The sequence below is a fragment of the Anser brachyrhynchus genome (genome assembly GCF_964034855.1).
Source record: "Anser brachyrhynchus genome assembly, chromosome: 3".
Classification (NCBI taxonomy): Eukaryota; Metazoa; Chordata; class Aves; order Anseriformes; family Anatidae; genus Anser; species Anser brachyrhynchus.
The window spans coordinates 51,291,746-51,348,278 of NC_137696.1; the positions used below are offsets into that span (position 1 = coordinate 51,291,746).

The window sequence follows — 56,533 nt, forward strand, 5'->3', positions numbered from 1 at the left end:
GATTAGGGTCTGTGGGCTTTTCTGCAGACACTAGAGCAAGATGAAGGTTGTCTGGTTCCCCTTTCCTCTAGCTCCAGAGCGGCTCTTGAGCTCCCTGAATAATGTTAAGTGACTTCTCCTTGGAGGGTTAATCATGACACAAGGTGTGTAGGTGAGTATGGGGAGAGCTAGGCAGTTTATACAGGTAACCTGAAAAAAAAAAGGAAAAAAAAAGGGAGGGGGGGGGGGAAGAGCCTGAAGGAGTCTAATGGGGCATCCAGAAAGGCGATCAGAACGTTCATCAGCTCCTAACCAAGACCTGCCCACTTGTTCATACTCGTCATCCAGGATCCCAGTGCAGGGAACGGTTGGCCCGTTGGCCCATGATGGTCTGCAGGGCCCCGGTGCTGGGGCTGCAGGGCCAACACACGGGTGGCACAGCCCCAGGGCAGGAGCAATGTCCTCCTGGGGAAGGGGGAGAAGGAGGTGGGGCTGCCAGGGCTGGCACAGGTGTGGAGGCAGAGCCCTGATGGCAGGGGAGGCTGATTCGCTGGTGGAGAGAGGGAAGCCCAGATACAGCTGGGTATGAGGGGTAGGCAGGAGTTTGCCCCTTGTCTCAGGAGCAGGCAGCCTGGAGCTTGCAGGTAGGTGGGGAGTAAATGCTGGGCTGGGGAGGTGCTGGGGATGGAAGGGGCACCCCCAGAGGTGAGGCAGCGGTGGGGAGCTGTAGGCTCTGTGTGTGCTTGTCCTGGCGTCAGAAAGCTGGGTGCTGCCTGGGAGGAGGTTCCTCCAAGAGAAGCTGCAATAGGCCTGTAAGTTACCTTAGTTTGGGCTCAACTTGTTGGCTTTTGTGTTAATTTAGAAGCTACCAGCTCTCCTGCAAAACCACTGGCCTCTTTTTGCAGAGGTTTGACTTGAAGAGTTGGGTTGTAGGCACTGTATTGAGTATGTGACACTTCATTTGTGATGTGCTTTGCCGTCCTTCATCTCAATGCACTATTAATGATAGTAATTGTGAAACTTCAAACACTTGGAGGACTTCCCACATGAAAACTTCTGTTTTGATATGTGAGAAGCAGAGTTATACCAACACGCTTCCTCTACTGCATTCTCTGCCTGAACCTATGCCCAAGGCCTGTGGCCTGTGTGAGACGATTGTAATACCCGTAACCCAGGATAGCCCCTCTCTTACTAATATGCGGATGGTTCGTATGAATTTCCATCATCTGCTGCTTCTTTGTCCAAATATAAATTGACTCTGGTGGGTGGGAGGGAAGAGACAGAAATTTCCATTCGCCCCAGCAGCAGGATTTTGCATTTCCTGTAGCCACTGTGTCTCTACAAGATGAAACGAAGTCTTTCCATTGGGTGAGTGGAAACTTCTGGCTTCTTCTTCTCCCTTTGGTCTGGGCACAAACGAACTTGCACAAAACAATGCAAGATAGGCATGGGCTGGACTCGTTTCTTGCCCCTTTGGCAGTGGGAACGTGTCACCTTTCTGTGGTGCTGTGACTGGGATGCTGGTGGAGCTGGAGCATGGAGATCTGTGTAGGGCAAGGGGGAAATCCAGGCCTGAGGTGAGATGTGTAGGTGGAAGGGGAGCACCCAGCTGGGAAACATAAGAAAATGAGCCCTGTACCTTCTTGGCATCTCTCATTTAAAGAGAACTTTTTTATTTCTGAGTAGCTTTGTAACAACTGCGGTCTCCTCACGTGGCACGGAAACAGCACTGGAGCAGTGTCACTGGGGTTTTGTGGCACAGATGCTAATGCAAAATTAACGAGAGCCAGAGGGACTGCCCTGGCTAGGGTTAGTTCCTAGCAGACTAACGCCACCCAGCAGCTGGACCCTATGGACCCTAATTTGAGTGCAAGGCAAGTGCCACCTCCTGCTCTAGGCTATGGAGAGATGGGCTTGGGCAGCTGGATGTGCAGCCACCTCTCCTCTGCCTTTTGACTTGGCACATATTTCTGCCTAGGTGAGGAATGGTGCTCATCTCAAAGCAGAAGCTTCTGGAAACCCCAGGGTGGTCGCTGAGAGGGAATGCCAGCAGGGATTCTGCAAACATGCTGGCTGCCAAAAAATGGTAGCAATTGGAAAACTGCCTGTTGGGAGGCTGGGTCGGTATTTTTAAACTGACCGGTGACAGCAAACACAGCTAAATTATTCGTGGTATGCCTCTTCTTGCAAGAGCGCAGATGACAGCCTTCTCTCAGACTGGTAATTTGCCAGATTAAGGAAGTCTTTTTTCTTTATTATTTTTTGCTGAGTTTCTGCTGTTAGGTAACTAAGGCAAACTTCATCCGCTCTTCACTGCAAGCTTCAACCTTGGTTAAGGCAGAGATCCAAACACTTTCCCACCATGCTTCCAGCTTTCCTTTTTTTTCTTGTGGGAATTCGCATTGAGTGAGTCTTGGCCAATGATGTGCTCACTCGGGAAGGCTGCAGTACTGCCTGTCACTTTGACTGATTTCATATCAAGGGCTTGTTCCTTGATCCCCGGTTTTATCCCAACTCTGACCTGTGTGGCTGGGAGCGCTGGCTGTGCTACGTCCACCTGCAGCTTTGCACTTGTGCTCTAGGTGGAGTAACTCGGGATGGAAACCCTCCTGCTGCGCGTAGCCCCGTCTTTGGACTGCCTCCCTTTTTTGGGGGGACGGGGGACAGGGACGAGTCCCCGGGGCTCGGGGACCGGCGGTGTGCGGCTCCCTCTGCCGGGCGCCGCGGGGCTGCTCCCCCCGGGACAAACCCGGCGCTGGGAAGAGGGAACAGCTTCGGAGGCTGCCCCTCGGGTTTGGCTGTCGCTTGCTGCCTTCCCCCCCTCCCCCCGTTGATATGTTGCGTTTTAGCATCTGAACTCTCTGTAAATTTTCTAGTAACTTATTACAGGCGGAAAAAAACTTGCTTTGAGGGCTTACACAAAAGCTGCAAGAACGGTAACTTCGGTTCTGCCTGCACTGTGGGTGCTCTGTTGGCTGCCTCTGCTGCCATACCAATACAAGTGCTGCAGCTCCTTCCCGTGGCTGCTGCTTGTACAACCCCCGTGGCAGCACCTCCAGGCTTGCCCTACAGAGAACCCTGTCCCATCTAAGTTTGCTTCATGCCATTTCTCTTGTCATTTTAAATTTCTTTTGACTGGAGTTTTAAAGAGTAGAGCTTAGCCAAGGACAGAGGATAGTGTTTAGCTGGGTAGGATTTTGCATACAGCAAAGCGTAGCCACTCTTGCACCAGTCAGGATTTGGTGCCATCCTTATGGATCCTAAAGCCCAGTAATAAACCGTGAATGTTTCTGCTTTAGGTGACTTCCTTCAAAAGAACTGTACTTGAAACCTGTCCTTTCTCTGTGGGTCTCAGCCTGCCTGGACTCAAAAAGCCATGCAAGGAGGCTGAAGTGCTCCTTGGGGCTGGGTTGCTTGGGTTTGACCCTGCCAGGAACAAGGGCTTTCCCTCTGGGCTCCTGGGTGCTAGCCAGGAAGCTTTCACATCTTGTAAAGAAGCATCTCAGATTTAGAGGAGTGAGCAGCGTGATGGATGGAGGAGAAGGGAGTGCTCCTCAGCCAGGTGGGCTCTTGGCACTGCTCCCACAGGTTTTGTTGCTGTCTGGGAGATGAGATGCTTGCTCTTCCAGAAGGCACAGCTGCACCATCTCACCGAGTGATGAGACATGGGAAGTGTGGTTAGTGGGTAGGGAAGAGTTGTTGCAGCTGTTCTCTGCTCTAAATTCTGTGTTGCTATGAAGTTTTCTAACTCGTTACCTGTCCCTCAATTTGTTTTAAGCTTCTTCTGGCCCTTGCAATAGTGTTACTCCTGATGTCATTGAATTTGGGGATGGGGGAACTGACACTTGCTGCTAGCAAATAGTGTTCATACTGGGCTTGACCACTGGAGACTCAGGAATGCCTTCATTATTTACTGCATGCTTACGCAGCTTCTATCTCTATTTTGGAAGCAGAGAAATGCAACAGGAAGCAAATCACTTAGTGTAAAAGCTGTTTTTCTGAGTTTAAGCATTTTTCATTAAGCATATTTCTAGTCTAAGCATTTATTTTTTTAAAAAGTAAGCAAATACACGAGACACTTTTGAAATGCGTGTCTAATAACTCCCGTAGCTTTGTGCTGGGTGAGTACGTGGTTAGTTTAAAAGCTGCTGCCGCTTCTGACACCTGTTCAGGTTTCCAAAGGCACATTTCGGCAGGGATGCGAATCTTTTGGAAAGCCGTGACTTTAAGATCGCGATTTAATTTCAATTCCGCGGTTTCTGTCACTGCTGTCCGGAGGGAAGAGAGCCGCTCTTGCGGGGGGCACGGCCCCGGTGTGCCCTGTGCAGGCAGAGCCCGGTGGGTGCACGGCCCCGGCCCCGGCCCCGCTCCGCCGCCAGGGCGCGCCGGCAGCCGCTTCTCGGCTCCTTCCGTGGCATCAGGGGCTGCCCAAAGCAGCCTGAGCAGTGAAACCCCACTGCCCGTGGGTTTCTGTTCCTTTTTTCCCCCCCGTTTTTAAGTGCCTCTGGTTCACATCTGCATCCTCTCCGTGCTGCTGCTCTGTGCTGGCCGCATGTGCTGCGCTCTCAGGGGGGCAGAGGTGTGGAGATGGACAACTGAACCCCTTTTCCCTGGAAAACCAGGCTAGAAATTCAAACAGCAACCAAATTTCTTTGGAAATCCTTCTGTTATAATTCCCAGAGCAGGCTCTGCCTTGAGGGCTGGGGGAAGAGCAAGGCACAGGACAGAGCAAGGCACATCAGGTCAAAATGTCTCTGGAGTGAGATTTATTTGAAATTCAGTGATTATGTATTGTTCTTGTCCTATGCATTTGCCTTTTTTTTTTTTTAAGAGCAGGAAAAGGTGTCCGTATCCTTCTGCTGTGAAGAATAGCTTCTCTTTCTGTGGCTTCAACTTGTAAGTTTCGAGTTTCCTCCCTGAGCTTCCTCCAGGAGCTGTTTCAGCCCCAGATGCTTTGCATATGTGGGAAAGGCATATGTTTGTTCACGGACAGAGCACCTTGGCCTTCCAAAACTTTGTCTTTCTGTTGGCAGTGCTGGTTATGAATTTATTGCTACTCGTAGGACTGGAAAGGTGTAAAATTAAAAAGTGAATTTTCAGAACTAGGAAGAGTTACTGCAACAAATGTGTATGTGAACCACCAAGATCAAAGGACAAAAAGGGATCCTCAAGCACACTTCTCCCTCCTCCTCTTCCCACATCAAACCTTGAGGTTCTGGCCACTCGGCACAACTCTTACCAAACGTTCCCTCTTGTTTCCTAAGGAAATAGCAGTGGTGGGGCTTTACTGGCTGCCTGTCAGCCTGTTGATCAGCATTGTCCTAAGGGTTTTGGACCTGTTGCTCAGTTTCAGTGGCATGTGAACATGAAGACCAAAGGTGCTGTCCCCAAGGTGAGGAAGCAGCCACGATGTGAGGCATGCTACCTGGATGTTACCTGTTTGCAAAAGGGTACTGACTTCAGTGAGGTTGAAGTAAATAAGAGCAAAATCGAAGGTCAGGGCTAAGACTTGGATTTATGTTTTTCCTTTCATGAACGTTGCTGAGAAGAGGTTACCTACCCCCATCTGTTCTCTGCAAAGAAGTCACCTTAATTTCAAAATAAAGCTGTAATTTTCTCATGGCTTGAGAGGAATGCTAATCACCAGCCTGCCTGTGAGTTTCAGGGGCTACTGCAACCGAGATTATTTATCCCATCACTTTGCACAGGGGCTGTTAAAATGCAGGCTTGTCCTGGGTAAGGACAAGGCAAGCTACTTCTTGAATCTTTCCATAATGTTAATAAGAATAATCAGACACTGGAAAAGCCTGAGGAAGAGAAATTGCTTCTGGACAAATATTCCATGAGTGCTTAAGCTGAAGATATCCCTAATGCTGCTCTGCCCTGATCTCTGCATCACTCCAGAGCTTCTGTCCTTGACCTTTCTCTAAGCCTTGAGTGCCTTATTATGGGGTTGAAAAAGCATTATACATCCATCCAACTTGTTTCTTTATTGTTTATATGCTTTCTTGGGGAAGCAAAACCTTTTAATGAGCAGTTGGAAGTTGCACAACAAGTGAACTTGAAAGTCATTGATGTTTTTTAAACTCTAGCTAAATAGCTGCTCATGACGCCAGGTCAAGGGAATGGAAACTCGAGTCAATAATGGGACTGGGCAGGAATTCACTGATAAAACAGCTCTTGTTTGCTTGCTTGGGGAATGATATTTTGAAGAAATGGAGGTGTGGTGATGAAGAACAGGAAAAGCCCTGGAGGGGGCTACGCCTGGTGTTTTCAGGTGGCTAGGTGGGGAGGAAGGTGCTCCTGCACTGGGAAGGCCACAGCTCCTGACCCCAGCATGGCCAAGCACCCTTCCAAGGCTCCTGGCTTGGGCATGGCTTCTAAATTTTAAACAGAAGTACTCAAAATAAAATACTTTATGGATGACTTCTGCAGCAGAGCAGTCTTGTTTTGGATTCTCCCTTCTGCAGGGAACTTTCACATTCCAAAATCAAGGGAAAATGCAGGCTCACAAAAACAGTTCACCAAATGAAAGAGCACAAAAATGGATGTTTAACATTGGGACCCGTGACCAAAAGATCTGCTACAAAATGAGTAGTAGCAGAAGAAATGATATATTCCTCAGGCAGTTCCATTAATACAGGTAGCATATAAAAATTGATGAAAACCTCTCTTGATTGAGCAGCATAGCCTATATATGTATCAGTAGAGGTAATTTATCAGTAACTAGATACAGTAGTGTGACAACCAGCAGCTAGAGCTGCTGATCTAGCTAGGTAAATATTGCATCTGGTAACCAGATTGTGTCCGTATAGAAGTCATATGCATGGATTGCCAAGGATGTGTTTAATAGTACCGTACTCTGCAAAATTCAGCTTACTCTGATTCTTTTGAAATCGTGTATGAAATCATGACTAAAATAACTAAACAAGACCCAGCTACAATGCCAAGGTTCAACATAAAACAAAGTGTTCAGTATGCCACAAGGTACCGGTGTCCCCTGTACAAGATGTCCTTGCTTTGTCAAAGCAGTCTTTTTTTTTTTACTGTATACAGCCTGGGATGCTACAGAAATTTCAGTAAAAGATCTGGAAATAAGTCCATGCAATAGCAACTCAAAATTTTTTGTTGCTGTTGAACTAGGCTCAAAAGACTTACATGAGATATGTAGTGGGTCACAAGTTGTGCAAAGGTTGCACTCTGAGGGCTAGAATGTTATTCTCTTGTGAAAACAATCTGGTTTGTTGCTATCCATCCGATCAGATGCAAGCTATTACTTGTTTAAGCAAATCCTCCAGGAAGTTCAGAGCTGGAGCTTAGCCAGACTGTGCTTCCAAGGAAGAGAAGTTCATAAGATAATTCAAAGGAAGGAAATGTGAACTTGGGTATAGCAATAAAGTATTGGTATTAAAAATATCTCAAAGTATGTGGTTATGTAATGGAGAGTAGTCGATCACAGTTGAAATACAGCTTTTGCAAATGTATTGATTAAAAAAAGTCTCTGAATAAAACCACATATATCAGAAATGCAAGCTTCAAGACACACTTCAGATGCGTGGTTCTGATTTCAGCCAAGATCAACTGATAATTCAGCTTCATTTATTGCAAGCTATTTGTCAGCCAATACAAATATTTTATATTTTATAAAAAATATATGTATTTTATGTCCAGAAATACTTTGGAGTGCTCATCTGAACAAAACATCAATCTCTTAGAGGGGCAAAAGAAAAAGCTCCAGTATTTCAGTGGCAATAGCAACCTAATGCAAGCAGGCTTTGCTTTAATCCACAGTGAGGCAGTCACGCTTTACCTAGTGTGTGACTTGCTTTAATCTGTTTAGCACCTACACAGGGAAGCAATGGAAGTTTTGCAACATGTATCGCTATTCCAGGGAGAATTATGGCTGGGAAGTTTTTTCACACATGTAAGTTAAATCTGCTTGGTAGCACTGAGTACAGCCGTTCGTCTGCTTTATTAGTGGGGTCTGTTAACCACATGCTTTTCTTTTAATTGTGGGGAAATAATGATTGTCTGTGCCTTGCTTAGAGAATTACTGCTTACACAAGGGTTTCACTGGAAAGGATGGCTGGGCTGGGGCATAAAGCAGTGGATCACTTAACGGCTGGGTATCGATGAGCTGCACTTCTGGGGGCTACAGGATGTGCTGCTTTGAAGTGGCTGCTTGAAGGTGTGACTCCAGCAGTGTTTATGCAAGGGAGAAAGCTCTTGGTAAAATTCCTGAATAGCTGGCATGGAAATACTGCATGGTTTTCTGCGTCCCACAGCACAAGATGAGCTTTTTAGGAAAGGTCTGGGGAGAGGTCTAGAGGGACAAGTACAACATTTCTAAAGGGAAACCTTGATCTTCTGGTAGTGAGCCAGTATTAGCATCCTCTTTTAATAGGAACATTCTTTAATGTGCATTCTGTATGCGCTTCCCATAAAGCATGGGGGTAGTAAAAGAAAGTCTTTTCTTTTATCTAAAAGCAGTAGCCAGGGAGCAGCAAGATGTCCTGACTCCATTACTTGCTATAGTTTAAATTACTTGCTATAGTTTAATTTTGGAAGAAAAGAGCAGTCTTTCATTTGTTGCAAGCTCACAAAGCATCCTTTAGTACAGCGCCTTGTTCACATTAGGCTTTGCGCTTGCTATTTACTCATGCTGGCACATATTAGAACTTGACTGCTTTTACTGCTGTGAAGAGACTGCTCTGTTACATGGCCCTGGTTTGAGCATGAGTTAGTGCTTGTGCTTTGGGGTGTTGATACCTTTCTCACTTCATGCTCGGTTGCATAGCTTAGAGCTGTGGCTGGATTTTCTCCAGGAATTCAGCTATCCATATTTTGGGGGTGGACTTTCAAATGTGTGTAAGCTGGAAATAATTGTTGCAATGTTTTTAAAAAATAAATGGATGAAGCATAAGGTCACTTCTTTGCAAGAGCAAATCACGGCATTCATGCTTCTACAACTACCAACTCATATTACATATTAAATGTGAGCTTGCTGAACAGATTTAACTTGCTTGAGTTTGAATTATGTCAAATTGTTGCCTTGCATTAAAAATATCCAACAATGCGTGACATGAGATAGATATCTTTTCATGAGACCATATGTCTGATTGCTTGCATTTTCCAAGTTGTAGTCTGTTTGTGCTCCAGCACCTCACTGAGAAGTGTGCAGTTGTGTTCTGTGCCGATATTGAGCCTCCTTCAAATAAAAATGTTTCTGGGCAAGCAGAATTTCTTTGGCACTGTGCACTATATGGGGCCGGGGGTCTTCTATCACTAACTCTTCAGAAGAGAGACTTGCTCCTTCTATTTACATCTAAGGCATCTGTTAAGATCTGCTAAGACATAGTGTCTGCTAAACTATTGTGTTTTACAGAAGGGCCCGGTACTTAAGTCTAGGCCTGGAGGCTTTGTGATGCTATATGATATGGAAACAGTATGAACTGGTTCCTGTCCCAGGTATTCATAATCAAATATTAGAGTGAGTTAAGAGGCTATCTACTCACAAGTGTGATTATTACTAAAAACACTAGAAAAAAATGCCCTCAGAAAACTTCATGATTTAACAGTATCTGGCATAAAGAAGCATGTTAAAGAATCTGTTTTTCTGGCTATAAAAATCAGCTCTGTGATTCAAAGTACTACAGTGCCATGTCTCGTGAAACATATCTGTTCTATTAATACCTCATTTTAATAAAGTGGAAAGCACTGAAAACTGTCTGAGGGTCAATAGTTGTCATATTGTTTGTTGGTATTTACTCACTTGCCTCTGACACAGTATACTTCTAATTGGCAGGCAGGCAAATGAATTGGCTATAATTCTTCTTGCAATGCTCTCAGCAGGTTGCAAGGGAACAGGAGAGGGAAGGAGAAGCTCAAACAGCATCATGCCTAGGGGGAAATAACAGGACAGAAAGCCCAGAAACTGGAGCTGAAAGAAAAAAGGAAGATTCATGGGAGGGAGAACCATGTGTGCAGAAAGTTCCACTGCACTGATGGTAGCTAGAGCAAAGGGATTGTGCGTGACCTTCCCTGTTCCACAAGGGACTGACCTTGGTCATCTTTTCTGTGTGGGATCTCTCACTGGAAGCAGTGAGGAGCTCTGAGTCTGTAGCTACGATGGGTCCAGGTTGTGGAAGGTTTTATTTTTTTTTTAGTTGTCCGCAGTGTTGTGGCAAACCTATGCCACCCTTGACATTCTTTACACTTGGATTAATGTGAAGAATGATGAGCCCTCCAAGCAGACGTATGGAAGAAGACAAAAGCAATGTCTTCCATGTGCATCTCCATTCCTCTTTAAGTTTTGAGTTGCATTTTTTTGATGACTACACTAAGAATGAAGGGGCAGATTTGATAGTACTTGGATGCAGTCTTTGACCGAAGGTGTAGGAATTGCTTCTTAAATTTGAAAACAGCAAGACAGGTGCATTTGGCAATTGGCTGTTGTGCCTTGCTGAGCCTTGGCGCATGGAGGGATGTCACGCAAATGCAGCAAGTACCCACTGGGATACCTGGCTGCTCCAGTGCCAGCAAGGTTTAATGGAAGCAAGCCTTCTTTCCTGGAAGGGAAAGCATGGAAACAAACCCAAGACAGGTTCTGCTGGTGATACTGGCTGTTTTAAAACAGAAAAGAGCATAAAGAAAGAAAACAGATCCTGCTCTGTGGGTAAGGAGAACTAGGGGGGAAGGGGAAGCACAAGAGGGCTTTTAGGAACTCTCCAGAAATTCCAGTTAACCAGAAATCCAGATGTGGATCAGCACGGGATCCATATGCTAAGGAAAATGTATTTTAAAAAAGCAAGAGAGAAAATGGTGCTGCAGATTGAACTCCTCAAACCATAGAAAGCGCTCAACTTTTGGTTCCAGTACTTGAAAATGATTGCCAAAGCCTTATAATGTCTGTTTGTTGTGATAGTTACCACCAATATCAACCATTCTCTTGTTCATTGCCCTTTATACCTGAGGAAAATAAGAGCTGTTTTATCAGTGGAATTTGGTGGGGTATCCTCTGGGGAGGCAGTAAGCAGACCTTGGGCGGGGGTGGGATGGGGGGACAATGCTGTGTTTACTGCCCCAGACACTGCTGCTTGCTCATTTCATGACTTACAGACTTCCAGAAGGGAAGCAGGCCTTAAGGAAAGAAATAACTTTTCACAGACATAACAGGCCTCAGAAGATTAGCCTGTGTTACTTTAAATTTGATTAAACTCATGCCAGGATATTGCTTTCAGATACTCCGTTTGAGGGGAAGGTGGTTTAAAAAGTGTATGGAATTTGGGTCACAAATTAACAATTTTCCCATTGTTCTCCTTCCTCTCTGGTTAATAAGCTGTAGTGTGATTTGGAGAACTCATCACGTACAACAATTGCAGGAATAGCCCACATTACAATCTGTTGACTCTTCCATGCAAGATGCACGCTGCTTGCAATATTCTTTCTGCTTTATCTCAGTCGCCAGCTGTGTAACCTCTGTGAGAAAGACTCTTACTGAGCATAACTCTACAGGTGATGTGCTCGTTTCCACTGCTGTTCTTTTCTGATTTGTCCCAGTATGAACATCACTAAAATCAACATGTCAGCTGCCATTTCAAGTCTGTTTTGCTGAGAGAAATTTTATTGCTATTTTCTATTATCTTTTTGTAGAATTTGGAAATTAATTCTCAAAACTGTGCTAAGTTATACTAGGAAAATGCTTGTGATATAAAGGTGCTTCATCCCAATAAATCTTCAGGTATACTTAAAATACTTCTCCAGGAAATAGGCAAGGATCAGGTGAGGTTAAATGGTATATTTGTGGCAGAGTAGAAACTCAGCTCTGGTCTCTCATAGCAGAAGCAAATATCCCTTTTCCTAATTTTCAACAGTTACAGAATCTCTTATTGTCTTTTAAAGGTGTATCTTGGATGGTTTCCATTAGGCAGAAGCAAAGCTCACCATGTTAGAGTGTGGGAGGAGTGTAAGAAAAGGAAGAAACAAAAGACATTTTTCACACCCCCTGGAAAGCTCTCAAAAAGAACAGAACTATTAATGCACTGGGGGGAAGTATGAAGAAAGTGCACACAGCTGCTATCAAGTAAATTGTGCAGGACTGATCAGATGACAAAAATGTTGGAATACGCTTCAGGGACTATAACTGCCATGCCAAAGGAAATCTGATAGAAGTTCCACAAGCAAGAAGGATATTTTTTTTGTTGATGGAAAAACTGCTCTGCTGTTGTATTCTCAGTTCTAAAATGATGTCCAAGCTCTCCCTCTTGCTGAATTCTCCCCTATGCACGTTGTTACTCCAACGTAGAAGGGCTTACAGCATTAAAGAAAATGCAAGTAGCACCAATATTATGCGTATTCTGGGCTCACAATTTTGGTACCCATTTACATGTGGAATTTCCAAACTGTGGGAATTTAGGAAGCTCAAGTGCTGACATACTGTCACAGAGTAAAGTGCTTTGTCCTGTTCAGGAGGCAGCACTTCCATACACCTACTATGCTATGGAGGGGCCGAAGGAAGGGTGGTTTATCTGTTGACATGTAGAGAGCTGGCACTCAGAAATGTGAAGAGCCTCTTGGGGTGGAGCTGGAATTAGCAGTTGTGTGCAGGTGGTGACAGTTCTGCAGATGTGCCCTGGGAGGGAGGACATGTTTCTGAATTGATAATATTTTCTGTAGTGTTGTTATGCTTAGCTTCCAGTGCCCTTCTGATAGCCATTCCTCTGGTGCTAAGACCCATAGGAAGAATAGGTAAGGATTTTTGTTAGAGATGCAAGCTTTCACTTGCTGAATTTCCTGAACTGAAAAAATCCAGAAATCAGGATGCAGTGGGCACAAACTGAGATACAAGAAATCCTATTTAAACATAATTGAAAACAAATAACCAAAATATCGCACTACTTTTATGGTGAAGGTGCTCGAGCAGTGGAACAGGTTGTTCAGAGAGGTTGTGGAGTCTCCATCTTTGGAGACTTGAGGTTTTGGATATTCAGGTTAACAGAAGCATATCCTTGATTTAAAGGCTCCCTTTCTGGTGATAGCCTCTATAAAAATGAGTTTACAGGAATGAAAAAGACCCATTAATTCAAAGTTCTTGGAGTGAGATCCTGAATGCTTGCTTTGACACCTAAAGCAGGATTCCCATACTATGTAGGTGTCTAGATCAAAGACAGCAAGCTACAGTCTGCACTCAGTGGCTGCCTAAATAAAGATGTGTAAAACTAAGCTAGTTCCTTCTTATTTGTCCCCAGAGTTCCTCGCATGCAAAGCTGGATGTGCAAGCATGCACACAGGTAGCCCAGCCTGGGAAGCTGGGTCCCTGGGAAGCTTGTGACAACCTGGGTGCCTTTAGGACCTAGAGGTGAGGTTGTGTTTGTGACTGAAAGCTCAGGAGGGGCTGGATCCCCTCAATATGCTCGGAGCACTGCTGCTTGCACACACCAAACATGCAGCATGCTGTCTGTGCTACTCTGATGCAAAAGGGTGGAGAAGGAACCGATGCTCATCTCTTGTGCAGTGGCTTGGCAGCTATCTGCACCTTCTCCCTAGGAGGTTATAGCTCTGTGTTCAGCTATTTTCAGTCTGCCTTCCACTTTCCAGCAGCATCCCTCATTCATGAGCTGGGGAACTGTCCAGGCTGGATCTGCACTCTGGACTAGTTCTGCATCTTGGAGTAAAAGTCATAAGATCAGCTGATAGCCAAGCCAAAGCAAACATCATATCGGTCATAACAATAGGAGCTGTATGTATATTTTATACAGATTATTAACACTAGAGTACAGATTTTGTGGAGTAAGCATACTCAGTGTTTGTAAACTGCTATCAGCCTTCAGCGCTGTGTCAGAAGGACACCTATCTGATGTTTGCCTGATTCAGGACTGAGGCTTCCGGGCAGGATTGCAATCAAGTCATCAGTTCTGTGTGTTTTCAGGGAGAACTTGAACCTACTGGGTGATGTAGGAGGGGGGGTTACCCTTCCCTGCTTTCCCAACTGTAGTAATCAGTGATAAGTCAGTTAATGACAGTACAATGATAATCCTTTTGTCAGGTGGGTAGGCTGAATTCAGTATTTCTGTACCTCACATCCCTTTTTATTTGTAACAACAACAAAAAATGCCTAAGAATCATTCTTAGATGTTTTTGTAATAGCTGACATTCTTCAAGGAAGATTAATAAAGTTGTGTCTACTGAAAGCATGCCTTTTCTAGGCACAGCTTAAGGCTTCTCCATTTATATTCATGAAAAGAGCCTAATTCAAGGTGGTCTCTAATACCAACCCTTGCTGCACTTCAGGGCTGACTTGTAAGTTCAGCACTGCAGCAATAAAAGCATATAGATATCAGATCTGGCTGGGATTTTAGGTGAGAGAAAGAGGGCAGCTATCTCTTGGAAGGCAAGAAACTGTCAGAAATTTAAAAGGCGAACGACTACAAAATTGCATAAAACTGAACTTGTCGTGTAAGTGGTACAGTCAGATCTGCCGTTCATTGACTGATATCAGAAGAGCTGTATGCTTATGTGAGGATATAACTTATAAAAACACTGTAGAGTGTGGATTTTATCCTATATTGTTGCTTTTCACTCTTTTTACAGTCAATGCACACTGGCATTGACTGGAAAATCGTGTTGTTTGGTTTGTGGTATCCTGGTGGAGTCCACTTTACCATGTCTGTTCACCTGATGACCATCATCTTAGTTACTCACTGCACGCAGAGCCACAGAACTAAATACATTAATTTTTGCATGTTGAAATGAGATTTAACAGGCTTGCTTCCTGTACCACAGATTAATCATTCATCCCTAACTTTAACAGGAACTTAAATATACGTATATCTTTCATTTATTGGGCTTTAAAATGATAAGCATTTGAAAGCTGTGAGGGTTATTTGTATGTGATGTAAACATTCATGCTGCAGGATGTGAGCCAAAAGCTAAGTGGAGTCAAAAAGAAATCACTCAGTTAAGAAGTTATTTCATAAGTGCTTATTGAATTCTTTCTTTCTTCCTTTCTGAAGCGAATGGGTCTGATGTAGGGGAACGACTCTGGTCTCTTTGTTCTTTAATTGTAAAAGTAACTTTTCATTTTACATTCCAAATGGACACCATGATTTTGTGTAATATTTTTTTCTGAAAGGAGACTTGATTCTTCTAGCAGATTCAAAGGAAAATAGGGATTTACATGAAGAATATTCCATTATGATCTTTTTGATTGTGTTTTTTCTGCACAAACATAAAAGCTCCTAGTACCCCAAATCCAAACATTGCTTTTCACCCAGGTGTGTAAGTGCTTATAAGGACTTGAGCATCAGAGCTTGGCTTCAGTCCCTGTTTGTAAATACAAGAACTTAGTACAGAAACAGCAGGTGCTTTCTTCCCGAGGCAGATTCACTGACAACATAATACAGAAAGAAATCTGAGCTGGATAACAGTGCAATTGCAACACAATAGAGCAGATCTTGCATTTCTTGAGTGCCCTTTATGTAAAATATGGCAGGCAACTTGGAAGTCTCAAATTTGCCTAGAGATGGGAAAGCTAAAATGAAAAGTGTTTTATGTAACCACTGCATGTGTACTTTCTTTAATGAGGACTCAAAATTTTTGTTCAAGTAGATGGTTAAGCTGATCATCTATGAAATTTAAACAGAAGATGACAAACTTCTAAGGGCTATTTCCCACTTAGTGGCAAGTTTAAGGCTGAATGATAAGCTGAGGATAGAAGAAGAATTTTGACAGTCTTTTACCTAGCACTGTTCTGAGTGATGTTGAGTGTTATGAAATAGACATCCACTTTTATAAACAGGGCAGCTGGGCATGAAAGCTGCATGAAGATCATGTGCTGCATAAGTGACACAGCAAGGAGTGGAGCTCATCACAGTTGCTGGCCCAGAGCAGATAAAGTTGGGTTACCTCTGCATCTTCGTTTAATTTGGGGAGGGAGGGGGGTTAAATTGTTGTAACAGATGGTGAGCTGTGAATTCTTGCTTGTGTGATAAAGTGGATAACAAACTATAGAGTTTTGGCATCCAGTCAGCCCTAATACCAGTAATTTCAGAAGAAGTAACCATTTGGGATGAGCAAGTACTCATAAGTTAAGGAGATCTGGCCCCAGTAACATCCTTTTGTTATGACAGAAGGGAATTTTTTCATGTTCTTGCAGATTGGCCTAGTCAGAATTAGTCATGAAGTCATGTTGAATGTCATGAACAGCTTCTATTGTCTACAAAAAAAAAATAATAAGAAAATTCCTGAAAGGACTGATTTTTCTATTTTAAGTTTAGGATTTATTTGTTTTGGGAATACATTTAATCTAAAGTAATCAGGAAAAGTAAACTTTTCAAAATTAAGAAAAGGAATGGTGTATTATTCATCCTCCAAGTATTTTTTCAATTCCAATTTAGCAACAGATCCCAGACCCACTTATTTGCCTCCTACGTCTGCATTAGAGATTTGATGAGCCAATAATTTATCAAAAAGGCCAGGGGCCCCAGTAGTGAGTGTTGTGACATTTATGCCCTTTTGTGAATCAAAGCCAGACTTCCCAAAGCTGAATGCTCCAGCTGTGCTGAAGGCCTGGAAAACATTTTTCCTTTGGCATCTAGCACCAGCGAAGCCCCTTAGAGTAGGATTGCTCCAATTAATGGCCATCGCGGTGGATTTGGAACGCCTCCACCTGAAGCAGGGCAAAACAAGGGGCACTTTCAAATTGTGAGTGATTTTGCTGTCTTTGCTGGGGAGGTTGTTCTGATTCAGGCTGGCCTTCTCCCCCCCAGCAACAGGGGCACGTCAGGAAGGAATGCGGCATCTCTGGTTGAATTCAGGGGGTAATCTTATTGGGTTTGCAGAGTTACTTGGAGAACTGAGAGCTTCAGTCTGTAAGATGGACTAGTGCCCAGTGTGGCTAGTAAAAGTAAGAACGCTGTTAAAGTCATTACCAGAGGAAAAAACACACCCGCTAACTTCAAATAGGCTGTTGGCTTCTTGAGAGAGGGCCAAACTTCTTCCAATACCGAGGATTTTGCCAGTTACCTCCCCACCCCCCTTACATATGTGTGTATATAAAATGTTCCTTTTAGCCTGAATTGCTAAGAAAACAAGACATGTGAGCTCACTGTCTGTTTATCCATCCCCAGTCCCCTCCCATAACTTTTAACTCCACTGCTCAGTTTCCGCCAGTATTGAAAGAAAGCTTCAAAGACCATTAAACTCCCACTAGCTTGGGGGGCGTGAGGAGCCGGCAGAGGAGCAGGGGTAGCCCAGGATCCTGCATGGTAGCCAGCCCATGGGTGACTGTCACGGCCTCTCACCCCCCAAAGGGGTGCTGGGTGGATGCAGGGGGAGCCTGGGCTGGTGCCAGGAAAGATGCTGGAAAAGTAATGCTCCCGGCATGCCAGCAGGAAACCAGACTTTTCTAGCTGTGCTGCTTGTAGAGCAGCTTCTGAGCGAGACCAGTTATGGAGACGTCTTGCTTCTGGTTTCTGGTGTTGCTTGGTGAGCAAAAAAAAAAAAAAGCCTTGGACACATTGAAGCCAACAGCAAGACTGATGGCCTTCCTGTTGTGTTTGATTTCTCCTGAGGACTACCTGCAGTTTTCTTTAGGCCAACAAGACTTTGCAATCGTTGCAGACAATATCGATCTTCCTGTGATAGAGGTGGCTGGATTTTTGTTTAAAGGGCTCCCTTTCCTGATGAAGAGGTATGAGAAGGCAAGATTTTAGGTGGTGGCGAATTGGCCAAGCAAAGTTCTTTTGGGTAGAAACCACAGGATTTTGTTTGGTTATTGCGCTCTCCTATTCACTGAGCATATAATGACCTGCCTGAGTGTGTAACCCCTGTTCAGTAAAAATCAGAGTTTCCCCACAAAGCTGTGCAACTTGAATATTCCTCCAAGCTTCTCTGGTTGTCTCATTCTTATTAGGTGTTGCTACCAGGAGTTCTCTGAAGAGACTATTTTCTGTGAAAGGTCTTGGTCCGTAGAATAGGTTTCTATGGCTGGTCTAGCAAATGGGTGTATACTATTCAGGGCAAATAGCAAGATGGCAAGGTTATGGATTTTGTCTGACGTATTTATCTGACTCCTTATCTATCAATAAAGAGAGCCTTTGGGGAAGATGGTTTTCCTTCAGTTTCTGGACATATACTTGTATGGCTTCGTATTTTTTTTATCGATCTTTATTTTGTTAATGCTTACAAACGTTTGTCTTTAGTTCTCTCTGAGCAGAAGTAAAACCAACCAGCAATTTCCTTTTTCTTGTAGAGGAGTAAACATCACTTGCAGTAAGACTGCAAGTGGGGTGGTAAGACATGCTGAAGTGTAAAGAATCTAGTCCAGCAATGTAATTCCTATGGCTCTTTTATAAACAAACAGTAATTTGTGCATTCTGTTTTATGGAAAGCATTGGTTATGATTTAACAGGATTTGGGGGGAATGGAAAGAGTGAGTTGGAAATATAAGAAGGAAACAGTAAAGGAATTAGATCCTGATGAATTAATGCAGGAGAAAATCATAAAATGTTTATTGGAAGAAATATCACCTTAACTAAAATGACTTAATACTTCACCCCTGCAGTCTCCACCTGGGCCCCTAGTGAACCACTCTGAGTTAAAGATGCAAATGTATGCTTTGAAATGAGACTTTATTTGCCATTATCAAACCCGCAGCTATACCATCACAGATGTAATCTGCTGTAACTGGTAGATGTGGCTGCCAATTAGTAAGTCCATTCACAGAGAAACTTCTGTTTCAGCACTGGCTTCTTCACTCTTGACCTGGAGCCTGCTTTGGCTCAGGCCATGGACGTGCTGCATCCCTGTGCACCAGCATGTCATACTGCAGCAGTGGGCCTCTGCTGGCAAGTCTGCGGGCACAACATCCAAAACATGCTTGGGACTCATGCCTTTCAGCGGAAAATAAAAAACCCTCAGATGAATAATATGAAATATTTTTTCCAGCAATAAGAGGATATTCCTAAGGCTGCTAGTGTCTTGTAGTTTATTCCAGGACATATGGGGATGGATGCTCCACTAAGGTTATTTTTTCTTAAATCTTCGAAGGGTCTTTCTGAGGATATAGAGGGATTGTGCAGACACTGTCACTGTGTCAAAGGTGACATGTGTTAAAAATAAAAGATTCAAGAAGTAACATCCTAGCATTTAAATTTCCAGGCAGCTGTGTGAGCTGCTGTTTCTTCCTAAATCATCCGTGTCTCATGGGAAACGGCTGGGACAAGCTGCTGGGTGTTTTTACGTCACTGTAGTGAATCTGTTCTTCCTGAAAAGCTGGAACCTATTTATTTTTAACAGCCTCACTTATTTCCCAAGGGTCAGCATGTTTTCACATACTGCATTTTAAAAATTTCTGAAGCAGAAATGACGATTAGACCTGTCACTCCTTTCACAATGGAAGACTTTGTTAGCTGCCAGCTCCCTCGCCTCCTTCTGTGGTAGCAAGCCATAAGGTTTTGAGACAAGAATACAGTAAGTGACATATTTCCACTTTTTGACACTCCCTCCGCTTTGCTATAATCATAACCCAGTTCTAAAACCCTGTTGTTCAAGCTAATCTGGCAGTAAAAGTTAGACACGGGCACACACAGTATGAGTATGTAGAAGAGATGTAGTGCAAGCAGACTCTGCCTGGGCGTTCATCGAAGGCTTCTGGGCTTGTACTTAATCTCTTATATGCTAATTGATTTCTATTGCAATCAGAGCTCCCTTCCTTCTCCTAGGCGCTTCGTCTGCATGGGGCTCACTGGTTCTCCTTTTGCAGTCACAGACTGCTATGGCTTCTGAGGAAGGATCTAGATGGCGCATGGGCTTTTGAAGAAAAGAGGGCCAAAACCACCCAAATGCTGTTCCCATTGAAACACAGAAGGACCAAGAGCTTATTGTGAAAATGAAAAGGAACAGAATGTTTTGTTTTTCTCTTCTGACTGCTCTCACAACTGTTAATGTGAGGAAAATCTGAAATGGCAGTTTTGTTGTAATATGGGACAAAAATCTGTATTGGGATTTTCCCTAGGACTGGAATTCTAGTTCCTAGTCAGCTCTGCTAGAAACTCTTCCACCTTGTCTGCTACACTCTTGACATGCTGTGTGCTACTACAGAGATGTTTCAGTGACTGTGCTAGTCCTCTGATATGCGTGGATAATTTCCATGTGAATGCATGTGGTAGTCCCTATTTTTCCTTCCTCCATCTAAATCCTACGAGAATAGAACTTCAGCAATGTGTTGAATAGTAGCACGGTGTTTCCCAACCTCATAATTAGTTCTCCATATAAACCTGCTGTGGAAGGAAGCGGTCTGGGTCTATCACAAACAAGTAGCAGATAACTTTTTAAAGTCAGGCAAGTTTAATTTTCTTCTGACCAGTCTGTTGCAAATATTTTTAAGGTGGTTTTCAACTCCTGAGTGCAACCTTTTATTCCTGCAGAAAGAGCTTTTATATAAAAATCTTACTAGAATGGTTGCAAATATTTTTCCCATTTTAATTATTTTTTTTGGTTAAAACTGTATTCTGGACAAGTTCCTTTACTGCAGATATATTAGGGCATTAGATGACTATTCCAGAAGCACAAATAAAAGTGATTCTAAAGATGTATTTGCTATTTAAAATCATTTGTGGTTGAAGTGAATTAGGAGATAAGTTGTATTAGTAAAAGTGGGAAATGTTTATATATTTGAGTTCATCTACTGTAAATGTCAGGCTTTCGAAAGAAGAATGAGCTGCATTGCAACCCAGATAATGGGTTGCTTTTAATTTATTACTTCAGGTAAAGAGCTAACCAAAGTACTTTGCTGCAGCAAGTTGAGGGTTTTTTATTCAATTCATACATCCTGGCCGGATATCTACACGGAATTGACAAAACACCCCCAAAACATCCGGTTCCAGAAGCAGTACAGTATTGAGTAAAACCTGGGATGGAACATCTATGGTTAGTCTTTTCTTTGGTTGTTCCAAATGAATATCTGTAATATAGATTTTTCAAAGAACTGTAGTTTTTTTTTAAAAAAAGACCCTTGGCTTCAGCAAAACATCAAAACAGGTCATTTTAAAGACAATAGCATACTCCATCAGTGATAAGAACAAACAGGAGTTGTGTTGCTGATGTGAAGTCCCAGCCCAGTGGCTCTCTTTTCCATGACAGTAAAGAACCCAAGGTAAACACCTCCTTGGAGGATGCTATTGAGTCTATATGTTTCTGAAAATGAGCTAAGTCAGAACTGGTTTATAAAGGAATCTTTTATGTGGTATCCTTCACTGATACCCACATTTCTGAGGCAATAAATAAAGTATCTGTCAGTCCCAAGCACTGAGTCAAAGCAGTGGTAGAACGCTATACCAATATTCTCCTGTTGTTACCATGGGCTTCATCCGTGTTACAGTACTGTTACACTAGACTAAGCTTAATTGCTCTTAATTATCTCAGTGCAGTGCAGCAGGTACAGGAAAAAGCAGAGCTATTGTGGCCTCGGTCAGGTGGCGAAGACTTTGGACATGCACTTGGGAGAGCTGTGGAACAACTTTGAAGCATTCCTTGACTGGCTGGATCAAAATTTCTCACAAAACTGCATTTTTGTCCTCTAGGGAAAAACAGAAGGCAGGCCTGTGCTTGTAAGTCAAAAATGTCTTTTCTTAGCACTCCTTGCCCCAGACAGATCAAACAATCTATACAGTGTTTTTAGTATCCTCTGCTTTTAATGAATGAATGGGCAAGATTGTTCCAGGTGTGACTCAACCTCAATTAACTTCAGTGATCAGAGATTATGCTGGTCCATTGAGTTTCTCTCAGGTTTGGTAGGCTGCCAAAATGAATCATGGCAATACGAGGGCTCCTTACAAGTAAGGCCTGAACTCAAATTCATTCATTCATTTATCTTTCTCTCACTGGCAAACCACACAGTTGCTTACATTGGCACCTATAAACAGAATGGTGAGAATCCGCCGGTGTTTCACTCCACGGCTTTCTGAAAATATATCCCTCAATTTCTTGTTCCCCTAATAGTTGGGAAATGTTATGCTCAAATATTTCTGGGTAAACTTTTAGTCCTTGTGCTAGCATTTACCTTCCAGAATAATGACCTTCACGGTTAGCTCACTTGATGATTTCTTTTTGATAAATTCAGCTCTGGTTAAAAGTGTTAAGCCTCATTTATATTATAATGAATACACTCGATCTTAGATGCTAAGCACTCTCAGACAGCTGCAGGATGGGGGGAGACACGTGAAAATCCCAGGTACCAGAGGTACAAGCCAGAAAGTACTGGCCAAGCACTGGCTTAGAAAGACCAAAGGAGCTGGTAGATCTCCTTTGGCCCTATTTGTTACTCTTGGGCTGATATAACGAAGAAAGGAGAAGTGAAGAACAGCTAAATTGACATCCCTGGAGGCTGAAGACTTCCACCTACAGAAAAAGCAGTGGATGCTGCACTGCAAGCTTCCTTGCTTGATACGCTGCCATGAGGGCACCCTCAAACTCATTCTCAAGGGAGCCCTCTAGAGAAGAAAAGTACTTGTTCCCGCACCTACACCTGTGACCTTGCTGCTTATGCTGCCAGAGATAACTGCAAACTTGATGACTTCTGAGCTAGATGTGCCTTCCTTTGTCTGAACCATGGACCTAATGTTGCTTCTCATGGTGCTTGCTTCTGACGTGGGTATGGTTCATGCCTCAGAACATAAGCTACCTCCTCACCTACGAAAAAATACTACAGACTTCCTTCTGCTGGTACCATCTCTTCCCTGGGAAAATCAAAAACACTCCTCTGAAGAGGTTTTTGTTTGGTATGCATTAATGTTTGGTATGCATTAGTGTTTGAGCTTGGGCCAGTGTTTTTATTATCCTCCCTTTGTCCTGCTGTCCTAAATCTCCTACTTCATTCTAGATATGTCATTATCTGAGTATTGGCTTCACCTCTGCAATCACAGGGATTATTTTGTTGTGATTAGATACTTGTACCTGGTATAATCCCTGTACTTTCTTATGCAACACCTGTCCAGAGCTTCCCAGTTCGTGTCTTTTGGGGAAGTGTAGACGCAGAATTATGTGGCCTTTGTTTACCGGGCGATGGTAGGGAACAGCTGGGCTCCAACTGCAATTTTGGATAGTTCCCCATCTGTGGAGTCATAATTTCTGAGTGTAGAAAGTCTGGCTGCTGCCTGAGCTAGCACGTGCGTGTGTTTATGTGCACTGAGAGCAGGCGTAGGCTGAAACTGGAAGGAAGAGTGCAGATAAGCAGAGGGAGTAAGGCTGCAGACTGTGACACCCTGCTTTTGACTGCTGCAGTCCTGGAGCCTGTGACAGCTGCCTTTAGGAGCTGGGGCCATCCCAAGCAGAGGGTGCATTTGACATTTTGAAGCCCTCAAGTACACATGCAGCAAGCCTTCTCAGTCCTCGGCCCCTCAGCAGGTGGTGTTTGTGCTTGCAGGTGTGGACACAGGCTCTTGTTCACAGACAGAGCTACAAAGGTACCTCTGTAGGCAGAGCATCATGCAGCTTGCTTGGTCTCCCCTGCTGGGGCTGCAGGCATGGCATGCTGCGTGCAGCCCCACCTTGCTGGGCGGCTATGCTTTACTGGACCCCTGGAGGCATGGAGGCAGGTTTAACTGGCTCTGGTTATGCTGCAAGGGAGAGCATAGAGCAGGAATGACACACTGCCCCTTTTTTAGACTTTCTAATCAGGGACGGGGTGCAGCATGAACAATGGCAATCAGGCTTATTCACAGCATCTCCATCAGCTCACTGCAATCCTCTCTGGTTCTGGATCAAGGAGGTATTTTCAGCATTGTTTCTCATGGTAATTTGCACGTTCAAAGCTGCTTTTTTAAGACTGTGTAACCAAAACTGCCAGACCAGAAAGCTCTCGTAAGAAACCAAACTTCAGAAATTAAAGGAAATAAGCTTTTGTTCAGGAACGCTCCAGAGAGAACAAGAGGAAATGTAAACAGTGCATATAATCTACTCTCCATCCCAGCTTTATGCTCCCTCTTGGGCAAGGAACGGCTTGCTCGCTTTTTCCTAAAGAAGCAGATTTCTATAGACACTCTCCAGAGCCAGGATTTCCTGATTCACAGATGCTGTTGGTAGACAGAAGGCAGCTAGATGTCTCCACTCCACTGCAGTTCTAACCAGTTCTTGCACGGATATTTATTTATTAGTTTTAATTCAATTTTTTTTCCACATCCAGTATAATCCAGTATATGTGAGGGAGGACTGCACCAAACTGTAGTTAAACAACCCTGGAATTTGTTGTTTTCTCTCTTCTGCCATAAAACTGATCTTCTGTCCAACAACCTACAGCCTCCTTGTAATACTAAGACACTGCATGATTTGCTAGTTATTTTAAGGTCCATGTGCAAGCCAGATAGATGCAAATATATGCAAAACAGGAAAGCAAACTTTGCTCAAGTGAAAGCTCACCTAAGAGGTCTAAGAATAGGTTAATCCATGCTCACTGCTCACCAGGTACCCAAATGTTGTGTACTTGAAGTTGGAAGGACTGTTAGGATGACCTTCTGACTCCTGGAATAGTGGAGCCCACAGAATCTCACCCCCCAAACTCTGCAGTAATGTTATAACCTCTGGAACGATGCCCAACAAGTCTTGAGCTAAAAACTCCAGACAGATTGAATTGTGTCCTGGGGAAGCAGATGCAACGGTTAGTTTCTCTAAAACGTGGATGACCTTGTTTAGCTTCATTTTTCAGGCATTGGATCCCAGTCTGCCTCGTTAATGTGTTATATTATTTAGTGTTTATAGTTTGTTTAATCAGCATCAGGTGGAAGTGAATCCCAAAGACCTGCAGAAGCCTGTCACCTCAAGATGTTTCTCCTTCAACAGTTCCATTTATAAACTAAAAGACCAAAAATAGTATTATCTAAGGCCTGTTTGACTGTTTCTATCGAACTTTTAACCAGCGTTGATCATGTTGCTCTCCTTTAATTTGCATAGTTACTGCCTCTAAAGCATTGCTGTTGTGCTATAGTAACCAGGTGTGTGTTCTCTTAATGGCAAATTAGGGGGAATACTGGCTGGGGTAGCCTGCAGTGAGCGAGAGGTGAGCTCAATCCAGTTATTTTCCATTTGTTGTAGGCTCTACCCATCCACATAATTACCACACCTCTGGTGGCAGATAATTGGGGATCCTGGGTCTGCTCTTTTGCTTTTCCATTGTTTTGCCTAGGATCATTGCCAAGCTGGATGACCCATGGCTATATCCTGTTTATATCTTTTTCCCCCCCCGTAATATTGGCACTACAGGAGATTTTTTCCAGTAATCTGGAACTTCCAATTGACTTTCCATTGACTTCAGTGCATTTTGGATCAGGTCTTAAAACGAACATCTGGTTGCAAATTCATTAGCCAAGGCCTAACAGGACAGCCTCCACAAACCAAATACCTTCAGACTTTGTTTTAATACTCCTTGAATGTCTTATTGCTGGTATAAAAAAAAAAATAAATAAATTGGTGGTCTCAGGAAATGTAAGACAGTGGCTCCAATAGCACTGAGCGTGGCATTGACAACGTGCTCACCTGCTGTTCTCTGATCCTGTTATTTCCTCTTCAGAAGTATAGCTGAACATATTTCTGGCTATGCTGCCCAACACACAGGATTTACAGCTCAGCTGAGCTAATGTTGGTGTTGGAAGGCTACCTTCCTAATTTCTCCCATTCCCTTTCCATTTAGTCAAGAAATTGTGCCGCATTTTATAAAATGGTTCCAGGTTCTCGGTAGGTGCTAGGATGAGAATTCCCCTGCTCTCCCCCAGCCAACAGGTTAGCAGCAGGCACTGGCACCACCATTTTTATGTAACAGTCGAGTCCTCTTTTAGAACTTGGAAGGGATCTAGGAGGTATTTTTAGGCTTTGAGGGTTTATTTCATCTGCAAAGAAGATATTCAGCTTTCTAAAACCCCAAATAAATGGGAGTCAACCTCAGCTATATATGTTTGCATTTATTACTATAAATACACAGGCATATAAAACCAGGGAAAGTAAAACCTGTCCCACTTCATCTATCCTGTTTTAATTTGCTTCCAGTAGTTTATGCAAGCAGGAAAATACATAGGGACACAGGGGAAAATAGGTTTCTAAAGAGATTGCATTAATCTGAAAAAAAAAATCCCAATGCACATTAAGAAAGGCAAATTTGATAGTTCATTTAGCAAAGACATCAGTGCCTGTAGACACAGAATTTTTACAGCTCTGCTGGATTCCAATCTTTAAAAGTTTCTTTTGTTGTTGAAACAATAAATTTATAAATGTTACTCATCTTTTTTTTTGGACTTTCTCTATTTAATCAATTTAAAGTATATGCGGATTATCTAGGTCTCTCATGGTGTGGATCTTTCTGACTATCAGTGCGTTTATAGTTAAACAAGTGAGGCATTTGGACTGTAGTCATTTTGATTTATAGCAGCAGGAACAAAGCGAGAGAGTACAGACGTCAGTGCTGCTGCTGCTGATCTGGCAACAGAGACTTCCTAATGTACAAATTACGTCTTTCACCACACAATTCCCTCCCTACCCTAACTAGAGACAGGGAGGCATGGTTATTTAATGTGGTTCATGCAATCTTATGCAAAGGTGTATGTACAGTACTGAGTGGATATTATATAGCTCATTTTAGGCACAGTTTATATTTCGCAGTGCTTTTTCATTTTAAAATGAATTTTCCGTAATAGCAAATATGCAGTAGTTCAGTTTCCTTGTCCCTTTTAGACAAAGCAGTCAAGTGTGAGTTAAGGCCAGTTGTGGAGGTGGCTGTGGTGCTTTACTGATGCAGCCACCTGTCCCCGGAAAACTGCAGTGAAACTACTAATTCCTTTGTGCATAGACACCATGATGTTTCATCCATGTGTGGCCCTGGAAGCATTTTAATAAGGCTCCAGATTTCCTTCGCAGCTCCCTGGACCACCAGGAGGAAGGAGGGCTGTTTTGAGAAGTAATATTGAATATTGGTGATGGAACAAAGCACAGCTCCAGAGATCTCTCACAGGTGGGATTTCAAATTCCAGGGCTTCACATAACTGTCTATACCTCTTCCTATTCTGTATATAGAGATCCTGCCAGTCTTATTTTTTTTTTTCGAATGGCACAAAGCATTCCGCTAGCCAAAAACTAGTGTCTGCTCAGCTGGACAAAACAAAATCTGCTGGCAGTCATCACACCGAGGGACCAGGCATCACACTGCTCTGGTTAATAGGTGGCTGCATTTCATTAGTGGCTGAAGTGATTCCTGTGCATATAGCACCATAGCCTGTGTATCTGCTAAGCCTTTAAAGCACTTTGGGATGAAAATAGCTCAATGCAAAATAATGGTCTCAATTTAGCACTGCAATCTGCAGCCAAAGACTTGGAGCAACTCCCAAGGCAGAGCAAAGATTGACTTGTTTCAAACCCGCTTCTCCGAAGACAGATCCAGTAAGTGCAGCTCCATATTCTGTGCAAAGGCAGGGAGCTACCCTGCATCCATTAGGCTGCCACCGCTCCCCTCTGGTGCGCCGACAGGAAGGAGAGACTATTTCTGAACAGACAGCAGGCCAGTTCCTGCTCCGCAGGCAGTGTTCCTCCTTCAGTGTCATATGGCACACACAGGCAGTGGGTGCCCTCGCTCTCGCAGGTCAGCTTTAATCTGGGGAAATAAATAGTAAAGTCACCATTATTAATATGTATGCGTGCAAGCTATCAGCCTTGTCTCCCACTTAATGTGCTTGGGTACTGATGGCTGCATCATTCATAACAAGCAAAGCGCCTGATCGAATCCTGAGATTGGTTTTGTTGCCCTGGAATGAGAGAGTAAGGAAAATGGTAAAACAGCAGAGTCGCAGCAGCAGAACCTGGATGATCGCTGGTGAGTGTGGGCCCTTGCTTGTTCCTGGGAGTCCATGGGATCTCCTCCAAGGGTCTGCTGCTGCTGCTCCTTGCTCAGGCTGTGCCTGGAACAGCTCAGGTCACAGAGCTGCTTGCTGGCCAGGATAGCATGTACCAGGCCATGCTCGGTCGCTTCCCTGAGAACCTCTGTCCCTACGGGGTGCTGTGGCCTGGCGGGTAGACATTTGGGGAGGAGAATCCCCACTCATACATTAAATGAAGTGTCTTAACAAGGAGGTGATGTAAATGCACTTTTACATGTAACTTGGGTATTAAAATGCATAAGCGTGTTCCTGTTGGATCCCTATTGCCATGCAGCATTGTTTTTAAGACACCAGGTTTATGTTTCCCTTTTTTGTATATAAAAAAAATACAAATAATGAGTTTCAAAAGCGCAGTGGAGCCCTTGCTGTGCATTAGTTATTCAGCTGTTAGATTCCTTTTTACTCTTCAAAAATCTAGTTTATGGTCTAATTGCTTGCCCTTTTTAGATTTTTTTTTTTGAGGCAAAATGGTTATTCAAAGTAGTTGGTACTATGGAACTAAACTGTTTCTTAAACTTGCTTTTTTAGAATGGACAGGGAAAAAATACACTACAATACAATTGTTAATGCAGCCAGTCCTAAGCTGGAAGGGAGCAGGGGTAAGGTGCAGCTCAGAGGCTGTAGGACTGGCAATACCTTCTACCACAGGGACCTGGGCAGCACCAGGCTCATTTGCAGTCTGAATGAATACGTAGTCTGTAGGCTGCTCCGATTTATCCCACTGATCCCCGACCTCAAAAGACCTTTATCTGCTGGGGACGTGGGGGGAGGTTGGGGGCTTGTTTCACGCTGCTCGCATGGTGGCATTGGGGGGGCGCAGGGTCTGCTCCAGCTGCTCAGCATCACCAAGGGCTCCTGCATGGGAGGGCAGTGCGAGCTGCGCCAGCAGCACTTGCCAGCGTCAGAGCAGCTTGGCAGGGTCGCGGTGAAGCTGAATCGACACGGGGCAGGGTTTGGCCGGAGCGGAGCCCTGTGTTCTGCCAGCCAAATCCAGTGACGCTTGAATTCACTGATTCCCATTGACTTTAATAGGGCCGGGATATTGTCTCCTCTGCCTAGCTAAGCACAGATACCTTCTGAAGTAGGGCAAGGTCTGACCCTACAACAGTCCAGGGAGCTTTGCCATCAAATTCTCCTGAGGAAAAGAAACTGGGTGGAAGGCAATGCTTGGGCAGAAAATGTAAATAAATACGCTAAATACGCTCTGGGTTTAACTGTGCCCTCAAGCCTTCCCTCTGACCTTGCCGAGCAGGACAGGAACACAGGCTCAAGGCTGGGGCTGGGTGTGCAGCTGAGGACACGCACAGAGCAACCATTTTACAAACCATTATTCTTTAGAGCCCAGGACTTGATGATTAAAGGCCGGGGGGGGGGGGGGGGGTACAGTTGGAAGATGAGAAATGACAGTGATTTTTACATTCAGACAATGTAAAAATGCTGAACAAGTAAGCTATTAAAAATGGAGGTGTGGTGTGTGTAAGAAAAGGTTGCTCGCCTTCCTGAGAGGAAAGCCCGTTGCTGTACATCAAGCCGGGAGTGCGGGGGCTGCATTTTGCCGGGGTCTGGGCACGGCCTCCTGCTGCCAGCACTGCAGAGGCACGGGGGGGGGGGGGGTGGCCGCAGGCACCTGAGGAAACCCACGTACACGCGTGACGTGGGGCATGAGGGACCGAGAATAAAGGCGTGTTGGGGGTGAATTACAGTCCTTATTCTCAAAATTTATTATTTTAAACTAGAAAGGGTATTGGGGGGGGGCACACAAAGGAACCGTTAGCTGCGAACGTGCCGGTAGCACCCGCCTGACGGCCTGATTTATAAGCGGCATCATAAAAATCCCATTAGGCGTCTCATTGAGAAAAAAAAAATAGAGAGAGAAAAAAAAAAAAGAAAAAAACAGCAGAGGAGAAAGGAGGGGGCGGCGGCTGGGGGCGGGGGAGCGCAGGGCCCCGGTGCGTGTCACTGAGGCAGCATTGACGCAGGCAGCTCTGACGGCAGCAGCCGCCGCGGCGGGGACGGCGCGGGGCTGACTGGCAGCGGCGGGCGCGCGCGCGGCCGTTGGGGCGGTTGAGGCGCTGCCTCCTCTCCAGCCGCCGTGCCCGCGCGCCGGCCCTCCCGCCCTTTTCCCTTTCCCGCCTCCCCCAACCGCCGCCGCGCGCGCCCGGGGCTGGCGGCCGTTGCCGCGGCGGCTCGGGGTTCGCTGAGGGGAGCCCCCCGCCCTCAGGCCCTGGCCGCGTAGGCGCTGCTTGTGGGGGCTGCACGTTTGCGAGGCGGAAAGCCGATAGTGCATGGCACTGGTAACGTTGTCCCTCCGGTTTGGTTCTCGCGGCTCGTAGGGAGCTGGGGGACTGCCGCCTTTTGGGGGAGAGACTCATCTTTCCCGCAGAATTCCCAAGGGTTTTCCCTGTGCCCTGTCTCCAAGATGCAGAATCAGACACTGGTATTGCTGATAATAAAAACACTTAGGGTTTACTTGTCTCTGAAGCTGACTTGAGCCCTCACAGTGAACTCGAATCCCATTCACAGGCTTTCCCCTGCGACTGCCATGTAATCGTTTGTCTTCAGGACCTGAAGGCTTCCCTTACAGCAATAAAAGGTGGCAACAGTAAGGTTTTTGCTGTGCCTCCCTGCCTTTGGTGCTCCAACTGCTGTTAAGCAACACTGGAAATACCTTGTCTGCGTGACCGGTGTGCTCTTCCCAGAGAGCGCTTAGGAAGGACCTCACATTTTGGGGTCATCAGCCCAGTAACTTCCAGCACCGTATTCAGTACAACCTTTTTATCAAAAGGACAGTACAGGAAAGAGTTTTTTGCCTTCTGTCAAGCAAGATGATTTCTGAGGGAAAGCAAAAATGTAGCACACAGGCCCTGACTGAAGAAGCAGAGGCAAACAACGGCGGCACAATCTGCTGCAGTACTGACCTGGAAGAAGGCTGCTGGGGTCTGGGTCCCAGCTAGTGCCAGGTGACAAATGACACAGCATGTATCTTTATTATTATTATTATTTTCCAGCAGGCAGGACATTTTTAGGAGCACACAGGATCCCGTGTTATCTGATTGTCCTATCTCATCCACCAGTACAATTCAGGGACTTTTTTGGTCAAAGCAGTAGACTGACACTGGTGGAAGGGAAGGAGATGAGACCAGGTTGCTCAGCTAAAATTACTCTCTTCTCCCATATATTAGTTTGGGAGAGCAGAGCTGCCACTGGTCTTAGGCTTGATCAGTAGGAGCTGGATTCTTCTTTCTCTCACAGTAGTTTTATGCTATTTGGCTATGGGTGCAGTTGCTTCTGCCTTACAGCTACATAAGTGAAGGAAGAAAACAGTGCTCTTGAATCAAAATACACCTTGAAGGGGAAACTCTTCTCCCTATGAGAATACTTTGTTATAACTACTCCTTTAATGTTACCGTGTATTTTTGTATGCTACACTTAGAGTGCAGTTTATTTTTAATTTTTTTTTTGTTGCCATATATATTCAGATAGAAATACCAAAAATTAAGTCTCCGAGAGACAGAATAGTAAGGGTAGGTGATCTGCTGTGGAGAAGAAATCATAATAGGAATTGTACTTGTTTCTGACAGCACTAAATTCTGTCCTGGGTTCCTTAAATAAAGGGTTAAAAAACATTGGAAATATACAGTGGAACATATCTTGCAGAAACATACAGTTAGAATTGATTTTTTTTCTCTCTTTCCACAGAAAATTGTGAAGAAACAAAAATCCTGTAGGTTGGACGCTGTGGCAGTGGTTTAAAAGCATAATACCTATGAGCCACCAAGATGGTTAACGAGGTGCAGATAGAGAACAGGATGAAAGCTGAATGAAAAGTAAGTGAAATGGTGTGCTTTTGGTATTGGAATTACTCACATTGACTGAAATATCTCCCAACCACAACTTTTTTTTTACAATCTCAAATGAAGGTTTTTGACTGAAAGCCATGGAGAACCTGATTTTCATTTGAATTTGAGAGGTTTTACCCCAGCTAAACTCACTGCTCGCAATATTTGAGCTCGGGAGATACCGAGGCAGGCCCTGTGCTGCAAAACATGTAGGCCAGAGGAAGTGGGGAGACAGCTCAGGTTTATAAACCACCCTGACACCTCCTGGGCAACAGCTTCTGAGGTGAGGAATGCTCCCCGAAAAGCCCAGCAGACCCAGGCCAGCCGGTGCCACCACGGGGGAGCGGGAAGTAGAGCGCGGCGCTGGTGGCAATCTCTGAGGGACAGCTCCTTGCTGCCACGGGCTGCCTGCATCCCCCAGGGGCCTAGGGTGGGCTGTCATGTCTCGCGGTACAATATAGACTGTGGTCTGGAAAGGAGGCTATAACGAAGAGGGCTGTAGAAGTAAATACGTAGCTAAACAAATGGGTCTTGGATCACTGGGAGAAAGTGTCATGGAAAATGCCAGGGACAAAGCCCAGAGTGGCAGCGTTTGAGGACAAGAGACCTTTGCAGGCTCTTTTCTCCTATTACAACCCTTTTGGTTACCCAATGTACCACAGATTATTTTTAAAGCATATAGTATTTCACATACCCCCATCATGGAAATTCTCAGTACTGACCTTCTAATGCTGGGCTAGTGTTTAAGTACCTAAAAACTTGCAAGCAGGATGACCTGCTGCCTTTTACAAAACTTATCATAGTTACTGGTTCATTTCACGATGACGCCATGGACATTGGTAAGGGAGGTTCCTGCTTTCTCAGCTGTGTAAGTGATAGTGTATTTTACCTCCCAGCAGCAGAGGAGTTGTGAAATTCCTGCCATAGGAACAGAGGAGGAGGGGAAAGAGCTGGAACAGGGACAGGGAATGGGGGGAAAGTGCTGGAGAATCAGAGTTGCTGCCACTAGGGGATGGGGGGAGATTTTGTATGCTTCCCCCTCGGATCTTGAGCAGTAGCTGCCGCCCTGAACACTTCCATCCTTCCCAGCAGAGAGGTGTGTGAAAATCCAATCAACAAATTCACAGTTCTAAAAATTGGTTAAGGCTCAAACTGTGCAAAATCAGCCACCATATTTTTACAATTAAAAATGCTACTACACAAGTAGTATCTCTTGATAGAGTAGCTAAAGTTTATGAGGGGACATAGATCAAGACTCGGTGGCCGTAGATGTTGAACAAATAGGAGGTGTTTGCAGGAGACAGAAAAGTGGACAAAATAACTTTGTTGTTCAAGGTGATAACACCCAGTTCTCTACAACTTAATGGAGCAAATTCAGCATCTTTAGATTAATGTACTGATCTTCATGTATTCTATGCAAATTCAAATGAATATTATGAAATCAGAGTATGAATTTCATGCTTGAAGAACAGTATTTAAAAACAGAGGCGCTTGCTTTTTTTTTTTTTTTTTTTCTTTAGCTGACTTTTTACCACCTTCCTGGTAGTGCTTAATTTCCTATGAAACTTAAATGTGCCTTCACCCCCCTTGTTTGAATTGTTGAATTAGGAGATCAAACAGGCGGTCATTTTCATAGCACAAGAAATTGGGAACTGCGTCAGTCCTCTGAGTTCTCTTTGTGCTGTGTGTCAACTCGTATTGTATGTAATGTCAGTGCAGTGGGGCTACTTGATCATTATGACCTCTGCAAATTAGCTTGTGGGCTGAAAAAATGACAGATATGGAGGCATGTTCTGGGTTTTGTTTTTTAAATTGGGAAAGTGGGTGAAGCAAAAGCGAGAGAGACATTTCAGTTCTAAACCTGCACAAAACTCTCTGCAAGGCCTTGCTCAGATCCCTCAGTGGAAGACACCATGGTTTTCAGCCATATCAAGTAGTATCTTATTGTGCAAGGATTCCTACTCAAAGCAGTGGAACTAGCCAGGGATTACGGCAGTAATCAGTGTGAGTAAAGATGATAGAACAGAATCTTCACCTCTCTGCTCCTGTTTCCGAATTTATAAAATGAGGATAATAAAATTTACCAACTGTTCTGGGTGTTGTAAGGATACATTAGCTCATTCTAGCAAATCACTTTGAAGACAAAACCAAATGCTATATAAATGCTAAGTATTCTGTCAAGATGTGCAGGAGTGTATTCACAGTTCAGGGACACTTTACCAAAATAACTGCTTTGAGTTGGGAGAGGGCTTTAATGATACAGATGTTTGCAATATCTGGAACGCTGTTTTATAAGTCACCTCCTGAAGACATAAGAAGTAAAAATTGGAAACTGCTCAGGAAAAGTGATAGTATAGCACGGCGTGAAAGAGAATTGATTCTTTCACTGTGCTGCTTGTTAAGTATTGGTAAGTATTGCTGGGTCAAATATTTCTGAACTGAGTTAGCCATGTGAGGAGAAAGCAAGAGAAAGCAGACTTGCAGTGTAAGATCTCTCTGGGTCTTATGTCTTTGGTGTTGGGTTCTGTGTAGTGTGTATTGTACAGAGCCAAATTTGCCTTAACCAATGCTATTTTTATCTCCTCTGAACTTTAAATTTTATGTTCTTTTAAAATATGTTGCATTTAGACAGGCTAGTCACTGAAAAACACCATGAACGGTCCTTTGTGAAGATGATTGACATGCGAGGCTGGTAGTACTTTAAAAAATAAAGCAAAAAGTAAAGTGTTTGCAAACTGAGCTATATTTATTGAAGGTCTTTTGACTGATGATTTCAGTTATTGACTCATGTGAGGCAAATACCCAGTCCAAAGCCTGAAAGCACTTCAGGTCTATCTCTGAGCATGACTGTGTTTAGCAGGGCCTTAACTCCAGGTCGCAAGGCCTAGCTCTGGAAGCCCAAAGTGTGGACGTCTTTGGAGCTTGATGACTGTGACACAAGGGTTCCTACTCACCTTCACAAGGTTTAGATCAGGACCTTACTCTCTTCTAATGAAAAGACTTTGGACTTGATACACTGAATGCCACTTGCTTAAGTTTGGTGACATTAAGCGGTTCTTTGCCCAGTCCACCAAAAGAAAACAGTGCGTGTAGTCCTACCCGAGAGAAGTTACCAAAGTCACTGAAATTTAAATGGGAGACCATAGAAATTAATTACTTCTCAGAGCATGAAAAATGAACTAATAGCAGAGCTCTCAGGCACCGTATTATAAATTGTTCCTTGAGGCCTGAGGGGTAGCTACTCATAGTGCCAGGCAGAGAAGGGAGGCAGCCTTCATCCGGAGGTGGGTGTGAGAGGTATGACCGCATGCAGCCAATGAGCAGCACGCCATCTTCTGCCCTTCATCCTCCCTCTGGAATGTCCCAGCGGGTTTTGAAGTGCAGGGTCCGTGCCAGACTGTGAGTAAAGAAAGCCATTGTTGGTACGGAACATGGAAACTGGCACTGCCTTGCTGTCTTCTTCCTTCGCTCCTGTTGTACACATCAGAGTTTAACTGATGGAGAAGGTGGTTCCTTTAAACGGCTGAAATCTTGTTGTACGTAGTGGGAAGAAATTAAAGAAAAAGAGCGCTCGGGGATAATGATGGAAAGCTTTCCTTTGGCAAGATTTAATAGGATGGAATAATATCTCATAGGGAGTTAGACATAAAGCTTGACTTGGTACAGCCTCAGAGACTATTGTGGATGGAATTACCCTGTTCACCCCCAGGCAATGATCTGTGTGCTGTATTTCCACCCCTGATTTCCGTGATTCCCTAATAAGAGCCTGATCTGCCAGCACGATAGTAACTTGCTGGAAATACTTGTGTAAAGGCAGATCTTGATGGGAACTTCCTAAAACACAGTAGTGGGATAATGCAATGTTTTGTATTGTGGTAGAGTATTGCTTTCTGTGTGCTGGTGGGTGAAAATAAAAATAAATTAAGTACAAATTTAGTACTTAAGAGGAAATATAGAGTGGCATAGGATTGTCTCTAAAACTTTACAAGTATGTTCAATTCAGTTCCCTGTAAATTTTTAGGGCGTCTCTCTGAAGGAAAGGGATGTGCTACTAGGTCCTGAAAAACTCCGCAAATCATTCACAAAAATAGGCATTTTACTAAATCAGGCAGCGTAAGAAAGCAGGCATCTCCTGCTGCCGATTTGAAAACCTCCTCCTCTGCTTTGCAGCCAAATCTTACCACAGCTTTATGTGGGAGATAACAGATATATCAAAGGCCATCGTGAATGCCGAATTTAACATCCGTGCTAGCAAGAGAGTCTTTACGCGTCCTCTGCTGCTTGGCGCTGCTTGCTGTTTTCCCTTCTCACCAAGATAAACTTTGAGAGGAGAAAGGACTCGGCACCTTGTCAGTGTTCCCAGCAGACAGCGAACCTGACTCAGGCTTGTAGTGATCCCACTTACATCACCGGCGTGTCAAACTGTTCCAGCGCAGAGCCGGCTTAATGGTTTGGGCAAGTAGCCACCGGCTGCTTGTCAGCGCTGGAAGGACAAACGAGCCGTGCCCCAGGGCTGCGTACTGCAGCGGGAGCAGCCGGGGGCGGAGAGCTGGGGGGCACCCCCCGGCCCGCGGGGCCACCCCAGGACCTTCCGCAGCAGGCGCCGGGCACCCGCGGCTGCAGCCGAGGCGCGGAGCAGGGGCGGCTCCGCTCCGCAGCGCGGGGGCGGCGCGGACGCGCGTGGGCCGGGGCGGCCGGCAGGGGCGCTGCCCGCCCCCGGGGGAGCTGGGGGCCGAGGGGGGGCTCCACGGCCGCCCCCAGCACGACGCCGGGGGGAGCCCCCCCGGGACCACCCCCCCCCGCCCCCGGATCGGCAGCCCCCGCATGCGGTCAAAGCCGTGGCGGTGCGAGCGTGACCCCGGGTGGAAGGGAGCCGGCTGGTTCGCATCGGCTGTCGGTTGGCTTTATTTTATTATTATAATTATTTTTATTTTTGCCTTTCTAAGCACCTTCCAGCGCTGGAAAAAATAAATAAATAAAAAAAAAATAAATATCGCTGCAGCCTGCACAGCAAAAAATTGCTACTTGAGAAGATCAGAAACACTTCAGCATGCACCCGATCCTAAATATATTTGGAAAGATGGAGGGGGGGGGTGGAGGGGGGAGGGCACTTTTACCCGGCTTTCATCAATGCCTGTTTGAAGAGAGACAGAAATAATTAAGGGAAAAAAAAATCCCTCCCCCCTCCCCCCCCCCCCCGCCCGAGCAATCATAATACATTGAAATTTCCCAAAGTCTAGTCAGCTGCAAAAAATAAATGTTTCTGGAGCTGGAGGATCATGTTGCAGAAGCGTGTGACTGCAAGACCTAGATTCCTTTCCCCGCTCCCCCGTCTCTTTCCTTAGGTGCTTTTTAGCATTATTATTTGTTTTGGGAGGGGAAAAATCATCTTCGCTTCAGTCTCTTGCTAGAGGTCCAGACTGCTTACGTCTGAGCGCCCCTTATCATTTCAGTGAATGGCAATTGCAGCCTTGGTGCTGTTATAGCAATGAAGCTACAGACGTCATTGCCTCCTGTTGGACGTGAGATGTGTCCAAGCATCAGCCCCTTTTGCTTAAGAAAAACTCTTTAACTTCCACGCAGCCGACAGGCAGGCTTTTCTAAGATCCTATGGACCCACCACCGTACTGATACAGTGCTATATTTTTATTTATCTATGCATACACATGCACACAGGTGTGCGTGTGTACGTGTGTTTGTATGTATGTATATGGAGAGACAGAGAGAGAGAAATTAAAGCTGCTGCTGTAGAGCAAGCTCCTCTAAAACATCCTGCTCATCAGAGTAGCTCTCCGCATCGCTCTGTTAAATACAGCCGGGCGGGAAAGCCATCATCAATCAATTTCGGGTAACAAGGAAGACTTGTTGAACACCTTGTTCTCCAGACCCCGGGAAGATGCTGGGCTGCCGGAGCGTGGACGAGCCGGGATTGTGCCCTGAACTTCACCCGCTTGGCAGCCGCTGTTCCTAAGCCATTTCCCCTCTCCTCCCCTGCCTCTTTGCCTCCCGGACCGGCGGTCTGCTCTTTAAAGTTGATCTGAAGGGGAAAGCAGAGACGAGCTTGTGCATAGTTTGGAGGGTAAGTTGTGTCCTCCCCCCTCCCGCCCCCCCACCGCGAAAAATACCCGCTAGCGAGCCTCCAAGTGCGCCAGGAGAGGGGGCAGGGGGTGGGGGTTGCTCGGGACCCCAGGGGACGGCATCTCGCGCCCAGCACCGAAAGGGTTACCGAGGAAGACAGACAGACCGACCGAGGGACCGACCGACCTCCTGCGGGGGTGCTGGCTTGGCAGCCGAGCTGGCCGGGTGCGAGCCCCCCCGCAGCGCCGAGCCCCCCGCAGGTGCCGCAGCCGCAGCCCCCGCCGAGCCGCCCCCGCCGCCCCCCGGCCCCGGCCCTCCGCCGCCGGCCCCGGGGAGCCCAGGATCCCCGGCTCCCGCAGCACATGACCCCTGCAGGGAATTTAGCCTCCCTGCACCTGCAGGCTCTTGTCATCCCTCCTCCTCTGCTCCCGGTTTGCTTTTTAATCCTCTCATCCTCCCCGCTTCCCCCCCGCCCCCCCCACTCCCCCCAATCCATTCAGCTTTTACCTTTTTTTTTTTTTTTTCCCCCTTCTTTCCCCTTGTCTTTTTTTAACCAGGAGGAATCCCAACAGGGGAAAATAATATCAATCGGCTCCCTCCTTCCTCCCTCCCCCCCCCATATATATATATTAAAAAAAAAAAAAAGCACCACCCGCTAACATTTGGGAAAACAGCAGAGGACTGTTGCCTCTCCAATTTTCACTCACACACGCTCAGATGAATGAGCAAGGAAGGGGGGGACCTAAACAGCCCCTTTAGACGTGGGGCTGAATTGATGGGATTGTGATTTGTAGGATTTCTCCACTTAGTCCCTGCCTCCTACTTGCTCTCCAGCCACTCCAAAGTCTCTTCCCCTCTCTTTAAGCAGCGATTTCTTTCAATCTCTCTCTCTCTCCCTCCCCGTGTCTCTCTCTCACACTCTCCCTCTCTCTCCACACACACTCATCTCCCCGGAGAGAGAGAGAGGAGAAACTCAACTCCCAAACACCGACCAGATGTCGAAGAAACGCAAAGCCCTGGAGGGCGGCGGAGCCCGGCTCCCCCCCGAGGACCCCAGAGCCCGCTTTGGGGCCGGCGAGGAGCAAGGTAGGGCGGCGGAGGCCTGCAGGTGGCCGGGCGGTGGGCAGCCGGCAGCCCACCGCAGGAGCGCGTCGGCCCAGCTGGCCTCCTGCAGCCCACCGACAGCGGGGTGACTTGGGCGCGTAGGCCAGGCTGCTCCCACGACGGGCTCCACACAGCAGGGCTGGTCCCCCCGCGCCGACGGCGAGCTTCTGCCAGGGGAAGGGTTAAGAGGGGCAAGGGTATGGGGAGAGGGAAGGGGGCGAGGGTGGGGAGCCGAGGGGGGCTGCGGGTCCGGCGGGAGGTCCGGCTGCCTTCCCCGCCGCTGCTCGTCACTGGCGGTGGTATAGCCATGCTGCCTCATTGATTTGTAGCTCGTGTAAATCTGCTCGCAGGCTGTTCTCGGCTTGGGCAGCTGGTGATCTGGAGGCACCTGGTATAGACGTTGTGGTTTCGCGTGGGTCCCGCTTCCTTCGGCGAGCCCCCATCCCTGGTGTGATTTCGGTTGCGTCATGTCGGGGCTTCCAATGCTGCACTTGCAGCGCACTTTGCATCCAGCTAAAGTTGGTTTTTCCCCAGCCTTGGTGCTTTGCTGTAATTTTCAAGCTCCAAGTATTTGTGGTGAAAGCTGCTCTGCACTTTTTTGACAAGATAATATCGATGTAGAGGCTGGGTGGTGTAAAATCAGCTATGCACACAAGTGTGAGGGAGGGCGTTCTGCAGCCGAATTTCTTGCTGCTCAGACAGCCCAGTGGGTTCCCTTCCTTGTGTTTGTTTCGACTAAGTGGGCCCAGATGAACCAAGCTCAGCTACAGTGCTCTGGGGCTGGAGCTGTACTGCAGGGGAGAGACAAAAATACCAGTTGGATTCAGAGCAGTGTTTCAGGCTGTTGCAAATGGCTCTGGAGACCACGATGGGAGGCGGTGGGGGTGCAGTGGGTTCAGGTGGCCCCGCGAGCGTGTCTCTTTGTCTGCTCGGATTCAGAAATACGCAGCTTCTGTCCGGGCAGGTGTAAGCCTGGGCAGAGAGCCGGCAGGGATGGCAGGAGTGTGTTCTCCAACATGGAGTCCGGGGCCCTTTTTGTGAAGGATGTGGAGGCTCGTCGTGTCACGAGTCGCCCAGATCATGAAATTCACTCACCACCATGGATGTTTTTGCTTTTTGCAATGAAATGTCTCCACTACAGTGACTGGTGTGCTCTTCTGGTTTCATTAGGAAGGAGCACTCCTAGTGATTCACCATCTCTTTCAAAAGATATGGCTTAGGGTTTATATGGTTGTTGGTTTTAAATTGCTTGGCTCTCCCACAAGAAAATAAGATTCATGTCCAGATTTTCTTATCATTTGTCTGCTTAAGACCAATCTTGACATTTGAGGGACATTTTCAGACACTGTGAATTACTTTATTTGCATGACAGCATTCAATGTTTTTTTGCAATATGTGGAATTTTGCTGTTACTAACCTGGAAAATCTTACCTCTTTGTCAGCAATAGATGAGGTTAAACACGGGAAGGGCATTCAGCAGAGATCTGAAACTTGGCTATAGATTACATGTAATTTTAATTTAAATGTATGCCATTAGTGGGTGTAGGAACACCTTACAAATTATTGTGATGCAGTGGTGTGTGTCTGGTTTTCCTTTTTTGTTTTCCCTTTTCTTTTTTTTTTCTTTTTCTTTCCTTTTTTTTTCCCTAACTCCACAATAGTATTTCCTATGACACTTCTAGTTATGTAACAAGAAACAGAAAACAAAATGTAACTTTAAAATTGGATTTTTTTTCTTGATTTCAATGTGCATACAGCAAATGAAATGGAAACTGAAGAAATATTTTAATTAAGCATTGATGTGTATACAAAGAGAGAAAATAAGGTATCATTTTCCTTCTAAGTGGACACAAGATATTTTGTAAATCAAACTGGTTGAAAACCTATGCTGTACCTAGGAAATCCGGGCTTGTGTCGTCTTTGGCACAGTAAATGGTGAAATTGAATTTAAAATTTAGTTGTATTTCTGAGCTCAGATTTTATTTTTATGAACTTTTCTTCTGTTTATTTTCTGCCTTGCGTTTCACAGGAAGGAATGTGGCTTGTTAATTACATTGTCTGTGGGTACGTAGCTGTAGAAACCATTAGGAGTGTGCCATGTATCACAATGCTGTGGTGAGCGTATTTCTGTGTGAGCTGGTGGGTGTGAGGCTTTCTGCAGGCGTGAGGTGCACAGGTGATTTTTTGGATTAATCTGAAGGCTTTCAGTGCAAAGCACCGTGTTCCTGCAGTAGGCTTACTACCCCTGTAGAGAGGCATGCTTGCTAGTTTGGAGTGAGCGTGTGCAGCGTTTGCCCAGAAGTATGGAAAAGCCATGTAACCACCGGGCTTTAGCGTTAAAACGTGTGTGCGCTGGGAGCAGGGAGGCGGGGAAGGGGAAATGGGCATTAGTAAACGAAGGGAAGAAAAATAGAGAGCTCAGATTTCTGGAGGCTGCCAAATGCTGTGTTCCTGCAGAACTCGAACTCAGGAGCTCTGCTGTCCTCGGCTAATGAGGTGACTTCTCCCAGCGGCAGAAGCGTTGAGGGCGGGAGGGCCTGGGCCCCGGTCTGCCATCTTAAGTCTCCCTGTTGCTCGGTAAAGCGAGGGCACACCTCGCTAACAAGCCCATTGCTGCTTTTTTGAGGGTCTGCATTTCTGTTTTTAAATCGTGAGAGGGCGCATACTCATTCTTAGCTGCTCCAGACTCCGTTGGGTTTGTGGCCAACTGAAGCGTGTGCTTGTGGAGTTTCATTCAGCTCTTGTTTATCCTCCGTTGGCAAAGCTGTGGGTGGACAGACTCTATGTAGGCCACGATATGGATTTTTTTGAACCTCTCTGGTGTGGTTTTGTTTTTACTCTTCTTCAAAGCATTCTATGAAGGGCTCTGTAATCCATACCGTAACCTCGCCTGGTATAGTAGGGTCTGACGCTATGGATGCCACATGTTTCAAGCCTCGCTGTTGTGGAGAGGAGGTAAGGGATGAGAGCGTTCAGCATCTCCCAGCTTCTCGACAGCGAGAGCCTGAAACCATGTGTCTAACCCACGGCACTTCACTGCGTCACCGTATTTAGAGGTGAGCCTCTAAGGCTTGTACCTGGAGTCTGTAGAGACACAGTGGCATTACCAGGGAGTGCTCAGATTTTACGTGGGCTGAATTGTCTTTCAGAGGTGCCCCTTTCTTCCCAATGACTGTGCATGGAGCCTAGGGCAACTGTACTGGTTTACTTGTACCTACCTAATCTGCAGAAACTCTGGCAAAGCTGATAGGGCCTCCCCAGAGGAACCAGGTGTGGTCATTCACTGTGTTTGTGGCACCTTGTTAGTGACACCCAGCATTGAGAAGGGGGGATTCGTCTGTTGAAATGCAGCTCTCTGGCCTCCCTTTGTTGTCAGGAAGCAGAACATTTCCAGGGTGCTATTCATCTCTTCCCAAAGTGAAAGTCTACGTTTAGTCAGCAGAATCACATCTGAGAAGTGCAGTTTCTGCCAACTGAATACAAAAGTAGTCCAAACATCTAGCATAGATGTAGGCAACTGTATTTCAGCAGATGACTCCTGCCTTTTGACCAGTTCTTTCTGGCTTCAGTGCCAGCCGAAGGCAAAGATATTTTTCAATTGCATTTGAAGCAGAGGGCTTCCCTTCTGTGATAAGCCCATTACTCAAAATAGTGGCACAGAAAAATCAAGGGAAGAATCTTGTTTTCTGTGAATCCCTGTTGTCTACGAATGTGTTGAAAGCTAGCGTGGAAGATGCAAAAATGGAGGGTGTTGGTTTAAAAACAAACAAAATATGGACACTTCTCAGGACATGACATTGTGCTTAAATTATTCAGTAATGCTGCTCATCATTATCCAGCAGTTTCTGGGTATAGAAGAATACAGTATTTTGGACATTTTCTGGCAGAGATTTGTGAGTGTGATGGATTTGACGGATTCAGGGAAGGAAGAAACTCTAAATTCTCATTGGGCTGCTCTTTTTGTTTTTGGATTGTGTATGAAAATAAATAAATGCATTTCTTCCTCCAGCTCCCCTGTGGTCCAGTTTTTGAGGGTGCTGAATGGTCTCTATTGTCATAAATATAAGTGATAGTTGAGAGACTTCTGCACTTTGCAAAACTGGTCTCTAGAGAGAGAACTGTTGCAAAGCACTTCCAGAGGCAAAGTTGAACTCCTAGAAACACCTCTGCCCAAGAGTGACTTTTAATACACGATTAATTTCTTTGAATTCAATGTGATCAGCCATGTGCATAGATGTTAATCATGTGCATAAGGAAGTGTTTGCAGGATTTTGAGGGTCCCAGTTATTAATAAGGATAGCCCTATGGAGAATCACTTCTGTGCAAAGGATACTTCCCTAGTAATTACTAGGGGAGCAGTTAATACTGAACTAGTCTTTGACTAATACTAGATAATCTGTGCGAGTGCTTAATATTCACATTTGTCTTGAACTTTGGTATAAAGCTATTGATTATTATTAAATCTTAATTTGGGATCAACAGACATAGAAGATTGAGTTCTGCCCTTTTTTTCAAGGTTTGCATTGATGTAATGGAAATCAGAGTTGAACCCAGAATTCTGCATTGGAATTCCGCCCCTAACCCTGTGCTCTGTCATTATCGGTTCAGTTACAGTCTTTACTCCATTAGTGGTTTTATCACATATGGGGCAATTGGGATTTGAGCTCCGCATGCTCTTGTTCTTCGCGTTTCTGTGAGGCAGGTGGAAAAGCAAAGCAGTTCTTCCCTTGTGAGTGCTATTAGAGGCTTCTGTTTCTCCTGTACTTCCTCCTCTCCATCTTCTGTGTTCGGGTAATTCTTTTCTTTCCACTTAGCTTCTGATCCATGAGATAATCAAGCCCACCGTATCTCTGTATCCCACTCTGGAAGATCTGCCTACTTGGAGTTAAGAAGTTTAACAAGAGAGGCTTATGCATTTGTGAGGGCATGGGTAAGAGAAGGGACCTATTGTACAGATGTATTTATTTATTTATTTATTTATTGTGCCAATATTGTAATACAAAGGAAAAAAAAGTGATAGTTTTGACTTTGTTCAGCAAAGTTTGTCACCAAGGGGGTGGGGGGGGAGGGGGGGATGGGAGGGGCACAGAAACGTAACAACGGTTCTTTAAGTTTTTTTTTTTAAAGGGGGGGAAAACCATGCTTTCCAAGCTGATTAGCTCGATGGTTACGGATTGTTTCTTGTGTTAGATTTTGATTTTTTTCATTACTTTGTCCTGCAACAGTCAAGGATTTGCCTTCCAGATGCTGTGGAAGGAAAGGAAAGATTGGGTCTAACTTTTAGTTTCAGAGGATCAAATGCAACATGCTGAAAGGGAAGACAGCTGTACCAACCCACTTCAAAGTATGTGGAGCTGCAAACAGAATGCTGGAAAGATGTAAAGCTAAGGAAAACTCAGAATGCTTGGGAAGAAAGAGAGAATGGACAAGGTACATATGCTGTAAAATAGCATTGTAAGCAGTCCTGGGAAAAAAAGTATCTTCCTCAGGTTGTTGCTGACTTGCCTTCCCATCCACTGGCTCATAAAGGTTGTTGAGGAGCTCTTCTGTTCCCATTTGTTTCAGAAAGGTATGTTAGTGTGTGCCGAGGTACAAATTTATGAGCCTTGTTTGAAGTAAAATAAAAGGCTTGCTCTTAAGCATTTTGCTGAGTTGGTGTTTCCATGCAGGAGAGGACATGTGCAGTACTGCATAGCACAGCTCGGTCTGGAGCTGCTGCTAGCAAGAAGTGAGGTCACTATCTATATTCTAGGGGAAAAAAGCTATCCTGACCAACGTCATGAGGCAGAGCCGTAGGGACAGTGCTGATATTTTAAGTACTTGACATAGTTGCTTTGGTTGGAAAGTGTTACTTTGGATGAATTATGGACTTGCCCTAGAAATAAATTTATCTGAACATTTTAAAAATAGGGATGACTTTTTAATTATTTGTGGGCATTTAGATATTTCAGCTATGTTGCTCATGTAGCATGTATGGTAATGCTATAAAAATGCCTAGAGTGTCAGAAATTGAAGCTTCAGTGAAAAACAGCGGAGAAGTCTCCTGAGTGCATGAGTGACTTTTGAGAGCGGGACTTTGATTAAATAACCATTTTCCTGGAAAACCATCTCTTGGATCTTGGGACTCCAGTTATGGCTCCATGAAGCTGTAGGATAATTCCTGCCATGATGATGCTGTAGCCCTGTTTCCATCTGGCTGCGAGCACAAGATGTTCGTTAATCTGTTCCTCCTGTCCTGGCCCCAGCCCTGAGACAGCGATGCTCCAGCCTACCAGTGAGCATTGACTCAAGGCAGCAGCTGCTGTTAGATGCAGTCAGGTTGTACAGTTGGCTGAGTCCACGCCTGCTTCTTGCTGTTTCCCTGCCCTCGTCAATGGAGAGGGAGCTACTGTGGAAAAGATCTTCCAGGGAGACATCCCCTGGACTGTGCAGGGAGCCTGAGTGGCCTCAGGTGCTCCCTCGACTTTTAGTGGCATTGGCTGGGCAAGAGAGACCCTTGCTGACACAGAAGGAAGGCTCTTGATTTAGAATACCTTCTAAAACTAAAGGAAAATCATAAAGGTGGGAGGATCAAAATGAAGGGAAACTGAAAACACGTGGCTAATCTTTCAGATGAAGTAAAGTAAAAAGTTAGCAGTTTTTCTTTGATTTCTGGTCGAGTGAAGATCTATATGAATCTGCCTGCATTGCCCTGACCTTGTGTTGTATTTTTTGTTTGTTTTCCTTAGCTATTCTTCTGTTATTAAAAAAAGAATAAATGAAGCAGCTTCCCTATTCCTGGTCAGCGAAGGAATGTGTATCTACTACCCTTATTACTAATGTACAAGAGGATCTGTGTCTGCCTTCACCTGACCTCACAGTGTTGTCAGAGGGCTGCATTTTACGGCTTCATCACCAGCTTGCCATGGTCTTTGAACATATCACAGTCAGGTGCTTCTCTATAGGAAAGGAGGAGAGCTGCGAACGCCAAGTGACATGAAATTGACGATTTATTTATTTTTTAAAAGGCATTATGTTAATAACATGAAAAAACAGAGGCTGTAATGATCACTAATAAAGCACTAGTATATTAATAAAGCTGCTTTGTGCATTCCCCCCATGGCCTTAAAGTTTCTGTACGATTTGGGCACAATCATGTTTTCGAGTTACTAGTGATAACGCAGAAACCTTGGCAACTCATTGAGCAACAGTTGTGGCTTATGCTGGAGGAGGAGAAGAGGGACACTGTCGGGGTTCGATGGGCTTGAATACATTAGGTTTGTGTGTTTATCACTTCAGTCACAGTGTGATGGCTAATAATGTTGACATTTAAGGTGTGCCCACACATTAGGCAATTGAGCTTGTCTTCCTAAGCTCATTCCTAGTATGTCTGCTAACATGTGGAGTAAGCAACTGTATTTCGTGTGTCAAGCCTTCCACACTGTGTTTTAGTCAAGTCAGCTGAGGGTCCATTAGTAATAGATTGACTCTTACACTGTTTTCTGGTTAGTGTTGGGCCCAGACTTAATAGAGGAGAATTAAAAATAAAAAACAGTGCCATGAAGATCGGAGGTGGAGGAGTCATACATGACAGCAATATGAAATGATAATAATGATAAATAAATGAGAGAGGAAACAAAGATAACCCTCAGATTATACTGGGAAATCAAATCGCTGATAGATGGCCAGTCTTCAAGGGAAAGCTTACTTAACTTAGAGATTAAAGCTGCAAAAGCCAGAAAGCAAAGATAGCAGGGTGTATGGAGATGGCAGCCTCTGCATGAGCATGGACTAAATGTCTGTTCTCAAAGATAGTGTTCTTCTGACCTTTTTATAATAATTTTTACAAAAATTACTAAATCTGTATGTAGCTTTTAGGTTAGCATAACCAAGTATTAGGAGTATCTATGTAAGGTAAGCAAATTGACTGTTCTGTTTGTGATCAGGTTAGCTTTCTTGACCATTCCCATGGAAAGTCCTGACTTACGTTTCACTTTTTAATCCTTTTTCACCTGCACTGTCTTTCTGTCATATTTCCTTTAGCTTGACTACAGCCAAGATGGGTTTATGTTGCCTATAATTATTGTTCAGGCTCTGCAGATCCAGTCTGTATATTATTAATCTCTTTCTAGTGTTATGCTTAGTAACTACAGTTTGCAAATGAGTAAGATCAGATGGTAGGTCTCCATTGTAACTGCCCATGCAAGTTCTCCAGCTGTCTTTGGGAAGAAAATTTAATAACCTACAGGTGGTTTCAGCTCTGTGTGACATTGCCAGGAAGGAGACTGGGAGCACTCACACATAGAGGCTGTTAATAGGCAGTTGAGTAAGTGGCCTTCCTCCTGCTTTTCTGCTTTTATTTTCCATTTCCAGACAATATTTAACGTAAGACTCTGTGAGTGCTCCTAGTCTCTTCCAAGGCCAAATCAAAAAAGAGCTTAAAGAGTCTTATCACAGTTTGTCTGGGAAGTGGTAACTAACAGGTGAACATGCCCATAGGACATGAAGTGTCCTCGGTCCCTGGCTGTGTGGGTGGAGCTGTGGTCAGTTCTCTCTGCTCTGCCACTCTCCCTCATTTTAAGGAACACTTGTCTTCTTATGAAGTTCAGTAACTTATTGAAAATGCAACAAATGTTGTACAGGCCAAACTTTGCATCGGATAACTCAAGGCTCTTGCCTTCAGTATTTTGGGGATGTTGGTGGATTTTTGTTGTTGTTGTTGTTTGGTTTTGTTTTGTTTACGGTATGTGAAGGACTGCAGCACTTTCTTGCAATGGGACTTTTGAGTCCAGATGGCAGTGCTGTGGCCCACACAGGGTTTTAAGGCAAATCATGGAAATTGCACTGGATTTTGGTACTGGTACGTGAAATAGGCTGATTCCTGATATAGAGATACTTGTTTTCAGAAGGTCCTATTTGGACATTCAGCATTGTTGCACCACTAGTCCTTTGGCTTGCGTGGCCTGTTAGTGCATGCTATGCCACTATATTTTTTTCAAACTGTATATGCTTGAATTAGCATGAGGAAGTCTGAAAGTGCTTGGGATTTCACTGTAGTATCTAAGAACTACATGCTAAGATTTAGGCAGAGAGTCGAAGATGCACATGAGATGCAGGATTTGACTAGATGGGAAACCTACAGCTGGCACAGCAACAGCGGCAGTGTGAAGATGTAAAACTACACAGGAGGACAACTATGACCTAGACACACGCCTTCCTCTGCCGCATCTCGGGGAAGAGACCCACTGCTCTTTGTCTGCATAGATAGACAGAAAGCTACAGGTAGTCATCTACTCTCTGCCCTGTAAAATATGAAATCATGGTCTTGTCCAGTGGTAGCCAGTATTTACGAAGAAACCTCAATTACAGTCCAACTAATACTGCACATGCAGATTTGGAAGGGTTTTCGTGAGGATGTGAAGCTGCTAAATCCAAGGAGGGGAAGAGACTGATGCAGCTATACATATACAGACGTGTTGTCTGGAATGCTTTTATCAGGTTTTGAAAGGCCAAAGCATCTATAAGATCCTTAATCTAGGCCTTTGCATCTAATGATGTGAATGGCTTCGAGTATGCAGCTTCTTAGAGGATGATCTTGGCAGGTTGCATTTATTCTGTAACTACAACCCAGCCTCGGGTGTCAGCATTCTGGAGATTTTGTGGTAGGACAAAGTGTTCCCACCTTCTCCTTGTATCACTTCCAGGTAAACAGAGATTAATTAGGAACTGGCTATGCCTGGCTGGTTTTTTAAAGGCAGATGTGTGACACTTTTAGCCTTTTTTAATCGTTAAAGAATGATAGCAATCATTTTTGGCTGGGAAACTGCAGAATAAGCACTGCTAATCCTAAAGCATTATGTATTTTTAATTTGGGATTATAATAGACTACGAAGGAGAGAGGAACAAAAATTGTAAAGCTCAACATGAAGGAATATTTAATTTTATTCAGGAAAGATTTTGGCAAAATCCCCTGGATCTGCACAGAACCTACAGATTTAAGATGTCTTTGCACAGCCAGAGGCTGAGATCATGGCTGTCTAACTACAGTTGGATATTTTCATATCTGCCAAGTTTAGCCTTAAATAAATAAATGAAAAAAGGTCATGCTTCATGCTTTGTACAAACTCTTGAAACGGTTCTCACTTAATATTCAGGGGGATAGTGACCTCCCTTTGAAGATACTGTCCTCCTGCTCAAAATCCTGCATGGAGCCAGGAAAGTAGCTGTTTAAATGAAGCCATGAAATGTCTGAAGGTACTTTCTGGAATCCCTTAAAATGACCCCGGTTCAAGAAATGTGCCCTACTTACTGCCAGGAGTGCAGTAAAGTCAATCACTGGAAATCTATTAGTTGTGGGCAATTGCAAGCACGTTACCCAACATTAACCCACAAAAAGGAAAATTAACACAGTTAAGAGCAGTTCTTGCCAGAAAAAGATGAACAAATAGGAGCAGAAGCTGAGTGGGAAGCTTCTAGCAGCAGGAGGGGGGGACGGTAGAGATCATCTGTTCAGACGTGCTTTTTTACTTCTCTCCCCCCGCTACTCTCCAGGTATCTCTATTTCTCTCTCTCTCTTTTTAAAAAAAAAAGACTTATACAAATATACCCGATAGCTACTGTGAAATCCATAATAAGGATCAACTAGCCAGGAGGCAGTTTTCAAGGACCACTGTGATGAAGGGGGATGTTTTTAGAGTGAGGTCATGTCCAAAGGCAGCCTCAGCTGATGGCAAGCTTGTACATGAGCACTGAATAAGCACCTTGTCTTGCGTGGTCCCTGCTCCAAAGAGCCTGCAGTCTTGTAAATCTGACACATACGTACAGGGCTGGTTTCTTTAAAATGTCTTGTTTCAGTTTTTGTGTGGTGGTGTTTCTTTTAAGTCATTGAGCTCTTCCTTCTGTGCCTCCCTCTATTTATGCATCTCTTCTCTGTTTTGGTAATCCAGCAAGCCAGTTTTATGCAAAGTACTTCTCTTTACCACGCAGAAGTACTACTAAGTCCTGAGCAGACAACCAAGAGGGGACAGAAGGGAAGCAACAAGCAGGGGACAGAGGGTGTTGTGGTGGGCCAGCAAAGCGGGCAGGAAGCACGAGCCAAGGAAGTTCTGTCTCTGTGCTCCTGCCTTCTACTTTATGTGCTGTTTTCTGGTACTATTTCCCATTTCCTCAGAAATGCCTGTCTATGTGGTAGTCAGCTGCACCTGTGCTTTGTGATAATGTTGCTGTTCAAACGGCGGGATGGAAGAGGACATGTAGGTGAGAGGAAAATATCTAAAGCCAAACACACTGAAGCAGGATTGGGCCAGAATGTTTTTCTTTAGAGCTTCTAAGTCAAAAAAGCTCAGAAAAAAGTCTCTTGCCATGTTTTATGTTCATAGTCATGGCAAACCATGGCAAGATGGCAAACCATCTTAGGTGGCATTTGTTGACCTTTGATGCAATGGCCTGTGTTTGCAAATGCACATGGACTGCTCAAGTCTTTGTAGGTATGTCATGACTCAGCCTGAATGTTACAAATTAGTTTATACAAACTCAGCTGGGACATAGGTCTTGGTCCAATCTGGTATGGTAAGGTGGCCCTTTGCACTATGTTAGCATTTGAGGGTGTCTCTATTTCATTGACTTTAATAACCTGTCTCTTTTTACTAAAAGCAAAAGTCAGTTTATTTATTTTTGAAAGTAGTTGTATTAAACATACAGGATATCTTGTTTCATCATTCTTTCTTCTTTTATTGCTTGAATGTACTTTTCTTTAAAATAAACTTAAAATGTTCATCCTTTATTCTGCTGTGAAAAGTCTCTCATCAAAAAAGAAAAAAAAGAAAAAAGGAAAGAAAAAATCATTCAGTCATTGAAGCACCTTGTTGGGGTATTTAGAGAGACCTGTTGATGGTGAAGGAGTATTGTTTTAGGATGGTTGGGGCTGTTTTTTTGCTTGCTGCTGCCCAGTAAATCTAGTGGAGGGAGAATAAATCCACATGGTGATGATTTACTGTATTGTTTTTGGCATCATGCAGGGGAATTTACCACAGATAAGTGACTTGGGTAAGTGCTACTGAGGAGGACACAGATAAGACTCTAGCAGTAGAACACATTTAATGCAGAGTTGTTTGTTTTCTTTTTTTTTTTGGATCTTTGTTTGGAGATCTCTGCTTTTAGTTGTGGTGGTGGGTAAAATGTGTGTCTGTGCTCCAGTGTGGCTCTTGAAACACGAGTTTAAATTGCTTCCTCACGATAAAGACACAATATGTGTTTCTAGACAGATTTATTGAGTATGGAAATCCTGGAAGGTTTCCAAACTGGGAATGCCGTGACTTCATTGCACCCTTCACAATATTTCTGGTGTTTCATCTTGGATCCTCCCTTTTTATTTATTTATTTATTTTTGTCTCTAAAATGACTCTCCACATTCTGTGGCAGGACACTGGCTGTGCTTTCCTTCTCTCCAATTGCTTATGCCTAATTTAGGAAACCTAAATTAGTGCTGTGATAATGTAGTACATTGTAGTGATTTTTCTTAGCCATTTCTTTCATCCTCCAGATGTCTCTGGAGTACCACATGGTACAGAAAGTTTGTTTTTAAATGAGTGCTGGGCCGGAATATATAAATTCTGTAACTACTTGGATGTCACTTGGAGGAAAAATCTTGTAAGGACATCACTGGAAACTGCTGGCACAGCTCTACTTTTCAGTAACTTTCAGTATTCTTAACTTTTCACATTTTATTAGAAAATAATAAAGGACATTAAGTAAGTTCTCATCTACTTCAGATACTTGCATAAAAGTGAATGCCGTGCTGGTGTTGTTAGAAGTGTTGTTCAACTGTGCTGAGAGTTATTAGAGACGGATTCAGTCTGGAGCATGGTGTTTGTAAAACTCCACAAGTTAAAACTAAATCCTTGCATGTTTTTGATGTTTGATATAACAACATGCCTACATAGTATTAATACCAGTTTTTTTTTTTTTATAATTAGCTTTTTGTTCCTTTTATTTATGTCAGATTTTGTCTCAGAAGTCTCTTATTTAAATGATGACCAGACATGGTGAGTCTTATGCTATCATGACCAGCCCCTCACCTGAGGTCAGAAGCTATTAACTTTTTCAGCTGTTTCATCAGCTCGGTGAGATTGGTAACAGCAGACCTTCTCTCACAATTTGCTAAGCACTGAAGTGCACAAAGATGACTAGGCAGTGCTGAACTAAACCCAAATGTCTTTTTGTGCTGGCTACAGGTTGTCATAATTACACCTATCTTTGCTCATCTTGTTTTCTCTTGTTTTTTCTCCTCTTTCTAAATCTAGTCCGATTTGCTCACAATTTGCTTTCTAGATGAATGATCACCATCTTGTCAGATTTGGGACTTGGTAAGAAGCAGGGTTCGGAACTGAAAAGGAAGAAGAGATGACTTTTGATGTCATCTTCATCTCATTCTGCAAACCTAATTATCGTATCCACATAGTGGTGTGTTGCATTTGGACATTTGTATTTTAAAATAACTTAAACTCAGGAGTTTTTCTGTCAGGTAGCAGAAAATGAGAAGCACCTGCTCAAAAAAGCTAATTGAATTATCCAGGTGGAGCAGATGATACTTAGTAAGAGTTGAAGGATGTTCTAAAAGGATGTGGAAAACAATTATAAGAGTGTAGTGAGATTATATATATATATATATATATTACTAATAGAGTTTATGATTTGCTGTACTTGTTAAGTCTTAGCTCTCTCTGTGAAAAGGCTGTTTTTTGCCTTTCTTTCACTTATTTCAGAATTTCTCAGCTTGACTGTTGGTATTAGTTAACTGCAGGACAGAACTCATCTAACTACCAGAAGAGATAGTTTGAGTAGTAGGTATTTGTAGAAATATACAATATTTTTGTTTCTTGTTTTCTTATTTTTTTTTCTTCTTAAAGAAGATGATTTCTGCTAGCCTACCAGAACTGATTTTAAGTTGGTGATTCATCGTATATTGATATATAGCCCTGTTCTCCAAATCATGAGTTAAGTGTAATACTTTGAATTTGAGTATATGTAGTAATAGCATTTTACTTCTGAAACCAATGTTTTTTTCTGACATGGCACAGAATATAGTACATGACATTAAGCTACATCCTTATGTAGTGAAAGCCATCAAAGTTAGAGGTGTTCAATTGGCCAGTACAATCGGGTTCTGCTTAACTACTCTAGAGCACCAGTTTGATACTGCTTGGGAAAACAAGATCGGGATGAACATTCATCCATCATTCATCCAAGGGTCTCACCCTTGCATGAGGTGGTGAGAGGCCTACTGTGAATATTCTTGGTGTGCTGGTTAAGGTGATTAAGTTGGCTGTGGCATGAGATTCTAAGCAACACTATGGGAAGAAATGTTCATTTTGAATATACTGCTTAATAAATGTTTGTTGAACAATTTTTTTTTGTAGTAAACTTCTACAGCATTTGAATATTGTCATTGTCTTTCCATGGAAGTTTTACATTTCAAACACCTTGTATGTGTTGCGAGAGTCCTTTCACTTCAGGAGACAAATTACTGGGTTATCCTTATTGTGAGTGGGCTTCTTTCTTTAGCAGAAGTTGCAAACAGACATGTTTTCTATTTTGGCAGTTTCATCTTCATGTTATTCTGGAAGTCAGTCCTTTTTTTTTTTTTTTTTTTTTTTTCTTCCAGTAGCGGATCATTTCTTTTACGGTAGCTCAAACAGATGTTTTATATCATGGCTACTGACTTCTCTTGCTTCTTGCCTAAGTGACAGACAGTATAAACAACCTCTTCCTCTGTGGAAAGTCCTCTGGATCACCATGGGATGAGAGGAAGGGAGATGTGGTTTTTTTTTTTTAATTATTATTATTATTTTTAATAATATGGACATGTGAGGCATGCCTTCTGTTGTGTGTACTGGAACTATCTCTTGGAGGAGCACTATCACTAATGGTAGTTCCCTTAAGAGACAAGATGGTCTCTTAAGGGATTTTGTTCCTTTCATGTTTTCAAGTGTAAGTAGAGTTCAAAGAGGTAGTTTCTGCCTGCAGTTGATGCCAGGACAACATTGGAAAAGAGAAGATTAGATGCTTCTCAACTTACGTTATTTAGGCTTTTCTTGTATCCTAAGAACAGACAAAATACAGTCTGAGAAATGTTACCTGCTGTTTCCCGGCAAGCTCACTGGATGTCCAAGTGGTGGGTAGGAGGTCCAGCTTTTCTGGCGTTCCAACACCATGGAATGATGCTTCTTTCATTTGTTGCTTACAGTCCTCGTGGCATTTATTTCACTGAGAGTTTTAATAATCCTTGTTAGTTGCACAGGTTTTCTCCATGTGGTGTCTGTGCCCTAGTAGAAACTAGGTACAGTTAAGTGAGATGTGCTGCTTGGTGTGAATTGTGAAAGAAACGTAATATCATGGAAAAAATGTGATCCCCAATTTTACTGAGGTCAGGATATCACAGAGCAGACATGTTTCTGTTTTCTATCCTGGAGTCTGCTCATATCACTGCATATGTGTACTGATACCTCTTGCAATATGTATTGAAGACAGGCAGTCATTTCTAGGGGCTTTGCTTTCAACAAAGTCTGATATACAGAGGTCTCGTATACTTCTTCAGTTTTGTCTTGCCCCCAAACTCCCTGTTTTGCAGAAATGTGTAAAGGTGGTTTGATAGTCCTGCTGGAAAAGTATGGTTCCCAGGCTGTTGAATGACAGGTTCCCCTGTGGGCTGTTTTTATCTGTGTTAAAATGATGTGGTTGCCTGAAGAGATCCCCGACTTTGGCACTATCTCCCAAAAGTGGAAAGTGGACTCTTTTCTCACATCTTCTTGGGACCCCATACCCTTTGCTGTAAGTCACAGCATTGGTAGGCGTCATCATGCCAAGTGCTGTATCGACACAGGTCTCATAACAGCTCCTTCTTCAAAGAGTTTGCAAGGTGAAAACAAACAAACCCTGGTAATAACATGAATGTTTAAGTAAAACGGGGTTCTGGACGGATGCAGGCCCTTCTTAAACTGTGCGGTTTGTTCCACTCTGTGCTAAACAGAAACCCCATGGCTTAGTCCTGAGTTTGGAGACTTCTCAGTATTTGAAATGCTGAGGTTTGTGTCTCTGTTTATGCTTCTGTCTCCAGGTATGAATTTACACCAGTTCTTCAGGACTAGCGTAAGCTCCCGTGTGGCAGTATCACCACCAGTATGATGAGCAGTATCTGCGGTACAAAGTGTAGATGTGAACTTCTGTTCTGCATCTGGTGAGAGAAAGAGAAGCCATTTAAAGTGACATTTAAGCTGGAGAGGTCTTTCATAAACATCTTTGTGAGTAATAGCAACTTTCTGCACTGGTTGGGGGGGGTTGTACTGGAGCTTTCCCTGAAAAGCCCAAAGTACTTAAGCCTTGCTTTTGATCCCATCCCTCCAACATCCAGCATGCTGCCTTTGGCAGGAGTTTTGAGGGCCCTAACAACACAGAGGTCTTTCTCCTTAATTCAGTGTTTTGGCTGGCCTGTCTTTTACATACTTGACCCAGAGCTTTTAGGCCCCTCTTACATTATTCTCTCCTTAGGCTGCATTATGAAGTGCTTGCCCCAAACATTAAAATTGTCCCTTTTTCCTTTTTTATCTATGAAATGAAAGTATATTCAGTTGAAGTTTTGAAGTTTAGGTCTCTTTGTTCCTCATGTGATTACTAAATTTTTATTTTTTTAAAGATTCTTTTTTTCTGATCACTTACCCAAGCATCCGTCAGTCAAAGAATAGGGTGAACTTATTCACTGAGGGGGAAACCTGTGGTGCCTACTGATCTCAGCGGCTAGTTTTTGGCATGCTTAACACTACAAAACATCTTTTGGTCCTTGCTCTGCTGCGTACAGCACTGGACTGCTTGAGGCCTGACTGCTGGCAAGGGCAGTGGTATAGCTCCTTCTTCCACAGGGCATGTGGTGGTGAAATGGAAAGAGAGTGGAAAACTGGTTAATGTTAGGTAGGGAGTAGCTGAAAGAATGGTCTGCTTGTGAGGAGTGCATTGCTAGAAAGGCTGATTGGGGTGTCCGGGGCTGAGATGGGGCATATTTGGCTGGCTTGGGGTGGGAGATTAAATAGTGACAGATGGTTCACATGGTTTTCTAATGCAGGAGAAGGTATGAAGCACGTCTGTGTTCGTGAGAGAGAGCGCCAGAGCTCGGAGGATTGATTACGTGTGAGAAGCTTAACATGTGAGCACAGTGTTTGTGTGCAAGCATGCAGAGGCAAGAGCGTTTGTGTCAAAGGACGTGTGTGTGAGAACTTGTCTAGCTCTGTGTGCGTGTGTGTACAGAAGGGAGATTCTTATGTTGTAGAAAGAGAGGACGAGAACACGTTTGTGTAGGCTGGTAAGTTTTGTTGTGTTTTTTTTTTTTTTTTTTTTTAAAAAAAAGCTGATGTAACTTCCCTCACTGTAAAACTATAAATGCTGCAAAGATGTATTTCCCTGCTGAAATGCTCTTTCCTGCAAATATTATAAGTTCTTGAAACATCATTATTTTTAATAAAGCATTCTGTCAGATGACATAAAAATTTCTCTTCTGATATTCTGAAGTATGATGAAGCCAAGTTTCGCAGTACATACCTAAGTCATAACATATAGAAGGCACTTAATTTGTGGACCATTACAACATACTCTGGG

General features: G+C 44.2%; 2 long non-coding RNA genes across 2 annotated transcripts; both read left to right on the forward strand.

The window, feature by feature from the left end:
• Nucleotides 1–226: 226 nt before the first annotated feature.
• On the forward strand, nt 227–47,676 carry LOC308193611. Its single transcript, XR_013949811.1, has 5 exons — nt 227–623; nt 31,590–31,717; nt 43,726–43,841; nt 44,137–44,341; nt 45,640–47,676. It is a non-coding gene; the product is annotated as an uncharacterized lncRNA (long non-coding RNA).
• On the forward strand, nt 19,299–20,877 carry LOC308193615. The gene is made up of 2 exons (XR_013949815.1): nt 19,299–19,449; nt 19,701–20,877. It is a non-coding gene; the product is annotated as an uncharacterized lncRNA (long non-coding RNA).
• Nucleotides 47,677–56,533: the final 8,857 nt, after the last annotated feature.